General features: G+C 52.8%; 3 protein-coding genes across 4 annotated transcripts; 2 read left to right on the top strand and 1 right to left on the bottom strand.

The window, feature by feature from the left end:
* Positions 1–448: 448 nt before the first annotated feature.
* On the top strand, positions 449–27,603 carry MROH1 (maestro heat like repeat family member 1). The gene is made up of 22 exons (XM_044273202.1): positions 449–670; positions 914–940; positions 2,547–2,669; positions 2,748–2,827; positions 3,122–3,239; positions 3,648–3,743; positions 3,817–3,921; positions 4,897–5,032; positions 5,458–5,570; positions 7,190–7,342; positions 7,427–7,581; positions 7,730–7,895; positions 12,103–12,290; positions 20,796–20,933; positions 21,261–21,375; positions 23,151–23,297; positions 23,374–23,562; positions 23,780–23,935; positions 24,020–24,154; positions 24,304–24,406; positions 24,579–24,644; positions 27,112–27,603. Exons 1-22 carry the CDS (start codon positions 449–451, stop codon positions 27,195–27,197), a joined length of 2,817 nt encoding a protein of 938 aa, XP_044129137.1. The 3' UTR covers positions 27,198–27,603.
* A 5,193-nt stretch (positions 27,604–32,796) lies between these two features.
* Positions 32,797–37,480, bottom strand: BOP1 (BOP1 ribosomal biogenesis factor). Of its 2 annotated transcripts, none has more exons than XM_044273204.1 (14): positions 37,330–37,480; positions 36,932–37,049; positions 36,267–36,368; positions 35,970–36,182; positions 35,718–35,879; positions 35,565–35,645; positions 35,386–35,455; positions 34,994–35,126; positions 34,182–34,362; positions 33,825–34,113; positions 33,661–33,745; positions 33,473–33,580; positions 33,192–33,394; positions 32,797–33,093 (listed from the first exon to the last, which is right to left on the bottom strand). In XM_044273204.1, exons 1-13 carry the CDS (start codon positions 37,452–37,454, stop codon positions 33,241–33,243), a joined length of 1,821 nt encoding a protein of 606 aa, XP_044129139.1. In that variant the 5' UTR covers positions 37,455–37,480; the 3' UTR covers positions 32,797–33,093; positions 33,192–33,240. The 2 variants fall into 2 exon arrangements, with proteins under 2 accessions (XP_044129139.1, XP_044129138.1); XM_044273203.1 differs by having other exon boundaries at positions 32,797–33,096.
* A 2,897-nt stretch (positions 37,481–40,377) lies between these two features.
* On the top strand, positions 40,378–46,649 carry SCX (scleraxis bHLH transcription factor). The gene is made up of 2 exons (XM_044273205.1): positions 40,378–41,453; positions 46,295–46,649. Exons 1-2 carry the CDS (start codon positions 40,944–40,946, stop codon positions 46,331–46,333), a joined length of 549 nt encoding a protein of 182 aa, XP_044129140.1. The 5' UTR covers positions 40,378–40,943; the 3' UTR covers positions 46,334–46,649.
* Positions 46,650–55,021: the final 8,372 nt, after the last annotated feature.

Raw genomic sequence — 55,021 nt, forward strand, 5'->3', positions numbered from 1 at the left:
ATGTGCAGCCGCCCTACATTCATTCCTATGGGACTGCGTGTCGTTTGGCTATTTTCGGAAGTCCCATTTTAATGAATAGGACGCGCACCTTACAGTTGCGGCCACTGCTCCATTCACTTCTATGCGGCTGACGGAAATGGCTGACCAGCCCTGGTCTATTCCGTCACTCCCATAGAAATGAATGTCCTCATTCTGCAGGTAAATGCCGCCACTGACGAACGCTTCCTTCCCCACAATCGGCCGCTCCTCGCAGCATCTAACGGAACAGTTTGGTACAGTGGCCACGACTACCTACCCCCAGGTACTGCCCTCACTATCTGTTCTGAGCCTGACTCTGCACCTAGAACTGCTACTCTGCCCCTGACACCCTCAGTTCCTCCCCCTCTGTATCTCTGACTCGCCCGCTTCCGTACATCCAGTAGGTTGATGGCAGGATGCGTTTGGCGCCATGTCTGCCACCCAGGTCACTGCTGTAGATGATCAGTCGCCGACCGCCTTCAAGATCTTTCTCTTCTGCTTTCAGGATCGAGCAGATGTCGACCTGGAGAAGATCAAGAGCGCCCTCATCCTGTGCTACGGTTACGTGGCGGTGCACGCCCCCATAGAGCTTGTGCTTCCTCGAGTTGAATCTGATATTTTGCGCAATGTCTTCCTTTACTTCCACACCAAGGTGAGGCGCTAGTTATGCCCAGTGCCCCTTGTGTCAGCCCAAAAGGCAGTGGGCACAGGGTAAATCCCTCCACCCTGTGTAGAGGTGCCCTTGATGTTCATATTAATGCCCATTCTGTGCCAGCCTCTACCAGAGCCCAGTATAAGGCCCTTGTGGGGTCTGCCCCTGCACACGTGGTATATTTGGTTCATGTTCTCCAAATCTGCCGAACCTAATTCTCTGTCCGTCTGATTTACCCCTCAGGTTCTGGGGATAAAGGTAGAGCCCAAGGTACAGTGTGTGGAGCTTTACTGCCCTCCTGCTTCCTGCCCTCTACTCTCTGCTACCTGCATGCTTACACCAGGAGGGGTGCCAGGGTGTCTGACGGAGGGGCCCACAACCCTATGGAACTTAGATTTGATGCTGGCCTCACCAGTAACAAGCCCAAATTAAGAGCAACAGGGGGAGGAGACCCTAGGTTAGGGTGTTGTTGTTGGGGGGCACCCTACATTTGGGTGTGGGTGGCAGGGGGGGATCCTAGAATGGGGCGTTGGCGGAGGGAGATCCTGGGTCGGGGTGTGGGTGGCGTGGCGGAGGGAGATCCTGGGTCGGGGTGTGGGTGGCGTGGTGGAGGGAGATCCTGGGTCGGGGTGTGGGTGGCGTGGTGGAGGGTGATCCTGGGTCGGGGTGTGGGTGGCGTGGTGGAGGGTGATCCTGGGTCGGGGTGTGGGTGGCGTGGTGGAGGGTGATCCTGGGTCGGGGTGTGGGTGGCGTGGTGGAGGGTGATCCTGGGTCGGGGTGTGGGTGGCGTGGTGGAGGGTGATCCTGGGTCGGGGTGTGGGTGGCGTGGTGGAGGGTGATCCTGGGTCGGGGTGTGGGTGGCGTGGTGGAGGGTGATCCTGGGTCGGGGTGTGGGTGGCGTGGTGGAGGGTGATCCTGGGTCGGGGTGTGGGTGGCGTGGTGGAGGGTGATCCTGGGTCGGGGTGTGGGTGGCAGGGGGGATCTTAGGTTTACAATGGGTGGGTCCTGGGTTGGAGTGTAGGTGGTAGATGGGTTCTCGGTCACTGGTGGGTGCAGCGGAGCTGTGTGCATTCTCTCAGGGTCCGTTTTATCTTGCGGAGTTTGGCTCCTGATGGCGGTAGTAACTCGTAGATCTTACTACTGATCTTTACTAACTCTTTCATGGTGACGGTTATGTAACTAACATGGCGGGTGGGAGGGTCTACGTGTTCCGCTATACCGCGCTCCTCTGCAACTTGGGGACGCTGGATGCCGTTACCGGGAGAGACTGGGACACATACAGGTGACGTATGAGATATATACAGTATATAGCGCCGATTATATACTGCTTCCCGAATCACTCCAATCGGCACCTCCAATCTGTGCATGTGTAATGGGGGGCGGGGACTGTGCTTATTATAATATTGCAGGGTGGGGGGTATTATCATTATAATACAGGGTGGGGGCAATCTCCTATTACAGCCAGGGGGTTGTTCACATTACAATATTACAAGTTGGGGCGGGGGTAATCTCATTATAATATTACAGGCGGGGGTAATCTCATTATAATATTACAGGTGGATGGCGGGAGTTATAGTGTTGTGTGTAATTCTGGAGATGATGAGGATGATTGTTCCTCACATGTTCAGTGCTTCTGTCTGAGTAATTTGCTGTCACATAAGGATGATGAGGATCCATCTGCTTTCTAGACTGCGAGCAACGCGCCGCAGGGGTCACCGTTGTGCAGTCAGGTGACCCTGCAGCACGGCGGGCGGCCACCCCAGTGCTGGATTCGTGCATCTGTCCTTCCTGCTCTGGGGGTCCGTGCGTTAGGGATGAGCTGACATCGCCTGTACGCTACCTTCTGATGGTTTCCTCTGTGGTGTTTTGTACCCAGGACTTGACCCTGAAGCTCTGCCTCATCCGCACCGTCTCCATGATCGGCTTGGCCATCTGCAGCAGCCCGCAGGCGGGGTTCTTCCACTTCAGCCGCAAGTCGGAACTGATCTCTCAGCTGGTGGTAAGTACGAGGCCCCGGCATCTGGAGATACACGTGAGGCCCCTGAGATGTGACATGTGTCCCCTCATGTCCTGCCAGGAGTTACTGAAGCTGGAGCCTGTGGACAGCCAGAAGTCTGCCCTGCGCCACCGTGCCCTCGCCGCCTGCTCCTACCTGGTGTATCCTGACTCGTGATGATGGGGTTAATGGTTTCCAGTAACACCCAGCAGATCACGGTATATGTATATAATGCAGTGACAGCGCTGCTGGTACAAGACATATGATAGAAGTGGCCCCTGTGCGTAGTATGGGGCCCCTGGAGTGGTTGCCTGCAGCTCAGGATAACGCCCCTTCTGTGATGTCATTAGTTGAAGGATTGCAGACTCTGTACAAGGGTCCTGGCCCTTCTAGGTGGGGTGGGATGTGTCCGGGGCCCCTGCTCCTCTGTGGTAGTTTCTTAATGCACTCCTCAGTAAGCTGGAGCCTCCCCTGAAGGATGCAGAGAAGACGGAGCTCGTCAGTACGGCACTGTCCACAGTCATCCCCCTCCCACCTGTCTCCATCGGCACCATGGGAGAACTGCACCAGGAGGTAAGAAGTACAGGGTGCCTCCTCTGCCGGAGCACAGTACCTGGGCTGGGAGGCTTTTTGGCAGGTGGGCCTGTCAGTCTTGGGTGCTGTACCTGGGCTTGGGGGGGGGGGGGCGCTACATGGCGCGTAGACCTGTCAGTCCTGGGTGAGGGTCCACGTGGCGGGTGGGCCAGTCTGTCCTGGGCTGGGGGGTCCACTTGGCGGGTGGGCCAGTCTGTCCTGGGCTGGGGGGTCCACGTGTGCGGGGTAGACCTGTCAGTCCTGGGCTGGGGGGTCCACTTGGCGGGTGGGCCAGTCTGTCCTGGGCTGGGGGTCCACGTGGCGGGTGGGCCAGTCTGTCCTGGGCTGGGGGTCCACGTGGCGGGTGGGCCAGTCAGTTGGTCCATGCCCTCTCCCTTTGTTTTGTAGATCCTGTATCGGGACACGTTGGATGCTTTGAAGGACTTGCTGAAAGGACTTCTCTGCTGGAACATAACACCTAACGGACTGGAGGAAATGTTTGGAGTAGGTGAAGGGGGGAGGGCTCAGGTTATTGGGCCTGGGGAGCATCTCATTGGGTTCTGTTTGTACTTTGCAGGTCCTGATCCCCTGGATCCGATCCAGTAAGGAGCATGAACGGGAGCGTGCCCTGGAGCTGAGCAGCGCCCTCCTTCACTTCTACCTACACAAGCTCAACGTCAATGTGAGGACCTCCTGCTGCAAAGATGACAGCTGTCCCCAGCAGCACAGAGGATTTCAGGAGAAACAGATTACTTCTGAAGACCCTGCTGTGATATCCCAACAGTCATTTCCTGAAATACTCTGTGCTGTTGGCGATCCTGGTCCTCTTCCCTGTAGATTAGCGGGTTGTGTCTCTGTATACCTCAAATCCTGCTCCTCTGTTCCTCCTCCTGCCGGTTGTGTCTCTGTATACCTCAGATCCTGCTCCTCTGTTCCTCCTCCTGCCGGTTGTGTCTCTGTATACCTCAGATCCTGCTCCTCTGTTCCTCCTCCTGCCAGTGCATCAGCCGGTTGTGTCTCTGTATACCTCAGATCCTGCTCCTCTGTTCCTTCTGCCAGTGGATCAGCCGGTTGTGTCTCTGTATACCTCAGATCCTGCTCCTCTGTTCCTCCTCCTGCCGGTTGTGTCTCTGTATACCTCAGATCCTGCTCCTCTGTTCCTTCTGCCAGTGGATCAGCCGGTTGTGTCTCTGTATACCTCAGATCCTGCTCCTCTGTTCCTTTGCTGCCAGTGGATCAGCCGGTTGTGTCTCTGTCTCTGTATACCCCAGATCCTGCTCCTCTGTTCCTCCTCCTGCCAGTGGATCAGCCGCTTGTGTCTCTGTCTCTGTATACCTCAGATCCTGCTCCTCTGTTCCTTCTGCCAGTGGATCAGCCGGTTGTGTCTCTGTCTCTGTATACCTCAGATCCTGCTCCTCTGTTCCTTCTGCCAGTGGATCAGCCGGTTGTGTCTCTGTATACCCCAGATCCTGCTCCTCTGTTCCTCCTCCTGCCAGTGGATCAGCCGGTTGTGTCTGTGTACCTGAGAATATGATTTTTGGATTGGGGGGGGGGGTGCAGCTTGTGTTGTAGTTGTGCAGAGCTCTTGGTAATGACACTGATTGTGGGATGTTTGGGGTTGTAGTCTTCTTGTGCTGACGTTCTCCTTTGCTTGCAGTGTGTGATGACCTTCCATAACCTGGGGCTTCTGATCGGTAGGTTGTCCCCTCGCTGCTCGGACTCTCTCGCCTCCATACGGCAGCACACCCTGGACTGCATCTACTACCTGCTGTACATCCAGCTGCGCTATGAAGGTGAGCGCCGCCGCACTGATCCCCCTCCTTCCCCGCTGCCGCCGCACTGATCCCCCTCCTTCCCCGCTGCCGCCGCACTGATCCCCCTCCTCCCCGCTGCCGCCGCACTGATGCCCCTCCTCCCCGCCGCACTGATGCCCCTCCTCCCCGCTGCCGCCGCACTGATGCCCCTCCTTCCCCGCTGCCGCCGCACTGATGCCCCTCCTTCCCCCCTGATGCCCCTCCTTCCCCGCTGCCGCCGCCCTGATGCCCCTCCTCCCCGCTGCCGCCGCCCTGATGCCCCTCCTCCCCGCTGCCGCCGATGGCTTCCTCACCCGTTGTCCCTCCAACAGCTCCTTTGCCTCACATCCCCCGCTCTTTCACCTCTTCTCTGCAGACGCCATCTTGTATCTTTGGGTCTCTTCTTTTCTCCTTCTGACTTCCAGGTTTTGCTCCCGATCATAAAGATGAACAAGTAGAGAAGCTGCAGACTCTTCGGGGCGGCCTTCTGAACCCCGACTCCAGTGTCCTGTTCCACACTTGCTTTGACATCGCAATGGTAAGAATCTACTGCACCCAGCTGGGTCAGCAGAGTTGTCTCGTTATCGTTAGAGGGCAGGGTCAGCAGAGTCGTCTCGTTATCGTTAGAGGGCAGGGTCAGCAGAGTCGTCTCGTTATCGTTAGAGGGCAGGGTCAGCAGAGTCGTCTCGTTATCGCTAGAGGGCAGGGTCAGCACAGTCGTCTCGTTATCGTTAGAGGGCAGGGTCAGCACAGTCGTATCGTTATCGTTAGAGGGCAGGGTCAGCACAGTCGTCTCGTTATCGTTAGAGGGCAGGGTCAGCACAGTCGTCTCGTTATCGTTAGAGGGCAGGGTCAGCAGAGTCGTCTCGTTAGAGGGCAGGGTCAGCACAGTCGTCTCGTTATCGTTAGAGGGCAGGGTCAGCACAGTCGTCTCGTTATCGTTAGAGGGCAGGGTCAGCAGAGTCGTCTCGTTATCGTTAGAGGGCAGGGTCAGCACAGTCGTCTCGTTATCGTTAGAGGGCAGGGTCAGCACAGTCGTCTCGTTATCGTTAGAGGGCAGGGTCAGCACAGTCGTCTCGTTATCGTTAGAGGGCAGGGTCAGCACAGTCGTCTCGTTATCGTTAGAGGGCAGGGTCAGCACAGTCGTCTCGTTATCGTTAGAGGGCAGGGTCAGCACAGTCGTATCGTTAGAGGGCAGGGTCAGCACAGTCGTATCGTTAGAGGGCAGGGTCAGCAGAGTCGTCTCGTTATCGTTAGAGGGCAGGGTCAGCACAGTCGTCTCGTTATCGTTAGAGGGCAGGGTCAGCAGAGTCGTCTCGTTATCGTTAGAGGGCAGGGTCAGCAGAGTCGTCTCGTTATCGTTAGAGGGCAGGGTCAGCACAGTCGTCTCGTTATCGTTAGAGGGCAGGGTCAGCACAGTCGTCTCGTTATCGTTAGAGGGCAGGGTCAGCACAGTCGTCTCGTTATCGTTAGAGGGCAGGGTCAGCACAGTCGTCTCGTTATCGTTAGAGGGCAGGGTCAGCACAGTCGTCTCGTTATCGTTAGAGGGCAGGGTCAGCACAGTCGTCTCGTTATCGTTAGAGGGCAGGGTCAGCACAGTCGTCTCGTTATCGTTAGAGGGCAGGGTCAGCACAGTCGTCTCGTTATCGTTAGAGGGCAGGGTCAGCACAGTCGTCTCGTTATCGCTAGAGGGCAGGGTCAGCAGAGTCGTCTCGTTGTCGTTAGAGGGCAGGGTCAGCAGAGTCGTCTCGTTATCGTTAGAGGGCAGGGTCAGCAGAGTCGTCTCGTTATCGCTAGAGGGCAGGGTCAGCACAGTCGTCTCGTTATCGTTAGAGGGCAGGGCCAGCAGAGTCGTCTCGTTATCGCTAGAGGGCAGGGTCAGCAGAGTCGTATCGTTAGAGGGCAGGGTCAGCACAGTCGTATCGTTAGAGGGCAGGGTCAGCACAGTCGTCTCTTTGCCGATAAAGGGTGGGGTCAGTCTTTTTGCTATCTTTACAGCACAGGGTCAGCACAGTCGTCTCGTTATCGTTAGAGGGCAGGCTCAGCACAGGGAGGTGTCTCCAGTATGGCCACCTTCAGGAAAGCTGTCGCTGGGGGAGTTGAGCTCTCGGGTTCTGTGTCGGAGAGGTTTGTCATGTCTGTGATTTGCCTCCTCAGATCATCGGGAAGCGCCTCCCCCCTGAGCAGCTCACCAGCCTCCTCTTCATCACCTTCGAGGGGCTCTCCGATTCTGATGCTAATTGCTCCAGAGCCGCCAGTGTGATGATCAATTCTCTACTGAAGGATCGAGGAACCGTCTTGCTGTCTAAGGTCGGAGCAGTGCCCCCCTGAGCTCGCCCCACTCGGGCCAGGCAGGTGGGGGGTCAGGCTGAGTCTGCACTTGTCTCTTCCCAGGTCCCAGAGATAATTCTTCGAGTTAAGGAACAGCTGGAGGAGACCTCGGAGGAGCATGTGAGGAAGGCGGCGGTACAGACCATGTATATCCTGGCCACGCAGCATGTGAAGGCCGTGGTGTCTAGCTTACTGTCCAGTCCTGTGCCCTATGACAGGTAATGGCCTCCGTGGTCTGTCCTCCACCCAAGGGGTGCCCCCAGATAGTCGGTGTCCCCCCACCCACCTCCACTGATCCCTCTTATACTACTCATTATCATTTCTGGGTACTACTACCCCCACTCTGCTCCTCCCTCTCTCTTGCAGTGATATGTGCACGCTGTGGGGGGCGCTGTCCTCTGATCCTCCGCTCACGTCTGAGGTACTGAATCTTCTTCTGGAGAAGATGACGGGTGACGTCCCCTACAAGGAGTGTAAGACGTCTTTGCTGAGCTCCGCCTCCAGTCGGATGGCCACCCTCCTGCCTCTGACTGTAAGTAGATCACGTGACCGCGCCAGCGCTGCCGTATCCCGGCCCCGGATTAGCAGTGCGGTATTTACAGTCATGCAGATATTCAGAAGGCGGTTCTGCACCCGCTTTGTACACATCTCGTATGTAGAGCGACGTTGGCCTGTTCCCTGTCTCCTACTGCTCTGCTTGTGTCGGTCTGCACTGCTGTATTCGAATTGTATTCCATTTACCCAGAAATCACAGGGTGTGAGCAGGGGGTCATGGGATGGGTGTGTAACCCCAGTGGTGTTGCTGGGGGCAGTTGGGGTATAGGTCATCCTCGCCCCAGGGGTCGGCGGTCCGGGACCAGTATTTCCATAGCATGGTTGCCTGCCCGCCCTCCCTGGCGCTCTCATCTGGCCGGCCGGCCTGCACAGGAGCTTTATTCCAGACGCGGCAGCTGTAAGACATCTTCATTTCCTCCTGGTGGGGGGAGGGGCGCGGGGGGAGTCTGGAGAGACGCTCTGCACCCGCTGCTTTCTCCCCCATTCCAGCTAATCCCTGTCTGTATACATATACCCCCTCACCCGTCCAGGTGCTCGCCTGCACCAGCCCTGAGGTCAGGACAGGGACGTAGACAGCGGGCCGTGTGTCCGGGTCACAGGGGGCGCTAATAGCCGCGTCTTTCCTGGCAGCAAGAATCATCTCTAGTAATTTATTATTTTTTAACCTGTTTTTATTGAGTTTTTAAAGTATAAAAAGGTCACGCCATAAAACGAACCCTCCCCGCACCCACAGTGTCCCTCAGACTTTATGCCGTCCGGCTCCTAAAGATTGTCCCGACCCCGTCTAGGGGCCGCCTTCCTCAGACACTGCGGTCCTCACCTTCCTCCTCCAACAATCCCATGGCTTTGATAATGTAGTAAGTGAACCCCCCCCCCCCCCCACCGATACCAGGTGAGCAGTCACTGCTGCGTGTTCGGGGAAGTAGGTCGAGTCCTGCTCCGACCCTCGGCACCGGCAGATCCCGTACAGATCTGGAAGACCAACCGGCGGTCTACGTAGACCCTCACAGGATCACGGCTTGTATTTGACTGGCCTCCGGTTCTGTGCACCTAGGACGTTGGCCATCAGATGGAACCCGCATCCTAAAGAGTAGCTGATGAGTTCTGTAGACCCTGCAACGCCGCACCAATGGATGGAGGGGGGGTACAGATTGCCACTGAGCTGAAGTCGGGGGCCCCACATCCACCTCCCATTTCTCCCTGAGTCCAAGTGTCGGATCTCCCATTAGTCTCCACACACATGGGATAGGCGGTACGCTACATTGCGCTGCCCAAGGCAACAACGCTGATTTGGACTAATTAATAAATGTGTCGGTGCTCGGTAAGGACTCCAAACATAAGCAAATCATCAGCATAGAAAGCCGCCCGCTCCCATATTTAACCCCCGTAATTCTAGGCCAGTTCCTCATAATGGCGGCTAACGGTTCTACCGCAAATGGGGACAGCGGACGCCCTGCCTAGACCGCGCTCCAGGTGAAAGCTGCTACCGCTTATTCTGGCCTTTTGGATTAACGTACAATAGCTGGATGCACGCAACGTACTCCGGGCCGAACCCCGTTCTCTTCAGGACGGCCACGGGGACCCCCGCTCTACACTGCCAAAGAAAGAAGCGGAGCCGCCTGGAGATGAGTCGCCATCGACTTTGCTGGCATAAAGCCTGACTGATCCGAGGTGATCGCCGTCGCCAACCTCCGCGCCAAAACCTTTGCTGAAATATATTTATATCCGAAGAGAGAAGATTCGGACGGGTTTGAGCCTTATCCAGATCGGGCAGCTTAACTGAGGGCGGGAACCAACTCTTCATATAACGCCATAGGCGGCCCGCCAGCGCCTTCAGTACACATACTGCTCCCTGCCGCCTGCAATTCTTCCAAAGCAGAATAGTGAGTGCAGGATGTAACTCAGGATCAGTACAGGATAAGTAATGTATGTACACAGTGACTGCACCAGCAGAATAGTGAGTGCAGCTCTGGAGTATAATGCAGGATGTAACTCAGGATCAGTACAGGATAAGTAATGTATGTACACAGTGACTGCACCAGCAGAATAGTGAGTGCAGCTCTGGAGTATAATACAGGATGTAACTCAGGATCAGTACAGGATAAGTAATGTATGTACACAGTGACTGCACCAGCAGAATAGTGAGTGCAGCTCTGGAGTATAATACAGGATGTAACTCAGGATCAGCACAGGATAAGTAATGTATGTACACAGTGACTGCACCAGCAGAATAGTGAGTGCAGCTCTGGAGTATAATACAGGATGTAACTCAGGATCAGTACAGGATAAGTAATGTATGTACACAGTGACTGCACCAGCAGAATAGTGAGTGCAGCTCTGGAGTATAATACAGGATGTAACTGAGGATCAGTACAGGATAAGTAATGTATGTACACAGTGACTGCACCAGCAGAATAGTGAGTGCAGCTCTGGAGTATAATACAGGATGTAACTGAGGATCAGTACAGGATAAGTAATGTATGTACACAGTGACTGCACCAGCAGAATAGTGAGTGCAGCTCTGGAGTATAATACAGGATGTAACTCAGGATCAGTACAGGATAAGTAATGTATGTACACAGTGACTGCACCAGCAGAATAGTGAGTGCAGCTCTGGAGTATAATACAGGATGTAACTCAGGATCAGCACAGGATAAGTAATGTATGTACACAGTGACTGCACCAGCAGAATAGTGAGTGCAGCTCTGGAGTATAATACAGGATGTAACTCAGGGTCAGTACAGGATAAGTAATGTATGTACACAGTGACTGCACCAGCAGAATAGTGAGTGCAGCTCTGGAGTATAATACAGGATGTAACTCAGGATCAGTACAGGATAAGTAATGTATGTACACAGTGACTGCACCAGCAGAATAGTGAGTGCAGCTCTGGAGTATAATACAGGATGTAACTGAGGATCAGTACAGGATAAGTAATGTATGTACACAGTGACTGCACCAGCAGAATAGTGAGTGCAGCTCTGGAGTATAATACAGGATGTAACTCAGGATCAGTACAGGATAAGTAATGTATGTACACAGTGACTGCACCAGCAGAATAGTGAGTGCAGCTCTGGAGTATAATACAGGATGTAACTCAGGATCAGCACAGGATAAGTAATGTATGTACACAGTGACTGCACCAGCAGAATAGTGAGTGCAGCTCTGGAGTATAATACAGGATGTAACTGAGGATCAGTACAGGATAAGTAATGTATGTACACAGTGACTGCACCAGCAGAATAGTGAGTGCAGCTCTGGAGTATAATACAGGATGTAACTCAGGATCAGTACAGGATAAGTAATGTATGTACACAGTGACTGCACCAGCAGAATAGTGAGTGCAGCTCTGGAGTATAATACAGGATGTAACTCAGGATCAGCACAGGATAAGTAATGTATGTACACAGTGACTGCACCAGCAGAATAGTGAGTGCAGCTCTGGAGTATAATACAGGATGTAACTCAGGATCAGTACAGGATAAGTAATGTATGTACACAGTGACTGCACCAGCAGAATAGTGAGTGCAGCTCTGGAGTATAATACAGGATGTAACTGAGGATCAGTACAGGATAAGTAATGTATGTACACAGTGACTGCACCAGCAGAATAGTGAGTGCAGCTCTGGAGTATAATACAGGATGTAACTGAGGATCAGTACAGGATAAGTAATGTATGTACACAGTGACTGCACCAGCAGAATAGTGAGTGCAGCTCTGGAGTATAATACAGGATGTAACTGCTTCTTCTGGAATCCTTTTTTCTCCAGTGTCCCTACTCTTCTTGGTGGGCCGTTTGGGGTCATGTGTGGACTACTGATTGAGTGAGGTCCTGTCTTCAGCTATAGGTTGTGTGGGAGCAGAAGGGGTTAATGCAGGCGGTGAGTGGAGGGTCTTGCACACAGCTGTGAGTGGGAGTGAGTCCTGTGAAACACGAGCCGGCAGTAAAGTGTTTATCCTGTCAGAGGAGTCCAGCTCGTCTTCTGCTGGTTCCGGACGTCTCCTGTCAGGGCTTATCCCCCCCCCCCCTCTAACGCTGCGCCGGTCTCTGTGCGGGGTGTAAATTCCGGCAGCGTTGTCTGGACTCTGGGACGGCTGGTGACAGCCACCCAGCTTTCCTACAAGAGATGTCTGGGGTTATGAGAGAGTTGTCTCTGGTGCCTCACGCCTCTGTTCTCTTCCAGGCCACTTGTGCTCTCCGTGAGGTGCTGTCCCAGCCAAAGTCGTCCCCCGCTGTCCAGGAGCTCTACCCCCAGCTCTTTGTGGCACTGCTCCTGCAGGTGAGCTGTATGGTGGGCGTCCAGCTGCCCAAGAGCCTCGGACCAGCCAAAGACAGGAAGAGTCAGAGCAGCAGGAACCTGGACCCATGCAGGTATGGTGCCCACCGGCCCAGCTCCTTATGGCTGCCCGTAGTCCAGAGGTTAGAGCGCTCCACCGAGGGGTTAATAAGACTCCTGCCTGGTACAGGCGATCAGCTGGGGGGTGGGGGGTCACTCAATCTCCCCACACTCCCCCCAAATATTTAGTGCACTGCAACACCCCTGTACATCCAGTGCCCTTTACACGCCCCCTCCTCCATACATCTAGTGCCATGGGGAGTGTACAGGGAATCAGTGGAGAAGTCTCCTCTGTATAACCCACTGTCCACCGGATGTGCACACAGTGGTGGGGGGCATAAACTTCATAGGGGCTGCACAGGTCACTCTGAATGTCTGTCATGGGGAGCCGCAGGAGGCGGACACTTTATTTATTATTCCCATTTAGGGGGAACTCGCACAAATATTCACTTTGCAGATCGGCTGTGACCCATTCGTTTCAAGGGTATTGACGGAACACTGTGTAGAGCTGACATATTCCACAGCGCTGTACAGACATTCTCATCCCTTATATATCACTGACATATTCCACAGCGCTGTACAGACATTCTCATCACTTATATATCCCTGACATATTCCACAGCTCTGTACAGACATTCTCATCCCTTATATATCACTGACATATTCCACAGCGCTGTACAGACATTCTCATCACTTATATATCCCTGACATATTCCACAGCTCTGTACAGACATTCTCATCCCTTATATATCACTGACATATTCCACAGCGCTGTACAGACATTCTCATCACTTATATATCCCTGACATATTCCACAGCGCTGTACAGACATTCTCATCCCTTATATATCACTGACATATTCCACAGCTCTGTACAGACATTCTCATCCCTTATATATCACTGACATATTCCACAGCGCTGTACAGACATTCTCATCCCTTATATATCACTGACATATTCCACAGCACTGTACAGACATTCTCATCACTTATATATCACTGACATATTCCACAGCGCTGTACAGACATTCTCATCACTTATATATCACTGACATATTCCAAATTACTGTACAGACATTCTCATCACTTATATATCCCTGACATATTCCACAGCGCTGTACAGACATTCTCATCTCTTATATATCACTGACATATTCCACAGCTCTGTACAGACATTCTCATCCCTTATATATCACTGACATATTCCACAGCGCTGTACAGACATTCTCATCACTTATATATCCCTGACATATTCCACAGCTCTGTACAGATATTCTCATCACTTATATATCGCTGACATATTCCACAGCGCTGTACAGACATTCTCATCACTGATATATCACTGACATATTCCACAGCGCTGTACAGACATACTCATCACTTATATATCACTGACATATTCCACAGCGCTGTCCAGACATTCTCATCACTTATATATCACTGACATATTCCACAGCGCTGTACAGACATTCTTATCACTTATATATCGCTGACATATTCCACAGCGCTGTACAGACATTCTCATCCCTTATATATCGCTGACATATTCCCCAGCGCTGTACAGACATTCTCATCCCTTATATATCACTGACATATTCCACAGCTCTGTACAGATATTCTCATCACTTATATATCACTGACATATTCCACAGCGCTGTACAGACATTCTCATCACTTATATATCACTGACATATTCCACAGCGCTGTACAGACATTCTCATCACTTATATATCACTGACATATTCCACAGCGCTGTACAGACATTCTCATCACTTATATATCACTGACATATTCCACAGCGCTGTACAGACATTCTCATCCCTTATATATCGCTGACATATTCCCCAGCGCTGTACAGACATTCTCATCCCTTATATATCACTGACATATTCCACAGCGCTGTACAGACATTCTCATCACTTCTATATCACTGACATATTCCACAGCGCTGTACAGACATTCTCATCACTTATATATCCCTGACATATTCCACAGCTCTGTACAGATATTCTCATCACTTATATATCACTGCCATATTCCACAGCGCTGTACAGACATTCTCATCCCTTATATATCACTGACATATTCCACAGCGCTGTACAGACATTCTCATCACTTATATATCACTGACATATTCCACAGCGCTGTACAGACATTCTCATCCCTTATATAGCACTGACATATTCCACAGCGCTGTACAGACATTCTCATCCCTTATATATCACTGACATATTCCACAGCGCTGTACAGACATTCTCATCACTTATATATCACTGACATATTCCACAGCGCTGTACAGACATTCTCATCCCTTATATAGCACTGACATATTCCACAGCGCTGTACAGACATTCTCATCCCTTATATATCACTGACATATTCCACAGCGCTGTACAGACATTCTCATCACTTATATATCACTGACATATTCCACAGCGCTGTACAGACATTCTCATCCCTTATATATCACTGACATATTCCACAGCGCTGTACAGACATTCTCATCACTTCTATATCACTGACATATTCCACAGCGCTGTACAGACATTCTCATCACTTCTATATCACTGACATATTCCACAGCGCTGTACAGACATTCTCATCCCTTATATATCACTGACATATTCCACAGCGCTGTACAGACATTCTCATCACTTATATATCCCTGACATATTCCACAGCTCTGTACAGATATTCTCATCACTTATATATCGCTGACATATTCCACAGCGCTGTACAGACATTCTCATCACTGATATATCGCTGACATATTCCACAGCGCTGTACAGACATTCTCATCACTTATATATCACTGACATATTCCACAGAGCTGTACAGACATTCTCATCACTGATATATCGCTGACATATTCCACAGCGCTGTACAGACATTCTCATCACTTATATATCACTGACATATTCCACAGCGCTGTACAGACATTCTCATCACTTATATATCACTGACATATTCCACAGCGCTGTACAGACATTCTCATCACTTATATATCACTGACATATTCCACAGCGCTGTACAGACATTCTCATCACTTATATATCACTGACATATTCCACAGCGCTGTACAGACATTCTCATCCCTTATATATCACTGACATATTCCACAGCGCTGTACAGACATTCTCATCCCTTATATATCACTGACATATTCCACAGCGCTGTACAGACATTCTCATCACTTATATATCACTGACATATTCCACAGCGCTGTACAGACATTCTCATCACTGATATATCACTGACATATTCCACAGCGCTGTACAGACATTCTCATCACTTATATATCACTGACATATTCCACAGCGCTGTACAGACATTCTCATCACTTATATATCACTGACATATTCCACAGCGCTGTACAGACATTCTCATCCCTTATATATCACTGACATATTCCACAGCGCTGTACAGACATTCTCATCCCTTATATATCACTGACATATTCCACAGCGCTGTACAGACATTCTCATCACTTATATATCACTGACATATTCCACAGCGCTGTACAGACATTCTCATCACTGATATATCGCTGACATATTCCACAGCGCTGTACAGACATTCTCATCACTTATATAGAGCTGAGGCGTGTGGGAGGAAACCTACGCAAATAAGGTTAAAACATGCAAACCCCATGCAGATGGTGACTTTTTTTTGTCAGATTTGAACCCAGGACCCCAGCGCTGCAAAGGCGTAGTCCTCATCACTGGGCCACCACCCTGGGGTAATAACGGACTGCAGAGACTCCCACCATCCCTGAGAGGGGGGTGTCACTGTGGACTCTATACAGGAGGCGGGGATATCTGTAGTGTCGGCCATGGTGGTTGTCATCCAGACACAGATATACAGTACAGACCAAAAGTCAGGACGCACCTTCTTCTCATTCAAAGAGTTTTCTGTATTTTCATGACTATGACAATTGTAGATTCGCACTGAAGGCATCAAAACTATGAATTAACACATGTGGAATTATATACATAACAGAAAGTGCGAAACAACTGAAAATATGTCATATTCTAGGTTCTTCACAGTAGCCACCTTTTGCTTTGATTACTGCTTTGCACACTCTTGGCATTCTCTTGATGAGCTCCAGAGGTAGTCACCTGAAATGGTCTTCACTTCACAGGTGCGCCCTGTCAGGTTTAACCACTTCAGCCCCGCTAGCTAAAACCCCCTTAATGACCAGACCACTTTTTACACTTCTGCACTACACTACTTTCACCGTTTCTCGCTCGGTCATGCAACTTGCCACCCAAATTAATTTTTCCTCCTTTTCTTCTCACTAATAGAGCTTTCATTTGGTGGTATTTCATTGCTGCTGACATTTTTACTTTTTTTGTTATTAATCGAAATTTAACGATTTTTTTGCAAAAAATGACATTTTTCACTTTCAGTTGTAAAATTTTGCAAAAAAACGACATCCATATATAAATTTTTAACTAAATTTATAGTTCTACATGTCTTTGATAAAAAAAAATGTTTGGGTAAAAAAAAATGGTTTGGGTAAAAGTTATAGCGTTTACAAACTATGGTACAAAAATGTGAATTTCCACTTTTTGAAACAGCTCTGACTTTCTGAGCACCTGTCATGTTTCCTGAGGTTCTACAATGCCCAGACAGTAGAAACACCCCACAAATGACCCCATTTCGGAAAGTAGACACCCTAAGGTATTCACTGATGGGCAAAGTGAGTTCATACAACTTTTTATTTTTGTCACAAGTTAGCGGAAAATGATTTTATTTTTTATTTTATTTTTTTCTTACAAAGTCTCATATTCCACTAACTTGTCACAAAAAATAAAAAATTCTAGGAACTAGCCATGCCCCTCACGGAACACCCTGGCGTGTCTTCTTTCCAAAATGGGGTCACTTGTGGGGTAGTTATACTGCCCTGGCATTCTAGAGGCCCATATGCGTGAGAAGAAGTTTGCAATCAAAATCTGTGAAAAATGGCCGGTGAAATCCGAAAGGTGCTCTTTGGAATATGTGCCCCTTTGCCCACCTAGGCTGCAAAAAAGTGTCACACATCTGGTATCGCCGTACTCGGGAGAAGTTGGGGAATGTGTTTTGGGGTGTCATTTTACATATACCCATGCTGGGTGAGAAAAATATCTTGGCAAAAGACAACTTTTCCAATTTTTTTATACAAAGTTGGCATTTGACCAAGATATTTCTCTCACCCAGCATGGGTATATGTAAAATGACACCCCAAAACACATTCCCCAACTTCTCCTGAGTACGGCGATACCACATGTGTGACACTTTTTTGCAGCCTAGATGCGCAAAGCGGCCCAAATTCCAAAGTGCACCTTTCGGGTTTCACCGGTCATTTTTTACAGATTTTGATTGCAAACTTCTTCTCACGCATATGGGCCTCTAGAATGCCAGGGCAGTATAACTACCCCACAAGTGACCCCATTTTGGAAAGAAGACACGCCAGGGTGTTCCGTGAGGGGCATGGCGAGTTCCTAGAATTTTTTATTTTTTTTTGTCACAAGTTAGTGGAATATGAGAGTTTGTAAGAAAAAAAAAAAATTATTCATCATTTTCCACTAACTTGTGACAAAAAAAAAAAAATTCTAGGAACTCTCCATGCCCCTCACGGAATACCTTGGGGTGTCTTCTTCCCAAAATGGGGTCACTTGTGGGTAGTTATACTGCCCTGGCATTCTAGGGGCCCTAATGTGTGGTAAGTAGTTTGAAATCAAAGAACACCCCAAGGTATTCAATGAGGGGCATGGCGAGTTCATAGAAATCTTTTTTTTTTTTGGGCACAAGTTAGCGGAAATAGATTTTTTTTTTTTTTTCTCAGTCTCCCTTTCCGCTAACTTGGGACAAAAATTAAAATCTTTCATGGACTCAATATGCCCCTCACGGAATACCTTGGGGTGTCTTCTTTCCGAAATGGGGTCACATGTGGGGTATTTATACTGCCCTGGCATTTTAGGGGCCCTAAAGCGTGAGAAGAAGTCTGGAATATAAATGTCTAAAAAAAAAATGTTACGCATTTGGATTCCGTGAGGGGTACGGCGAGTTCATGGGAGATTTTATTTTTTGACACAAGTTAGTGGAATATGAGACTTTGTTTTTGTTTTTTTTTTTGTTTTTTTTCTTACTAAGTCTCATATTCCACTAACTTGTGTAAAAAAAAAAAAAATCTCACATGAACTCGCCGTACCCCTCACGGAATCCAAATGCGTAACATTTTTTTTAGACATTTGTATTCCAGACTTCTTCTCACGCTTTAGGGCCCCTAAAATGCCAGGGCAGTATAAATACCCCACATGTGACCCCGTTTCGGAAAGAAGACACCCCAAGGGATTCCGTGAGGGGCATATTGAGTCCATGAAAGATTGAAATTTTTGTCTCAAGTTAGCGGAAAGGGAGACTGTGAGAAAAAACAAAAAAAAAATTAAAAAAATCTATTTCCGCTAACTTGGGCCAAAAAAATGTCTGAATGGAGCCTTACAGGGGGGTGATCAATGACAGGGGGGTGATCAGGGAGTCTATATGCGGTGATCACCCCCTTGTCATTGATCACCCCCTGTAAGGCTTTATTCAGACGTCCGTATGTGTTTTGCGGATCCGATCCATGTATCCGTGGATCCGTAAAAATCATACGGACCTCTGAATAGAGGGTGATCAGGGAGTCTATATGGGGTGATCAGGGGTTCATAAGGGGTTAATAAGTGACAGGGGGGGGGGTGTAGTGTAGTGTAGTGGTGTTTGGTGCGACTTTACTGAGCTGCCTGTGTCCTCTGGTGGTCGATCCAAGCAAAAGGGACACCAGAGGACCAGGTAGCAGGTATATCAGACGCTGTTATCAAAATAGCGTCTAATATACCTGTTAGGGGTTAAAAAAATCACATCTCCAGCCTGCCAGCGAGCTATCGCCGCTGGCAGGCTGGAGATCCACTAGTTTACCTTCCGTTCCTGTGAACGCGCGCGCCTGTGTGCGCGCGTTCACAGGAAGTCTCGGCTATCGCGAGATGACGCACGGATGCGTCCAGGAGGAATGAATAAACCGCCTCCAGGACGCATCCGTGCGTTAGGCGGTTAATAAGTGGGATTTCTTGCCTTATAAATGGGGTTGGGACCATCAGTTGCGTTGTGGAGAAGTCAGGTGGATGCACAGCTGATAGTCCTACTGAATAGACTGTAGAATTTGTATTATGGCAAGAAAAAAGCAGCTAAGTAAAGAAAAACGAAGTGACCATCATTACTGTAAGAAATGAAGGTCAGCCAGTCCTGAAAAATTGGGAAAACTTTGAAAGTGTCCCCAAGTGCAGTCACAAAAACCATCAAGCGCTACAAAGAAACTGGCTCACATGCGGACCGCCCCAGGAAAGGAAGACCAAGAGTCACCTCTGCTGCGGAGGAGAAGTTCATCCGAGTCACCAGCCTCAGAAATCGCAGGTTAACAGCAGCTCAGATTAGAGACCAGGTCAATGCCACCCAGAGTTCTAGCAGCAGACACATCTCTAGAACAACTGTTAAGAGGAGACTGTGTGAATCAGGCCTTCATGGTAGAAGATCTGCTAGGAGACCACTGCTAAGGACAGGCAACAAGCAGAAGAGACTTGTTTGGGCTAAAGAACACAAGGAATGGACATTAGACCAGTGGAATTCTGTGCTTTGGTCTGATGAGTCCAAGTTTGAGATCTTTGGTTCCAACCACCGTGTCTTTGTGCGACGCAGAAAAGGTGACCGGATGGACTCTACATGCCTGGTTCCCACCATGAAGCATGGAGGAGGAGGTGTGATGGTGTGGGGGTGCTTTGCTGGTGACACTGTTGGGGATTTATTCAGAATTGAAGGCATACTGAACCAGCATGGCTACCACAGCATCTTGCAGCGGCATGCTATTCCATCCGGTTTGCGTTTAGTTGGACCATCATTTATTTTTCAACAGGACAATGACCCCGAACACGCGTCCAGGCTGGGTAAGGGCTATCTGACCATGAAGGAGAGTGATGGGGTGCTGCGCCAGATGACCTGGCCTCCACAGTCACTGGACCTGAACCCAATAGAGATGGTTTGGGGTGAGCTGGACCGCAGAGTGAAGGCAAAAGGGCCAACAAGTGCTAAGCATCTCTGGGAACTCCTTCAAGACTGTTGGAAGACCATTTCAGGTGACTACCTCTGGAAGCTCATCAAGAGAATGCCAAGAGTGTGCAAAGCAGTAATCAAAGCAAAAGGTGGCTACTGTGAAGAACCTAGAATGTGACATATTTTCAGTTGTTTCGCACTTTCTGTTATGTATATAATTCCACATGTGATAATTCATAGTTTTGATGCCTTCAGTGCGAATCTACAATTGTCATAGTCATGAAAATAAAGAAAACTCTGTGAATGAGAAGGTGCGTCCAAACTTTTGGTCTGTACTGTATGTAAATAGGAATGTCTGTAAGACGTTGAGGTCTCCTCTCGGGACGTGTCCCCTTTATTTTACCATTGGCTTTGTGTCTCCAATTTCGTGACCCCCGGCTGCCCGCTCCCCCACTGATCCATGTTCTCTTCTCCCAGCTCTGCGGTGGAGGCTCTGTACTTCATGCTGGTTCAGGGAGGCAGTGAGGCTGTAGCTCTGAGTGTGGCAGCTGATGGAGGCTGGGAGAAGATGAAAAAAGAGGAGACTCATCACATGGGAGTGACGTCACTAAGCAGGTGAGGGAGTCCCACATACACCACCCCGTTATCCTCCACCAGCAGCAGGTAAGGAACCCCCCCATCGGTCACCCTCCTATCTTCGCATTGGTCAACTCGTTATCCTCCACCAGCAGCAGGTAAGGAACACCCCCATCGGTCACCCTGTTATCCTCCACCAGCGGCAGGTAAGAACCCCACACACACGCACACCGGTCACCCTGTTATCCCCATTGGAGTGTGGCAGTGGGTTGTGCATGTGTTCTCTGCTGAGGACACCCTCCTTACCCCCCCCCCCCCATGTAGTATTTGGCCACCATTATTATAAACCCCCTTCTCTTCCCGCAGCTCCATGGTGCGATACGCCGCACCCAAACTACCAGACATCATAAAGAAACTGCAGTCCGCTCAGAGCAGTGCATTTGACAGCCAGCGAGTCACTGCCACCGCCTTCCTCGCCCAGGTTAGGAGACATCTACACCCGGTTTACTTCAGATTTACTTCAGGCCACAGTTTTAGGTTATAGCTGCTCGGTGAGGACCCATGCACTATGTATGGTGCCCCCTCATCATGTATGGGCATCATGTCTTGGCATGTGCTGGTTGGATGTGGTCTCTTGAGTCAGAGCTTGGAGTGTGCTTGTTCTGTTTGGTCTCTTGGGTCGGGGCTTCGCTTGTGCTGGCTGGATTTGGTCTCTTGGCTCACTGCTTGGCGTCTACTGGTTTGATGTGGTCTCTTGGGTCGGAGCTTGGCATCTACTGGTTGGATGTGGTGTCTTGGGTCAGAGCTTGGCATGTGCTGGTTCTGTTTGGTCTCTTGGGTCACGGCTTGGCACGTGCTGGTTGGATGTTGGTCTCTTGGGTCACGGCTTGGCACGTGCTGGTTGGACGTGGTCTCTTGGGGGTCACGGCTTGGCATGTGCTGGTTCTTTATGATCTCTTTGGTCATGGCTTGGTGTGTGCTGGTTGTATGCAGCTTGCTGTGTCTCAGGTCTGTGAGGGACACATTGGAGAGGTGATGGAGTCTGGCATTGTATACAGGTTTATACAGCAGCACGTATGGAGCCGTGTCCCCGTCCTCTGTAATTTTCACCGCAGTCTGGAAGTTTCCAGCATAACAAATGTCTTGCATCACCGCTGAGCGAGGGTCTGGCAGGACGTCCAGGGTTATGGAAAAATCCATCATCTGCTCCTCAGCTCTCCCTGGACTGTGATTCGGCCACTGCTCCTGCATCCTGGAAGCTGAGCCTGTAACACGAGCAGCTGAGGCAGCTCTGTGGTGGAGGAGCGAGCCGGCCTGGCACCTCGCCTCATCTATCATTCATACTAAAGATGTTAAATAAAAGGTGCGAGACACAAGCGCTCCCCCTGGGATGACGTGGTGCAGCGTGGACGTCTGCTTGTTGTGCTTCACACCTCACCACGATCAGAATGGACAATAAGGGACACGTAAAACCTGGGCTAATAACATACGACACAATCCCGGCACAGCTGCATGGAGGAGGCACCAGATTGTATCCAGGTCATGGATGTGCTCCGGATAGGATGAGGCTTTTACCTGCCGCTGATGTCTGGGTGTCATTGGGGTGTTACAACCTCGTGTAGAGGAGAGTAGTCCGCCAGCGGCAGGAGGGGATATGTAGAGCACCTTCTGCACTGCCATCTGTGTGTTTCATAGTGTCTGTCCTGTGTATGACGTGTCTCATGGTGTCCCTGCTGCGTGTGTCACGTGTCTCATGGTGTCCCTCCTGCGTGTGTCACGTGTCTCATGGTGTCCCTCCTGCGTGTGTCACGTGTCTCATGGTGTCCCTCCTGCGTGTGTCGTGTCTCATGGTGTCCCTCCTCGTGTGTCACGTGTCCCTCCTGCGTGTGTGAGACGTGTCCTCATGGCGTCCCTCGTGTGTGTCTCATGGTGTCCCTCCTGTCCTTGTGGTGTCCCTCCTATGTGTGTGTCACGTGTCTCATGGTGTCCCTCCTGCGTGTGTCACGTGTCCTCATGGTGTCCCTCCTGCGTGTGTCACGCGTCCTCATGGCGTCCCTCCTGCGTGTGTCTCATGGTGTCCCTCCTGCGTGTGTCACGTGTCTCATGGTGTCCCTCCTGCGTGTGTCACGTGTCTCATGGTGTCCCTCCTGCGTGTGTCACGTGTCCTCATGGTGTCCCTCCTGCGTGTGTCACGTGTCCTCATGGTGTCCCTCCTGCGTGTGTCGCGTGTCCTCATGGTGTCCCTTCTGTGTGCAGCTCCTGCAGAGTAGTGAGCTCAGTGACCTCATCTTTCTGGAGCCGCTGATGGACAGCATGACCAGCCGACTGAAGGACAGCAGTGTCACCGTGCGCATGCTTGCCATCCGTGGCTTGGGGAACATTGCAAGCGGACATCCTGAGAAGGTGAAGACCCTGTGGTTCAGGGGGAGGGTGGGGGGAGTAGTGGTAATTCTTACTCTATGTATCCACTTTATTACAGGTACGAAAACATGGATCCCACCTGCTGACTGCCATGATGAACGCCATGGATGACAGAGAAGACCCTGACCATATAGTGACCCAGGAGGCCATGTCCAACATGTCTCTTCTGCTACCCCATGTGCAAGAGAAAGACCTGCACTCTCTTCTCGTTCACACCGCCATCCGCATCAGACCCTTCTTCGACCACGTGAGTAACAGGCGGCCAGAAGCGCTGCCCTAGTGGGAGGTTTACAGGAGCTTGATGACCCCTAGGTGTCTGCTGGGAAGGTATGGAGAGCGTCGGTGGTGCAGGGTCCCATCATGGAGAGCTACTGTTACTGGGGCCTCTAGTGTCTGTGGCGCCCATGTTTGCTTAGCCTGTGTGGTTACTGTGGCCCAGCTTCACGGCTTTGGCTGTCTTTTAGGAGAGGGAAGAATTGCGCACATCTTCCATTATCCTGTTTGGCAATCTCACGAAGTTCAGCTCCGGTGGCGGGGAAGAGACGCTGTTCGAGCAGATCCTGAACGGTTTAGTGACGTTACTCCTACATCTGCAAGATCCAAAACCAGATGTGGTGAAGGTGAACATGGCGCAACGTTGAGGGAGGGGCCACCCATTCTCCACCATGTTGTCATCTACACGTGTCCGTTCTCCTGTGTTGCAGGCCTGTAAGTTTGCTCTGCAGATGTGCGCCCCAAGTCTGAACAACCAGGGTCTGGCGGACATGTTCACCTCGCATCTGCACCCCGACAGAGGACTGCACTATGGGGAGTTCATAAACATCGTCTGCAAAAACCTGGTGAGGCGCTGGCCAGTGAGCGCACAGAGATGGCAATGTCTCAGGTCTGAGGAGTGTCGGTGAAGGCGGAATGCTCTGCAGATAATGGGAGTGATCTACTTGCTGGACTCTCAGGAGTGCAGTGTGACATTAACCTGTCTGTTTTCCAGCTGCAGGGCTATCCTGACATGGTCCCTCGTCTCATCCAGACCAACATCTCCTACTTCAAGAGCATCTGGTCGGATCTACGAGCAGCCGCCCCGTTATTCATCGGTATCTTATTTTGTTATATAAAGGGGTCAGCTCCACCCACTGCAGGGCGACGCAGGCGGAAACAAGAGATTGCCCCCTCCCACTGCTGCAGGGCGGCGCAGGCTGAAACCAGAGACTGCCCCTCCCACTGCAGGGTGACATGAATTTTATGTATTGTGTTTTGTCTCTGCAGGGTTCTTGGTGTTGCACATGCAGCCGGATCAGTGCAGAATGGTTGATTTAGATCATCTGGTGACATGTAAGTTCCTGTCAGGTGGATGATGAGTGTAATATCCAGTAAAATTGTCTTAAGCGCCTTCCTAATGTGAACAATATGTTATACTCTCTGCCTGTCTGCGCTGGACCTGCCTCTGCCTTGTGTCCTCCCTGCCTGTCTGCACTGCCTTGTGTCCTCCCTGCCTGGCTGCACTGCCTTGTGTCCTCCCTGCCTGGCTGCACTGGGCCTGCCTCTGGCTTGTGTCCTCCCTGCCTGGCTGTACTGGAACCTCCTCTGGCTTGTGTCCTCCCTGGCTGTACTGGAACCTCCTCTGGCTTGTGTCCTCCCTGCCTGGCTGCACTGGGCCTGCCTCTGGCTTGTGTCCTCCCTGCCTGGCTGTACTGGAACCTCCTCTGGCTTGTGTCCTCCCTGGCTGTACTGGAACCTCCTCTGGCTTGTGTCCTCCCTGCCTGGCTGCACTGGGCCTGCCTCTGGCTTGTGTCCTCCCTGCCTGGCTGTACTGGAACCTCCTCTGGCTTGTGTCCTCCCTGGCTGTACTGGAACCTCCTCTGGCTTGTGTCCTCCCTGCCTGGCTGCACTGTTTCCTCCTTGTCTGTCTGCACTGGGTCTGCCTCTGGCTTGTGTCCTCCCTGCCTGGCTGGCTGCACGGCCTTGTGTCCTCCCTCGGCCTTGTGTCCTCCCTGCCTGGCTGCACTGGGCCTGCCTCGGCCTTGTGTTGCTGCACTGCCTTGTGTCCTCCCTGCCTGGCTGCACTGGAACCTCCTCTGACGTGTGTCCTCCCTGCCTGGCTGCTCGGCCTTGTGTCCTCCCTGCCTGGCTGCTGGGCCTTGTGTCCTCCCTGCCTGGCTGCACTGGGCCTGCCTCGGCCTTGTGTCCTCCCTGCCTGGCTGCTCGGCCTTGTGTCCTCCCTTCCTGGCTGCTCGGCCTTGTGTCCTCCCTTCCTGGCTGCACTGGAACCTCCTCTGGCTTGTGTCCTCCCTGCCTGGCTGCACTGCCTTGTGTCCTCCCTGCCTGGCTGCACTGGATCCTCCTCTGACTTGTGTCCTCCCTGCCTGGCTGCTCGGCCTTGTGTCCTCCTATCCTGGCTGCACTGCCTTGTGTCCTCCCTCGGCCTTGTGTCCTCCCTGCCTGGCTGCTCGGCCTTGTGTCCTCCCTGCCTGGCTGCTCGGCCTTGTGTCCTCCCTCGGCCTTGTGTCCTCCCTTCCTGGCTGCTCGGCCTTGTGTCCTCCCTTCCTGGCTGCACTGGAACCTCCTCTGGCTTGTGTCCTCCCTGCCTGGCTGCACTGCCTTGTGTCCTCCCTGCCTGGCTGCACTGGATCCTCCTCTGACTTGTGTCCTCCCTGCCTGGCTGCTCGGCCTTGTGTCCTCCTATCCTGGCTGCACTGCCTTGTGTCCTCCCTCGGCCTTGTGTCCTCCCTGCCTGGCTGCTCGGCCTTGTGTCCTCCCTGCCTGGCTGCTCGGCCTTGTGTCCTCCCTGCCTGGCTGCTCGGCCTTGTGTCCTCCCTGCCTGGCTGCTCGGCCTTGTGTCCTCCCTGTCTCTGACACAGGACTGTGCCACACAGCTGGTAAATTATTAAATATGGGGTCTGTACAGCAGGGGGACTTACAGGGTTTGGCTCAGAGTAGATTCCATACAATACTAACTACTCACGAATTTCCAGCAGTGACTTGTAACCCCTGTTGGGGGCGCTGCTCTGTCAGGTCCCTCATCTGTACTTTACCTAATGAAGTTTTCGGGGTCGGTGCAGGATTTGTGGGTAACTGCAGGCTCTGAAGCGTCATCCTTCATCTTTATGGCCTGTGTCTGATTACCGGGACCGCTGCTGTTTTCCTTCCTGTATTGCTGCGATCAGCTGAGCCGCTTCCAGGATAAGGAGATTTACAGCTGTGTAACCTGCTCCTGTGTCCCCCGGGAGCCCCTCACTCTGACTGTGGGGGCAGGAGGAAGCACAGTGATCTCATTAGGCCGTCTGTCCCGCTAACGTGCAGACGGATCTCGGAGAGCTTCCCATAGGGTCCCGTGTAAACAGCTACTGGAAGTAAGGCTGCCCAGTGCGAGCGAGCCGGGCCCCGCGCCAGGGACAGAGTGTGGAGGGGTGTAAGAGGAGAGACGGGCGGAGCGCTGCAGCCGGCCAAGTCCTAACACAAAGGGAGGAAAAATAAGGAGACTCTATAGGTGATGGGATGTGTATACTGCAGAGAAGCACGGCGCTCTCCGGAGACCCAGTGCTCTACCTTTATTAACCCTTTATTCTCGTGCTGTCTGACCTGATTGGCTCTGGTCTATTGGGGACCACAAAAAATAAACAAATCCTGGTTTTCAACTGAAACCTTATGAGGAAGATGGTCAATCGCTGGTCACTGACCCCCATTCATAAGGGGGTCACATGATGACCTGAGGGTCTACTCCTCGTCAGTGTTCACTGGCAGGATGTAGATGGTGCGTTGGACCAGCTCTCCATGATAATGTCACCTCCTCTTTCTCCAGCTCTCATGGTCTTGTTGAAGGATCCGGTCCCGTCTGTGCGTATTAAAGCGTCTGAGACCATGGGCCGATTGGTCAAGTTTGCCTGATGTTGGAAGACAGAACTACAACACCCATGATCCAAGCGGCTCCTCTGCGATGAGGGCTGATCTTCATTCTAGCACATTCCGAGCTTCCCTCGTGTCACCAGCATGTGATGTCCCGCGTCTCGTCTGCCTTCTCTTCCTGGATCTGCTCACATTGACTTGAGGTCGTTCCTGAAGACCAGAAGCCTTGTCGGCCATGATGGCTACAGACTTGCTGCAATAAAGACTTTGTGGGCTGCAAGTCGTGATCGTTGGGCCCCTGTGCCCTCCTTGTTTTATGTAGGTTCCTCGTCTGTGGTGGGGGGGTGTGTGTATATTTGGCTACGTCCATGTTTCTGTATATTTCAGAATGATGGGGCTTTTCTATTGTGTTGGAAGCATCAGAAAATATGACTATTATTTTCACTATGTTGCTGAGTTGTGTATTAAGCTCGGGCGCAGGGTCTACGGCCGCGGCTGCTCCGTCGTGTGAAGGTGGAATTTCAAATGTCCCCTATCGTCAGGAGACGTGTAAGTATCAGACATGCCAAATATTATTATTATAGCGTTATGGAGGAGACCCGCCTGGATGGGATGCAACACCGTTCACAGAGCGATGATGGGTGCCGTCTTCTCATTCAGAATAAACAACTCTTTACACTATGGCAGCCGGCCTCCTCCGTGTCTGGCATATGGAAGGCTGTGAGGGTGCAGAAATCCAGCCAGAGTTCACCCTCCGCAGAAGTCTCCTCCACTCTGCTGGTAACATGACTACGCATTGCCTGCAGCGCGCACGCCCAGGTGGTCGCATCCTTAGGTTTAGGGTTTTTTTTGCTTGGGTTTTGGTCCATATTCTGCATCCCCGGCACATAAATGATTTCCTCGTTTGCAGGGATAGAAAAAATGTAACTGCATGACAACGGGGGTTAAACCTGCAAATCCACAGTCAGACTGGCCCTGGATTTTAATCTGTTGTGTGAACAACTGCCTAAGGCAGGCATATCCAAACTAGCTTACAGCTATTAAGGCATGCTGGGAGTTGTCGTTTTGCAACAGCTGGAGGGCCGCAGTTTGGACATGCCTGGCCTAAGGCCTGATTCATGTCTGTGTTTGGCAGATCCGGCCGGGAACAGACTGATGGAATCCTGTCCGGCCCTGCTCACTATAATGAGGAACGGTGGACGCATTATAGTGAATGGGGCCGCCTGGTGGTGTCCGACAGCTCCCCGCCGGGTCAGAGATTACTGCCGCCCAGAGGACTGAACTTATACCGTTATGTGCAGAATGATAGCAGTCCGACTCCACTGATGGGTCTAAAAACCTGGGAAATGATTCATGACTGGTTACAGCCGAGTAACGGGCAACAGCCAGGACGTGCACGCTGATCACTGGGTGGAATTGACTCCATTAGTGAAGGGCGGCGTTACTAGCAGCGAGGAGGTCAGGGAGTGCGGTCATTCATTCTGTGAAGAAAAGGTGTCCATTATGGCCCGTATTTAAAGGAGGAGGGCGGCAAATGTTGCACCTACTGGTTTTGGCCGATGCTCAGCGAGAAAAATGGGGCATTCCAGACATCGGACCGAAGAAATAAGAACTTTGACCAAGACGTTGATTGCAGAAAATAACCGGCTGCTCGGCTAAAGTGATCCACACTGCTTTAAAATGGAAAAAACAAGAAGGAAAAGAAATACCACCGTCAATAAGACGATAGAATAACAGAACTGGGAAAGACGCAGAATGGGCAGGGGATGGGTCTCATACTCTGGAGACGGTCCATTTATCACATACCAGGCGCCTTGGACCAGGATACTGGAGCCGGTCCATTTATCACATACCAGGTGCCATGGACCAGGATGCTGGAGTCGGCCCATTTATCGCATATCAGGTGCCATGGACCAGGATACTGGAGTCGGCCCACTTATTGCACAGCAGACGCCATGGACCAGGATGCTGGAGTCGGACCATTTATCGCACATCAGGCGCCATGGACCAGGATACTGGAGTCGGCCCACTTATCGCACAGCAGACGCCATGGACCAGGATGCTGGAGTCGGCCCACTTATCGCACAGCAGACGCCATGGACCAGGATACTGGAGTCGGCCCACTTATTGCACAGCAGACGCCATGGACCAGGATACTGGAGTCGGCCCACTTATTGCACAGCAGATGCCATGGACCAGGATACTGGAGTCGGCCCTCTTATCGCACAGCAGGCGCCATGGACCAGGATACTGGAGTCGGCCCATTTATCGCACATCAGGCGCCATGGACCAGGATACTGGAGTCGGCCCATTTATCGCACAGCAGGTGCCATGGACCAGGATACTGGAGTCAGACCATTTATCGCACATCAGGCGCCATGGACCAGGATACTGAAGTCGGCCCACTTATTGCACAGCAGACGCCATGGACCAGGATGCTGGAGTCGGCCCTCTTATTGCACAGCAGGCGCCATGGACCAGGATACTGGAGTCGGCCCACTTACCGCACAGCAGACGCCATGGACCAGGATACTGGAGTCGGCCCACTTACCGCACAGCAGGCGCCATGGACCAGGATACTGAAGTCGGCCCACTTATTGCACAGCAGACGCCATGGACCAGGATGCTGGAGTCGGCCCTCTTATTGCACAGCAGGCGCCATGGACCAGGATACTGGAGTCGGCCCACTTACCGCACAGCAGACGCCATGGACCAGGATACTGGAGTCGGCCCATTTATCGCACAGCAGGTGCCATGGACCAGGATACTGGAGTCGGACCATTTATCGCACATCAGGCGCCATGGACCAGGATACTGGAGTCAGCCCACTTATTGCACAGCAGACGCCATGGACCAGGATGCTGGAGTCGGCCCTCTTATCGCACAGCAGACGCCATGGACCAGGATGCTGGAGTCGGCCCTCTTATCGCACAGCAGGCGCCATGGACCAGGATACTGGAGTCGGCCCTCTTATCGCACAGCAGGCGCCATGGACCAGGATACTGGAGTCGGCCCACTTACCGCACAGCAGACGCCATGGACCAGGATACTGGAGTCGGCCCATTTATCGCACAGCAGACGCCATGGACCAGGGTACTGGAGTCGGCCCATTTATCGCAAAGCAGGCGTCGCGGACCAGGATGCTGGAGTCGGACCATTTATCGCACATCAGGCGCCATGGACCAGGATACTGGAGTCGGCCCACTTATCGCACAGCAGACGCCATGGACCAGGATACTGGAGTCGGCCCATTTATCGCATATCAGGTGCCATGGACCAGGATACTGGAGTCGGCCCATTTATCGCATATCAGGTGCCATGGACCAGGATGCTGGAGTCAGACCATTTATTGCACAGCAGGCGCCATGGACCAGGATGCTGGAGTCGGCCCATTTATCGCACAGCAGGCGCCATGGACCAGGATGCTGGAGTAGGCCCATTTATCGCACAGCCGACGCCATGGACCAGGATGCTGGAGTCGGCCCTCTTATCGCACAGCAGGCGCCATGGACCAGGATACTGGAGTCGGCCCACTTACCGCACAGCAGACGCCATGGACCAGGATACTGGAGTCGGCCCATTTATCGCACAGCAGACGCCATGGACCAGGATGCTGGAGTCAGACCATTTATTGCACAGCAGGCGCCATGGACCAGGATGCTGGAGTCGGCCCATTTATCGCACAGCAGGCGCCATGGACCAGGATGCTGGAGTCGGCCCATTTATCGCACAGCCGACGCCATGGACCAGGATACTGGAGTCGGCCCATTTATCGCACAGCAGACGCCATGGACCAGGATGCTGGAGTCAGACCATTTATTGCACAGCAGGCGCCATGGACCAGGATGCTGGAGTCGGCCCATTTATCGCATATCAGGTGCCATGGACCAGGATGCTGGAGTCGGCCCATTTATCGCACAGCAGGCGCCATGGACCAGGATGCTGGAGTCGGCCCATTTATCGCACAGCCGACGCCATGGACCAGGATGCTGGAGTCGGCCCACTTATTGCACAGCAGACGCCATGGACCAGGATGCTGGAGTCGGCCCTCTTATCGCACATCAGGCGCCATGGACCAGGATGCTGGAGTCGGCCCTCTTATCGCACAGCAGGCGCCATGGACCAGGATACTGGAGTCGGCCCACTTACCGCACAGCAGACGCCATGGACCAGGATACTGGAGTCGGCCCATTTATCGCACAGCAGACGCCATGGACCAGGATACTGGAGTCGGCCCATTTATCGCACAGCAGACGCCATGGACCAGGGTACTGGAGTCGGCCCATTTATCGCACAGCAGGCGTCGCGGACCAGGATACTGGAGTCGGCCCATTTATCGCATATCAGGCACCATGGACCAGGATACTGGAGTCGGCCCATTTATCGCACAGCAGACGCCATGGACCAGGATACTGGAGTCGGCCCATTTATCGCATATCAGGCACCATGGACCAGGATACTGGAGTCGGCCCATTTATCGCACAGCAGGTGCCATGGACCAGGATGCTGGAGTCGGCCCATTTATTGCACAGCAGACGCCATGGACCAGGATACTGGAGTCGGCCCACTTATCGCACAGCAGACGCCATGGACCAGGATACTGGAGTCGGCCCATTTATCGCACAGCAGACGCCATGGACCAGGGTACTGGAGTCGGCCCATTTATCGCACAGCAGGCGTCGCGGACCAGGATACTGGAGTCGGCCCATTTATCGCATATCAGGCACCATGGACCAGGATACTGGAGTCGGCCCATTTATCACACAGCAGACGCCATGGACCAGGATACTGGAGTCGGCCCATTTATCGCATATCAGGCGCCATGGACCAGGATGCTGGAGTCGGCCCATTTATCGCACAGCAGGCGCCATGGACCAGGATACTGGTGGAGGTCATGTAGTCTTATGCTGATGAAGAAAGGTCCCTGAAATAGTTGTCATCAGGACAACGACCGCACGCATGCACGGTCCTGGCTCCAGCCCAACACGGCTGATGTCATGTCCACCCAACCCCCAGACGTGGGCAGTGTTGGCTGGCAGGTGTCAGAGATAAAGGGTCTACAACTAAAGATCAGATCAGTGATTAGCAGAAAAGCCAAATCTAGTAACGGCTTTCTGCTTATGGTGGGAATATTCAAGATTATGACGGAAAACAAACGCCGCCATTTTATTGAACGTCCGATTACTCCTTTTTCAGTTTAAAAATTGTGATTTAGTTGATGTTTTCATTTGGCGCTGAATGTGCAGCCCCGGCAGATTAAGGCTGGCATCAGGAGGCGCTTCTCTGTTTTACTGCCGTCATTTTGGACACAACCACTGCCTTCTACTAAACTTTAAGATCTCTGCTTGCTGTCATTAAATGGAAGCATGCTTGTTACATTGTGTCAGTGCAGATTTCCAGCTACTGCCGGTAAGCAGAGATCTTAAATACAGGCAGGAAGCTGACCGGATGATGATCCTGCAATGTGTTTCTGTCTTGGTCTAAGCGCCTCTGCAGCAGTCGGGGGGACACAACCCTATGAGCCCCCATATTCCAGCAGAGGGCGCACACACAAAGCTCCATTACACGAGGACCCAGCACCCTCCATGAGCGGGAAGCTCCGGATAAGGGCTCACACACATGGATACCAAGAAAGTGCATGTCGCCATATTTTTTTTTTAATGCAGAAATGTCCTGTCCACAGCCAATCCACAAAAGTCACAGATTGGGTGCGGACCGAAAGTACACGCGTGTGCACACGGCCGAACAGGGAAGACACGGGCGACTTATCACACGTCAGCTGGAACACGCCTTCTAGTCCTCAGCATCTGGAGAGCAGGCGTTACTAGCACATCGCTCCTCCTCGGATTCTCGTGTGATGACCAGTCCAGCTGGACTAACCCTAACCACACACAGCCGAGGCTAGCCATGGTGCGGCAGCGCTGAGGAGACAGCCATCCTACTGGTCGCATGAGAAGTTTTATTACAACACAAGCGTTCATACAAAGTGTATATACAGGAAGGATGAAGCCCCCATATCAGCCCTCCATTGCCTACCAGATGGAGGAACATGACTGGGGCAGTCTTGTCTGAAGCCAGTCTCTGGTTACGTGAAGAGCCGGACTGTGCCGTCAGCTCCAGAAGAAAAGACCCAAGGCTGTGTGGGGTGGAAGACGACATCCAAGACGCCCAGGTCCCGGGTGATGTGGTGTCCTCGGAGAACTTTCACAGGCACAATGAGCGGATTCTGCAGGAGGTCACTGCACGAGAAGAGGGACACATCAGAAGATCCCCCCCATAGCGCGTACACAGAGGCACAGGCGAGGCGTCGCACTTACTTGTACACCATGCCATGACACACAATGACACTGCCATCATCAGATCCAGAGGCGAAGAGCGGGTACTGTCGGTGGAAGGACACAGCCCTCAGAGCTTTCTTGTGATGTCTGGAAAACAGCACAACATCTGAGCGGCAGCTCCACTGTGTGAACACCCCCAACACAGGACCACCGCTCACGAGACCTACCTGAGGACCTTGTAAGGCTTGGTGGAGAGATCCATGTCAAACCAGCCCAGCTTGGAATCGTAACTTCCATAGATCAGATTGTCACCTGGAAGAGACGAGACTGACGTGACTGCCAGAATACACAGCGGCAGCGTTCAGCATCACCCCCATCGTCCTGCGCTCACCTCCAGGGTGCACAGCCATGCTGGAGATCCACTTGCAGTTGGCGAGCAGCTTCTTGGTCAGCTCCTGCTTCAGCAGATTGTAGACTCTTATATACCTCTGAGTGGCCACAAAGAAGAAGGGCCGGGTGGGGTGGAACTGGACTCGCTGGACCTGACCTTTGCTTTTGCGGAACGGGTTTTGGCTACGTCTGCGGCTTAACTGATGTATGAGAACTTGAGAGTTGCCGTTATCCGGGAGAACCACCGCAAAATAGTCCCCGCGTCCGTGCCACATCACCTGCTTGACTGCCTGTGGGGAGAGACACGGTGAGTGTGAAGAGCAGACGCAGGGGGCGTCACCCCTCGTGAATAGTCTACCTTCTCATGGTGGATTCGGAGCCGCAGTCCCTGCTCATAATCTGCCCCCTCTGCTGCCACCCAGGTCACCGGCTGCTGCTTCTGCTCCTCCGGCGCTTGGTACGACTCCACATGCTGATCGGTGGAACTGCAGAGAAGACGGTCTCCAAGGCTGGGGTTCAGGACGACGACTGAGCGCTCCCTGAGGGAAACAGTCAACACGTGAGGACGTACAGCAACGTACGAATCCTATACCCAGACTGCACTGCTGTGGTCAGGATAATGACATGCATCCTCGGCACTATACAATTGCTATGTGGTCAGGGTAATGACATGCATCCTCGGCACTATACAATTGCTATGTGGTCAGGGTAATGACATGCATCCTCGGCACCATACAATTGCTATACCCAGACTGCACCGCTGTGGTCAGGGTAATGACATGCATCCTCGGCACCATACAATTCCTATACCCAGACTGCACTGCTGTGGTCAGGATAATGACATGCATCCTCGGCACTATACAATTGCTATGTGGTCAGGGTAATGACATGCATCCTCGGCACTATACAATTGCTATGTGGTCAGGGTAATGACATGCATCCTCGGCACCATACAATTGCTATACCCAGACTGCACCGCTGTGGTCAGGGTAATGACATGCATCCTCGGCACCATACAATTGCTATGTGGTCAGGGTAATGACATGCATCCTCGGCACCATACAATTGCTATACCCAGACTGCACCGCTGTGGTCAGGGTAATGACATGCATCCTCGGCACCATACAATTCCTGTACCCAGACTGCACCGCTGTGGTCAGGGATACTCACACACATGCAGCCACCAGCACCAGCGACGGGTTCGGGTTCCAGCTCACACTTTTTATGGCCCCGTCCAGACGAACAGTTTTCATACAACGACCAGAGCAAACTTCCCAGAAGCGAAGCGTGGAGTCATCAGAGCCTAGGGGGCAAAACAGTGGTGTCACCCTCTGCACATCTGACACCCCGGAGATCGGAGGAGGGCTCTCCAGGCCATGTCTGTACCAGCTGCCTCCGTGAGGCATGAATTACAGTAAGAGTCCGGAAATCCTGATACCACAGCCTGACACTGGGCTATCAGGACCTCAGGGGCAGTCCATGGGGACCATCCTCCCACAATATGGCGGCCGCGCCTTGAAGAACTGAGTGTGAATGGTTACCGATTCCCTGAGTCCACGTACCTGAGACGATCCACTGACCGGAGGGGGCGACACTGATACAGCGCACAAGGTCTGTGTGCCCTCGATAAACCTGACGGTGCAAGCGGAGGGGAGAACAGTCAGGGCAAGGGCCAGGAGAGATGGTGGAGGAGGAGGGGGCAGGGCAGACAGTAAGACGTTTGGATGGACTGAGGACTCACCAGGGACTGTGTGGTGGGGAACGGCTGCAGATCTTGCGGTTTGGGTAGTTTGGGGATCAGATCCTCAGGATCCACATTGACCTGGTCAATAAAAGAATACAGATGAGACGGACACTCGTGGAAGTGCAGCGCTCACGTCTAGGGGTCACTTACCCTCATCTTTCTCTGGCGAGGACACAAGTACAGGTCCAGGCAGCGCTCAAACCTCTCATGTATGAAGCGGGAGTACGCAGGAACGACGCGCAGGGAACTGTGCGGCTTGGGAAGGAACGACAGCTTCCGGTCTTCGGGGTCCTGCTGCTCCCAAGCCAATTTCTAGAGGAAGGAGGAGACAACGGACATGAAGACGCCTTATCATATGCAGCACTTAGGACACAGTATGGAGGGTCACCACAGACGTCCCACCTCCTCCTCTGTCATCAGGTACTCCGGAGGGGGGTTGTAGGACTCCTCATGTCCTGGGAGCCGCAGCTTTGGAGCAGGAACGTGCATTTTGTGCCGCCCTAGGATGGCATTCGGATCCTCTTGAGCCCACAGGTCATAATAACTTGGGGCGTCATCTCGAGGCTTCCGCGGATGGATCCAGCCCATCTTAATGGCATGGACCAACTTAGAAACCTAAAGGCAGAAAAGATCCATAATGTCATCACAGAAGAGGTTCCGCAGCAGGAGCAGCACCAGGAACCAAGGGCTTAAAATTACCTTCTCCTTCTCAATCAGGGATGGAATGAAGCTCTTCTTGTCCGCTGGCCGGTTGGTGACTGGATGGATCATGGTCTCATGGCTGAAGAAATCCACTGATGGCTGCAAGAAGAACAAAAGGGTCGTGAGACAGAAGAACCCGCCAGGAGCAACATGGCCCCCGCAGATGACACACAGCATAAAAATACACGGTCACCCCACCATCATCCAGGGCGTCTTTACCCGACTGTCAGTGTCCAGCTCAAGGAGGCGAGAACAGTCCGAGGTGCCACCAAAAACAGGGAGGGGGAGGAGTTACGGGAGGCCTGCTGCGACTACTAGAGGGGGAGGGGGAGGAGTTACAGGAGGCCTGCTGCGACTACTAGAGAGGGGAGGGGGAGGAGTTACAGGAGGCCTGCTGCGACTACTAGAGGGGGGAGGGGGAGGAGTTACAGGAGGCCTGCTGCGACTACTAGAGGGGAGGAGGAGTAACGGGAGGCCTGCTGCGACTACTGGTGGGGAGGCCTGCTGCGACTACTGGTGGGGAGACTGTTAGAGTCCCTGACTACAGGTCATGTAAAAGGGAACAGTGTAGACTCGCCTTCCTGTGTGTTGGCTTTGAACCTTAGGGACTGGCTCCTAAACCCGGAAGACTTCTGAACAGACATGAAGTATGGTCAACGTACCTGGTACGGGTCAAAGTTCACGTCTCCAAACTGTCCTCTTTGCAGCCGGTCAACCAGATCCACCTGCTCATCCGTGAGTTTTATGTCCCGACCGGTCTTCTTATCGTGAACAGTTCTCCTGTAAAGAGACAGACCTTATAAGAAATTCCTCCACTGTCGGACCGGGCCCCCATTCCCTCCACTGTCGGACCGGGCCCCCATTCCCTCCACTGTCGGACCGGGCCCCCATTCCCTCCACTGTCGAGCCAGACGCCCACCCCCCATGCTGGATAGGCAGGTCATTCCAGTCCAGATGTCAATAGCCCTGTATCCGAAATAAGCCCTGTCCAGCTCTTGCACCCAATGACAGGGTCTACCCTGCACTAGCGGATGGTGGCCCTGACCTCCAGTACACTCACCAGTAATCCGGATTCTCCATCTTGTCCAGAAATTCTTCCAGTTGGTCCTTATTCCTCAGAGGCTTGAAGATCTTCTTCCCGTCCAGATCGTACCCGATGTGAGGGAAGTCCTTGTACCACTCCATGGGGATATTCCCAACAGTGTTCCTGATGTCCTGCAGTGGGGAGAAGAGACCGTTACAATGAGACGACTTCTCTGCGAGGCCCTACAGACATCCAATGATGACCGAGCTAGATGGCGCCTTTTGTCTCTATCTGAGCCTGCCGCGTACTGCTCAGGACCTCCCAGCAGCACTCGCTGAACACATGACCGCGCCGCTGCGGAGACATGTCAGGAAGGACGTGATAAACAAAGTGTTCAGTGAAACAGTCACCTTGTTATAGAGCAGGAGGAGCTGAGCAGATTATATATACAGAGATCCTGTCACCATGTAATCTGCAGGCAGCGTGTTATAGAGCAGGAGGAGCTGAGCAGATTATATATACAGAGAACCTGTCACCATGTAATCTGCAGGCAGCGTGTTATAGAGCAGGAGGAGCTGAGCAGATTATATATACAGAGAACCTGTCACCGTGTAATCTGCAGGCAGCGTGTTATAGAGCAGGAGGAGCTGAGCAGATTATATATACAGAGAACCTGTCACCATGTAATCTGCAGGCAGCGTGTTATAGAGCAGGAGGAGCTGAGCAGATTATATACAGAGAACCTGTCACCGTGTAATCTGCAGGCAGTGTGTTATAGAGCAGGAGGAGCTGAGCAGATTATATACAGAGAACCTGTCACCGTGTAATCTGCAGGCAGCGTGTTATAGAGCAGGAGGAGCTGAGCAGATTATATATACAGAGAACCAGTCACCACGTAATCTGCAGGCAGCGTGTTATAGAGCAGGAGGAGCTGAGCAGATTATATATACAGAGAACCTGTCACCGTGTAATCTGCAGGCAGCGTGTTATAGAGCAGGAGGAGCTGAGCAGATTATATATACAGAGAACCTGTCACCGTGTAATCTGCAGGCAGCGTGTTATAGAGCAGGAGGAGCTGAGCAGATTATATACAGAGAACCTGTCACCATGTAATCTGCAGGCAGTGTGTTATAGAGCAGGAGGAGCTGAGCAGATTATATATACAGAGAACCTGTCACCATGTAATCTGCAGGCAGCGTGTTATAGAGCAGGAGGAGCTGAGCAGATTATATATACAGAGAACCTGTCACCATGTAATCTGCAGGCAGCGTGTTATAGAGCAGGAGGAGCTGAGCAGATTATATATACAGAGAACCTGTCACCGTGTAATCTGCAGGCAGCGTGTTATAGAGCAGGAGGAGCTGAGCAGCATTATATATACAGAGAACCTGTCACCCTGTAATCTGCAGGCAGCGTGTTATAGAGCAGGAGGAGCTGAGCAGATTATATATACAGAGAATCCTGTCACCATGTAATCTGCAGGCAGCGTGTTATAGAGCAGGAGGAGCTGAGCAGATTATATATAAAGAGAACCTGTCACCATGTAATCTGCAGGCAGCGTGTTATAGAGCAGGAGGAGCTGAGCAGATTATATATAAAGAGAACCTGTCACCGTGTAATCTGCAGGCAGTGTGTTATATAGCAGGAGGAGCTGAGCAGATTATATATACAGAGAACCTGTCACCGTGTAATCTGCAGGCAGCGTGTTATAGAGCAGGAGGAGCTGAGCAGATTATATATACAGAGATCCTGTCACCATGTAATCTGCAGGCAGCGTGTTATAGAGCAGGAGGAGCTGAGCAGATTATATATAAAGAGAACCCGTCACCGTGTAATCTGCAGGCAGCGTGTTATAGAGCAGGAGGAGCTGAGCAGATTATATATACAGAGGACCTGTCACCATGTAATCTGCAGGCAGTGTGTTATAGAGCAGGAGGAGCTGAGCAGATTATATATACAGAGGACCTGTCACCGTGTAATCTGCAGGCAGCGTGTTATAGAGCAGGAGGAGCTGAGCAGATTATATATACAGAGAACCTGTCACCGTGTAATCTGCAGGCAGCGTGTTATAGAGCAGGAGGAGCTGAGCAGATTATATATAAAGAGAACCTGTCACCATGTAATCTGCAGGCAGCGTGTTATAGAGCAGGAGGAGCTGAGCAGATTATATATAAAGAGAACCTGTCACCGTGTAATCTGCAGGCAGCGTGTTATAGAGCAGGAGGAGCTGAGCAGATTATATATACAGAGAACCTGTCACCGTGTAATCTGCAGGCAGCGTGTTATAGAGCAGGAGGAGCTGAGCACATTATATATACAGAGAACCTGTCACCATGTAATCTGCAGGCAGCGTGTTATAGAGCAGGAGGAGCTGAGCAGATTATATATACAGAGAACCTGTCACCATGTAATCTGCAGGCAGCGTGTTATAGAGCAGGAGGAGCTGAGCAGATTATATATACAGAGAACCTGTCACCATGTAATCTGCAGGCAGTGTGTTATAGAGCAGGAGGAGCTGAGCAGATTATATATACAGAGAACCTGTCACCATGTAATCTGCAGGCAGCGTGTTATAGAGCAGGAGGAGCTGAGCAGATATATATATATATATATAAAGGGCAGACGCGGCTCTACAGACTATCAGCACAACTATGGGGGGGGGGGGTGCAGCTGAGATCCTGGGTGCAAGAGTCTAATCTACGGCTGTGCGGACACGAGATGATGGGAGTGATGCACTGCAGGTAACTAACGTACTTATGATGGAGCCGGGTGCCCTGTCTCAGCTGACACCTGGCACTTGTCCCCCACCCTGGTAACTCTCTGACAACCCTGGTGCCAAAGATGCAGACACAAGGGCCTGACAACCACAAAACCCTACAGCTGGAGGTAGTCAGCTCACTCCTGGCACCATTAACTCTTCGGCCCTGGATGGTGACCGGACTCTAAGGACAAACCCGCCAGAAGAGATGGAGCCTTTTATATGAACCCCCCCAGGATGACATCCATGTGCTGCGCGGTTTTCTGCACGGAAATCAGACCTAAATGGCATGTGCGGCGATTTCCATCGATGCATGCGGATAATCACTTGTGACCTGCCCATTGACTGTAATGGGTCAGTGTTCGGTCCGCTCTGCTAACAGCACATGGAGCGCAGACACAACTCTGCAGCATCTGACCCAATGACCGCACAGAAAGGACGAAAAGTTCATTAAAAACTCATTCTTCCCAGTCTACGGGCGAATTACGAAATGTGGCGGACACCAGGAACCATTTGAGGGAGCGATAAGGGTTAACGCTGCGCCTCGTTAAGCAGCACAGGCCAGTCTAGGCTGTTAAATCCCACAGCCGTCTGGGGACTCCCTTCCCCCTCATCCAGCTTCCGATGGAGCCCCCCTCACTCGTGTCTGCTGCCGGCTGAGGGAGGAACCAGACTCCCTCTCAAGGGTCACTATAAAAAGTCATTCACAGCTGCAGCTCCGCCAGACGGCTGCACTCCACACGTGCGAGACAGGAGGACGACGACGCAGAGACGATGGACAGAGCCGCAGAGGCAGAGAGGCAGTGACAGAACAGAGGCGGATCCTGGGTCACAGGTGGACAGCATCGCGACAGCCTAGGACGCTCACCTACCCGCTGCCCTCTGCTACATCATGTCTTTTGCAATGCTCCGCCATGCCCCTCCTGCCCGCTTCCTCTACCCGGACATCAGCATGCTCTCCGATGACGAGGACAGCGGCAGCGACAGCTCAGGCTGCGGCGACAAAGGCTTCCATCACTCTAGTGGCGGTGGCAAAAGGGCAGATAAAAAGTGTCCGCGACTTCAGCGAGAACCACGTCAGCGACATACGGCCAACGCCCGAGAGAGGGACCGGACCAACAGCGTCAACACCGCCTTCACAGCCCTGCGCACACTCATCCCTACAGAGCCCGCCGACCGCAAACTCTCCAAAATAGAGACTCTACGACTGGCATCAAGCTACATCTCACACCTTGGAAATGTACTACTGCTCGGAGACACATGTGGCGATGGGCAACCCTGTCACACGAGTGCCCCATACTACCAGCTTCACCCGACCACAGCCAGCCCCAAGCACAGGGAGCACGAGCAAGGCCAACCCAAACAGATCTGCACCTTCTGCCTCAGCAACCAGAGGAAGCTGGTGAGTACCAAAAACTGAGGAAAAAAATGTCTGCTTATGTCACCTCACAGCAGCCGCACATACACCCGGGGGGGACATGCCGCCAATAGCCAGGACAAACGGACATGGAAGGAGCCATCAGTGCTCTTTACCATAAAATCCATCCAAACTTCATATAATCCCCCAACAAGCATTCTCCAAGTGTCCAATCCATCATCACCGGGTGCTTTACCCCTAAAAATCCCACCCAGACTTCAGAAATTACTAAAGGGAAACAGGTGCACAAAAAGGTAAACACCACAGAAAGCCAGGTGAAGAGAAACTTCTGCTCCACCTCATACCATACACATTACTACAGGTGAGGGCTAGAAGCGTCTGCTCCACCTCACCGTCCCTCCTGGAGATCTCACCTCATACCATACACATTACTACAGGTGAGGACTAGAGGAAGGTCTGCTCCACCTCACCTCATACTATACACATTACTACAGGTGAGGACTAGAAGGTCTGCTCCACCTCACCGTCCTCCTGGAGATCTCACCTCATACTATAGACATTACTACAGGTGAGGACTAGAAGCGTCTGCTCCACCTCACTGTCCCTCCTGGAGATCTCACCTCATACCATACACATTACTACAGGTGAGGACTAGAAGAGTCTGATCCACCTCACCGTCCTCTTGGAGATCTCACCTTATAGTATACATATTACTACAGCTGAGGACTAGAAGGTCTGCTCCACCTCACCTGGAGATCTCACCTCATAACATACACATCACTACAGGTGAGGACTAGAAGGTCTTCTCCACCTCACCGTCCTCTTGGAGATCTCACCTTATAGTATACATATTACTACAGCTGAGGACTAGAAGGTCTGCTCCACCTCACCATCCTCCTGGACACCTCACCTCATACCATACACATTACTACAGGTGAGGACTAGATGGTGTCTACTTCACCTCACCGTCCTCCTGGAGACCTCACCTCATACTATACACATTAGTGCAGGTGAGGACTAGATGGTGTCTGCTCCAACTGACCGTCCTCCTGGAGACCTCACCTCACCTCATACTATACACATTACTACAGGTGAGGACTAGAAGCGTCTGCTCCACCTCACAGTCCCTCCTGGAGACCTCACCTCATACCATACACATTACTACAGGCGAGGACTAGAAGGTCTGCTCCACCTCACAGTCCTCCTGGAGACCTCCCCTCATACTATACACAGGTGAGGACTAGAAGGTCTGCTCCACCTCACCGTCCTGAAGACCTCACCTCATACCATACACATTACTACAGGTGAGGACTAGAAGTGTCTGCTCCACCTTTCAGACTTTAAGTAATACTTCGGGTGACACTAGAGGGTCTCCGTCACATTAATACGACATTTGGGACATGCTCCTCATACCTCACTCCTGGAGTTACTGACCATGGCCCCCCATTACAACCGTCAGCTATGGTTCCATTACACCCCCTCTTCTGGTTATAACCCCCCCCCCCCCATCTCACACGTGGACTGAGACACTCATCGTTGTTGTCTGCTGGTGGAGTAGTGCCGGCCGTCTGCCGTGTATGGTGAGCAGCTGGCACCCGGGGTCTCCGCATCTCCCCCATCTCCGGTCACTTCCATTCAGTCTATTGACTTAAGCAGGAGGGCAGGCTGGCGGAGGGCCGGGGGCCACGTCTCTGGGGGCACATAGGGCAGCGTGCCCACTCCGCCAGTCCTCACACAGAAACGCTTTGTAAATCTGAGGAGGCTTTGCCCAAAGTTTCCATTTTTAAGTGGATTGTAAAATGTGGAAAGAGACAGAATACCAGAGCGGTGACGTCAACGGGAGCGTCAGGAGCCACAGATGAGGCCGCACCGACACGGGGCGACGCTGGTCACACTCTACTTATAACTGATGTGGGGGAGGGGCGTATGACAGGTGCAGCCTGCAGGGCTGACAGTGCAGGCCCAAAGCCTGAGGCTGCACTACTGATTGCACCCGATGGCGGTCAGTAGGAGAAAGTAGTCATCAGACCGCCCGGCTGTAACAGCTACACGTAGAGGGTCTCACAGGGGTCGTCCCAGGACACAGAATGGAGAAGTGGTGGAGCGCACCGGGGCCCCTCTTATCTCCAGAAATAGGAGCCTACATCGGTCGGACCCCCGCCATCAGATACATACGGCACATGACACTTCTGAAGACTCATGACCCCAAACTTATCACAGCTGAGGGTTTGTTACATTATACTGAAGCACACAGCAGCGCTCGCCCGTATTACTGGCCAATCAAACACTGGCTCTAAGAAGGGTGGGGCCAGCGGTGGAGGGAGCGAGTTAGGCTGCGGCGGGCAGAGGAAGCGCGTGCACACAGCGACAGGCGGCGACATTGTGTGCAACATCGAGACAGCGCCCCGCGGACGACAAAACAGCGCCACACGGCGCTCAACTTGCCCTGCACTCACCAAAAGGGGCAAATTATTATACCGCAACTCTACCTTTTATTACACCGCGGCTCTACCCGTTATTACACCGCAGTATACCGCGGCTCTACCCGTTATTACACCGCAGTATACCGCGGCTCTACCCGTTATTACACCGCAGTATACCGCGGCTCTAGCCGTTATTACACCGCGGCTCTAGCCGTTATTACACCGCAGTGTACCGCGGCTCTACCCGTTATTACACCGCAGCTCTAGCCGTTATTACACCGCGGCTCTAGCCGTTATTACACCGCAGTATACCGCAGTTCTACCCGTTATTACACCGCAGTATACCGCGGCTCTACCCGTTATTACACCGCAGTATACCGCGGCTCTACCCGTTATTACACCGCAGTATACCGCGGCTCTACCCGTTATTACACCGCAGTATACCGCGGCTCTACCCGTTATTACACCGCAGTATACCGCGGCTCTACCCGTTATTACACCGCGGCTCTACCCGTTATTACACCGCAGTATACCGCAGTTCTACCCGTTATTACACCGCAGTATACCGCGGCTCCAGCCGTTATTACACCGCGGCTCCAGCCGTTATTACACCGCGGCTCCAGCCGTTATTACACCGCGGCTCCAGCCGTTATTACACCGCGGCTCCAGCCGTTATTACACCGCGGCTCCAGCCGTTATTACACCGCGGCTCCAGCCGTTATTACACCGCGGCTCCAGCCGTTATTACACCGCGGCTCCAGCCGTTATTACACCGCAGTATACCGCAGTTCTACCCGTTATTACACCGCAGTATACCGCGGCTCTAGCCGTTATTACACCGCAGTATACCGCGGCTCTAGCCGTTATTACACCGCGGCTCCAGCCGTTATTACACCGCGGCTCCAGCCGTTATTACACCGCGGCTCCAGCCGTTATTACACCGCGGCTCCAGCCGTTATTACACCGCAGTATACCGCAGTTCTACCCGTTATTACACCGCAGTATACCGCGGCTCTAGCCGTTATTACACCGCAGTATACCGCGGCTCTAGCCGTTATTACACCGCGGCTCTAGCCGTTATTACACCGCGGCTCTAGCCGTTATTACACCGCGGCTCTAGCCGTTATTACACCGCGGCTCTAGCCGTTATTACACCGCGGCTCCAGCCGTTATTACACCGCGGCTCCAGCCGTTATTACACCGCGGCTCCAGCCGTTATTACACCGCGGCTCCAGCCGTTATTACACCGCGGCTCCAGCCGTTATTACACCGCGGCTCTAGCCGTTATTACACCGCGGCTCCAGCCGTTATTACACCGCGGCTCCAGCCGTTATTACACCGCGGCTCCAGCCGTTATTACACCGCGGCTCCAGCCGTTATTACACCGCAGTATACCGCAGTTCTACCCGTTATTACACCGCAGTATACCGCGGCTCTAGCCGTTATTACACCGCAGTATACCGCGGCTCTAGCCGTTATTACACCGCGGCTCTAGCCGTTATTACACCGCGGCTCCAGCCGTTATTACACCGCGGCTCTAGCCGTTATTACACCGCGGCTCCAGCCGTTATTACACCGCGGCTCCAGCCGTTATTACACCGCGGCTCCAGCCGTTATTACACCGCAGTATACCGCAGTTCTACCCGTTATTACACCGCAGTATACCGCGGCTCTAGCCGTTATTACACCGCAGTATACCGCGGCTCTAGCCGTTATTACACCGCGGCTCTAGCCGTTATTACACCGCGGCTCTAGCCGTTATTACACCGCAGTATACCGCAGTTCTACCCGGTATTACACCGCAGTATACCGCGGCTCTAGCCGTTATTACACCGCAGTATACCGCGGCTCTAGCCGTTATTACACCGCGGCTCTAGCCGTTATTACACCGCGGCTCTAGCCGTTATTACACCGCGGCTCTAGCCGTTATTACACCGCGGCTCTAGCCGTTATTACACCGCGGCTCTAGCCGTTATTACACCGCGGCTCTAGCCGTTATTACACCGCGGCTCTAGCCGTTATTACACCGCGGCTCTAGCCGTTATTACACCGCGGCTCTAGCCGTTATTACACCGCGGCTCTAGCCGTTATTACACCGCGGCTCTCGCTCTCATTCATGCTGCGGGTTGGCCTGTGCACTGGATGGTGCAATCCTCCATTGTGTGTGGTCACGCTGCGCCTCCATCGGGATCCAGACCCCCCTCCCCGCGCCTCGTTCCTCCTCACGCACTCCCAGCTCTATAAATCTCCGCTCTGGGCGCTGGTAGCAGATATTATTTCACGGTTACAGAGATGGAAAGTAAATTCCTTCAAAATAACGTATTTGAAGGCCGCACTAGACATGCACACGGCAGCGCCCCCTACATGCCACACAGGGGACGGGCGTCTGGGGCCCATCCTGATGTCTCTGGGAATTAACCCCGTCCTTCATTCTCTCTGCAGGGCAAGGATCGAGAAAGGAAGACGACCATCAGAACCTAGTGAAGGCTGCGGGGGAGCACAGCCCCCCAGCGACATCCGGAAACCACACAGCGTGCCATAAGGGGGAGAAGAGGCGCCCCCAAATCCAGCGCCCCCGAGCCTCCTCGCCGGACGAACCGCCGCCTTCTCAGAATAAGAGCTAGTGGAGGTCAAGGGGTCGCGCACATCCCAGCCGTGGACCAGCGACTACACAGAAACCTGTATCCATGGAGGTCACCCCCCAGAGAGGGAACCTGAAGGACCACTCCTCAGAGACACTATGTATGGTGGGGGGCACAGGACTGGACCCCCCGTGTGTACCTGTCATGTCTGTCACCTCAATAAAGAGATGTTGTCTATTTACATGGCCAGTACAGTCCGCATCCTAGCTGAGGCCTGCGTACAGACGTAGCAGAGCCGAGGCGGTCATCTGCTGCCGTGGTTATAGGGGCCACTCCCAGTCCGGAGTGTGACAAACCCAGTCCTGTCCCAGGAAGCTGCTCCGCACACTGGTGTGTCAAGCAGGGGGTCTGACCCCAGGAGCCCCTCATTATAAGCCTCTAATACTCCTACATGAGAGGAGACGTCTTGCCCACCACAGGGGGAACCAAGATGAGGGGTCACCCCAAAAGCTGCGCAGAGCTGGACAAGAGGAATCCGACATGTCATCTCTACCGCCATAGCATGTAAGGTGGGTGGGGAGAACCATAGCCCCTCCCACAAGAGGGTAACAAGTCAATGTCCTAAAAGGGACCAGTCACCTCCTGACGCATCTGTCATACAACACATACAATAGGAATAGGCCATCCCTCAGTTATTGCTACTAGAAATGACTAATGAGTCAGTAACAGTTCTGGCTGGGTGAGGTCCGACTGTGCAGACACCCCCACTGGGGGCCCCAGGGCCCAACTCCGTGACAATAGCCGAGGGACAGAACAACAGGGTCGTAGGAAAAGATGTTCCACAATTATCACATGGAGAACATTAGAGGACGGGGAAGGACGACTGTAGGACAGGAGAATACAGTATTGCTCGCTGTTATCAGCCATTTCAGGGGAGAGGATGACTGTAGGACAGGAGAATACAGTCTATTGCCCCCTGTTATCAGCCATTTCAGAGGAGAGGATGACTGTAGGACAGGAGAATACAGTCTATTGCCCCCTGTTATCAGCCATTTCAGGGGGAAGGACGACTGTAGGACAGGAGAATACAGTCTATTGCCTCCTGTTATCAGCCATTTCAGGGGAGAGGATGACTGTAGGACAGGAGAATACAGTCTATTGCCTCCTGTTATCAGCCATTTCAGGGGAGAGGACGACTGTAGGACAGGAGAATACAGTCTATTGCCTCCTGTTATCAGCCATTTCAGGGGAGAGGACGACTGTAGGACAGGAGAATACAGTATTGCTCGCTGTTATCAGCCATTTCAGGGGAGAGGATGACTGTAGGACAGGAGAATACAGTCTATTGCCCCCTGTTATCAGCCATTTCAGGGGAGAGGATGACTGTAGGACAGGAGAATACAGTCTATTGCCGCTGTTATCAGCCATTTCAGGGGGAGGATGACTGTGGGACAGGAGAATACAGTCTATTGCTCCCTGTTATCAGCCATTTCAGGGGAGAGGATGACTGTAGGACAGGAGAATACAGTCTATTGCCCCCTGTTATCAGCCATTTCAGGGGAGAGGATGACTGTAGGACAGGAGAATACAGTCTATTGCCCCCTGTTATCAGCCATTTCAGGGGAGAGGATGACTGTAGGACAGGAGAATACAGTCTATTGCCCCTGTTATCAGCCATTTCAGGGGGAGGATGACTGTAGGACAGGAGAATACAGTCTATTGCTCCCTGTTATCAGCCATTTCAGGGGAGAGGATGACTGTAGGACAGGAGAATACAGTCTATTGCTCCCTGTTATCAGCCATTTCAGGGGAGAGGATGACTGTAGGACAGGAGAATACAGTCTATTGCCTCCTGTTATCAGCCATTTCAGGGGGGAGGATGACTGTAGGACAGGAGAATACAGTCTATTGCTCCCTGTTATCAGCCATTTCAGGGGAGAGGATGACTGTAGGACAGGAGAATACAGTCTATTGCTCCCCTGTTATCAGCCATTTCAGGGGAGAGGATGACTGTAGGACAGGAGAATACAGTCTATTGCCCCCTGTTATCAGCCATTTCAGGGGAGAGGATGACTGTAGGACAGGAGAATACAGTCTATTGCTCCCTGTTATCAGCCATTTCAGGGGAGAGGATGACTGTAGGACAGGAGAATACAGTCTATTGCCCCCTGTTATCAGCCATTTCAGGGGAGAGGATGACTGTAGGACAGGAGAATACAGTCTATTGCTCCCTGTTATCAGCCATTTCAGGGGAGAGGATGACTGTAGGACAGGAGAATACAGTCTATTGCCCCCTGTTATCAGACATTTCAGGGGAGAGGATGACTGTAGGACAGGAGAATACAGTCTATTGCCCCCTGTTATCAGCCATTTCAGGGGAGAGGATGACTGTAGGACAGGAGAATACAGTCTATTGCCCCTGTTATCAGACATTTCAGGGGAGAGGATGACTGTAGGACAGGAGAATACAGTCTATTGCCCCCTGTTATCAGACATTTCAGGGGGAGGATGACTGTAGGACAGGAGAATACAGTCTATTGCCCCTGTTATCAGCCATTTCAGAGGAGAGGATGACTGTAGGACAGGAGAATACAGTCTATTGCCCCCTGTTATCAGACATTTCAGGGGGAGAGGATGACTGTAGGACAGGAGAATACAGTCTATTGCCCCCTGTTATCAGCCATTTCAGGGGAGAGGATGACTGTAGGACAGGAGAATACAGTCTATTGCCCCCTGTTATCAGCCATTTCAGGGGAGAGGATGACTGTAGGACAGGAGAATACAGTCTATTGCCCCCTGTTATCAGCCATTTCAGGGGAGAGGATGACTGTAGGACAGGAGAATACAGTCTATTGCCCCCTGTTATCAGCCATTTCAGGGGAGAGGATGACTGTAGGACAGGAGAATACAGTCTATTGCCCCCTGTTATCAGCCATTTCAGGGGAGAGGATGACTGTAGGACAGGAGAATACAGTCTATTGCCCCCTGTTATCAGCCATTTCAGGGGAGAGGATGACTGTAGGACAGGAGAATACAGTCTATTGCTCCCTGTTATCAGCCATTTCAGGGGGAGAGGATGACTGTAGGACAGGAGAATACAGTCTATTGCTCCCCTGTTATCAGCCATTTCAGGGCAGAGGATGACTGTAGGACAGGAGAATACAGTCTATTGCCCCTGTTATCAGCCATTTCAGGGGAGAGGATGACTGTAGGACAGGAGAATACAGTCTATTGCCCCCTGTTATCAGCCATTTCAGGGGAGAGGATGACTGTAGGACAGGGGAATACAGTCTATTGCCCCCTGTTATCAGCCATTTCAGAGGAGAGGATGACTGTAGGGACAGGAGAATACAGTCTATTGCCCCCTGTTATCAGCCATTTCAGGGGAGAGGATGACTGTAGGACAGGAGAATACAGTCTATTGCCCCCTGTTATCAGCCATTTCAGGGGAGAGGATGACCGTAGGACAGGAGAATACAGTCTATTGCCCCCTGTTATCAGCCATTTCAGGGGAGAGGATGACTGTAGGACAGGAGAATACAGTCTATTGCCCCCTGTTATCAGCCATTTCAGGGGGAGGATGACTGTAGGACAGGAGAATACAGTCTATTGCCCCCTGTTATCATCCATTTCAGGGGAGAGGATGACTGTAGGACAGGAGAATACAGGCTATTGCCCCCTGTTATCAGCCATTTCAGGGGAGAGGATGACTGTAGGACAGAAGAATACAGTCTATTGCCCCCTGTTATCAGCCAGACAGGGGCCGATTGTGATAAGCAGTGGCCCTTTATTTAGGGCCACTAGACGGGATGACACAGGCCCCTCCCTCTACAGCACAATAGTAATGCACAGCTCCAGGTGTAAAGCTGGCTTAGAAGTGGAGCAGGAGCGGCAGGGGTTAACATCTCGAGGTGTTTGGTTTCGGAGGAGATGGGTTATAGGAAAATATCCCTCAGATCCGCTGGGGTTTGGCAGCTTTCACATCATTCCACCCCGAAACGTGGCCAAATAGACCCTTGGAGCGTCTCACACAGCAGCGACAGAGCAGGCCTGGAGGGGTTAATCATACGTGATGTAACTCCAGCATATGACAGGCGATTAACCCTAAAGCAGCCAACCCTACACAAACAGAACAAAATCTGAGGCAAAAAAGGGTGCCCGTTAACCCCGCAGTGACAGACGCCCAAAAAAATTGCCGTCTGATGCAGAAGAAACACATTAACCCTTGAGGAACTGACGCCAAAGATGGGCTGACCATTAACCAGCACACGACCAGCAGAAACCCACAATTAACCCTTTCACAACCAGCATCCAAAAGAACACATGACGGGGGAGGGCAGCAGGTAAGCCTGAGGTTAAACGGCTGCAGCTGTGGCGGGGGGCGGCAGGTGGGGGCCGGGGATCCCCTGTGCCTGTCTGGAGGAAGCCGCCTCACCTCTGGAACACTTCAGTCTCTCCTCATCTCCCCCCCCACGGGACAATAATCCCCCCACTCGCCTCCTTCCTGAGCCCCCGGATCACTTTACAGGAGCGCAGCCGCCTCCCCCGCCGCAGGTGACTCTTTAACCCCCGACGGCTCAGAGGATGACGGCGGCAACCGGAAAACAGCCCCCAAAATTACAAACACCCTGCAAACTACGCAAGTATGAGAACATCAAGCAGCGAGACCACCAGACTATCCCCGCCACCGCCCCCCCAACTGGGCCCCTGATATCATGCCCGTCACCGCCCCCCCAACTGGGCCCCCGATATCATGCCCGTCACCGCCCCCCCAACTGGGCCCCCGATATCATCCCCGTCACCGCCCCCCCAACTGGGCCCCCGATATCATGCCCGTCACCGCCCCCCCAACTGGGCCCCCGATATCATCCCCGTCACCGCCCCCCCAACTGGGCCCCCGATATCATGCCCGTCACCGCCCCCCCAACTGGGCCCCCGATATCATGCCCGTCACCGCCCCCCCAACTGGGCCCCCGATATCATCCCCGCCACCGCCCCCCCATATCATCCCCGCCACCGCCCCCCGATATCATCCCCGCCACCGCCCCCCCGATATCATCCCCAGAACATGGACAACTAGTAACATCTCATGGGACAGGTACTCCCATCATCACCACAGTACTCGGCGGCTGCAGCGCCCTCTCCTCGCCTGCAGGCGGCACTGCATGTGATCTTTAGTTCCCGTCACTAATGACCTGGCGGACAGCGGAGGCCGGCAGCCGCAGGGTTAATGTGCTGGATCGGCTCACGTGCCGTCTGCCCAGAATCCAGTCCAGTTTTATTAGAGGCTGCGGGGACGGTGAGGAGCGAGGAGTCTGCCAAGTGCGGAGAGGAGGGGGCACCTCACAAGGAGCAGCTACTGAACCCCCCCCCCCAGGGTCACCCTCCGCTCCTGCAAGGGGAGGGGGGGCGAGAGACAGCGCCAGAGGAGAGAGACAGCGCCAGCTGCCCAGAGACTCATTCATTACCTGAGAACAGCTGGAAAAGCCATTGTGCTCCCAGTAAATACTTCCTAACCCAGAGCGGGGGAGGGGGTCCTAGAAAGAGACTGCTCCAGAGATAACCGAGAGCAGTGGGGGGGGGGAAGGGGTCTGTCCTAGAAAGAGACTGCTCCAGAGATAACCGAGAGTAAGGGGGGGGGGGGGGGCTCTGTATACAGTGTAATGAGGAGCGCCCACTACCGGTGACATCACTGCCCGGGGCTCTGTATACAGTGTAATGAGGAGCGCCCACTACCGGTGACATCACTGCCCGGGGCTCTGTATACAGTGTAATGAGGAGCGCCCACTACCGGTGACATCACTGCCCAGAGCTCTGTATACAGTGTAATGAGGAGCGCCCACTACCGGTGACATCACTGCCCGGGGCTCTGTATACAGTGTAATGAGGAGCGCCCACTACCGGTGACATCACTGCCCAGAGCTCTGTATACAGTGTAATGAGGAGCGCCCACTACCGGTGACATCACTGCCCAGAGCTCTGTATACAGTGTAATGAGGAGCGCCCACTACCGGTGACATCACTGCCCGGGGCTCTGTATACAGTGTAATGAGGAGCGCCCACTACCGGTGACATCACTGCCCAGAGCTCTGTATACAGTGTAATGAGGAGCGCCCACTACCGGTGACATCACTGCCCGGGGCTCTGTATACAGTGTAATGAGGAGCGCCCACTACCGGTGACATCACTGCCCGGGGCTCTGTATACAGTGTAATGAGGAGCGCCCACTACCGGTGACATCACTGCCCGGGGCTCTGTATACAGTGTAATGAGGAGCGCCCACTACCGGTGACATCACTGCCCAGAGCTCTGTATACAGTGTAATGAGGAGCGCCCACTACCGGTGACATCACTGCCCGGGCTCTGTATACAGTGTAATGAGGAGCGCCCACTACCGGTGACATCACTGCCCGGAGCTCTGTATACAGTGTAATGAGGAGCGCCCACTACCGGTGACATCACTGCCCAGAGCTCTGTATACAGTGTAATGAGGAGCGCCCACTACCGGTGACATCACTGCCCGGGGCTCTGTATAATGAGGAGCGCCCACTACCGGTGACATCACTGCCCAGAGCTCTGTATACAGTGTAATGAGGAGCGCCCACTACCGGTGACATCACTGCCCGGAGCTCTGTATACAGTGTAATGAGGAGCGCCCACTACCGGTGACATCACTGCCCGGGGCTCTGTATACAGTGTAATGAGGAGCGCCCACTACCGGTGACATCACTGCCCGGGGCTCTGTATACAGTGTAATGAGGAGCGCCCACTACCGGTGACATCACTGCCCAGAGCTCTGTATACAGTGTAATGAGGAGCGCCCACTACCGGTGACATCACTGCCCAGAGCTCTGTATACAGTGTAATGAGGAGCGCCCACTACCGGTGACATCACTGCCCGGGGCTCTGTATAATGAGGAGCGCCCACTACCGGTGACATCACTGCCCGGAGCTCTGTATACAGTGTAATGAGGAGCGCCCACTACCGGTGACATCACTGCCCGGAGCTCTGTATACAGTGTAATGAGGAGCGCCCACTACCGGTGACATCACTGCCCGGGGCTCTGTATACAGTGTAATGAGGAGCGCCCACTACCGGTGACATCACTGCCCGGGGCTCTGTATACAGTGTAATGAGGAGCGCCCACTACCGGTGACATCACTGCCCGGAGCTCTGTATAATGAGGAGCGCCCACTACCGGTGACATCACTGCCCGGGGCTCTGTATACAGTGTAATGAGGAGCGCCCACTACCGGTGACATCACTGCCCGGAGCTCTGTATACAGTGTAATGAGGAGCGCCCACTACCGGTGACATCACTGCCCGGAGCTCTGTATACAGTGTAATGAGGAGCGCCCACTACCGGTGACATCACTGCCCGGGGCTCTGTATACAGTGTAATGAGGAGCGCCCACTACCGGTGACATCACTGCCCGGAGCTCTGTATACAGTGTAATGAGGAGCGCCCACTACCGGTGACATCACTGCCCGGGGCTCTGTATACAGTGTAATGAGGAGCGCCCACTACCGGTGACATCACTGCCCGGAGCTCTGTATACAGTGTAATGAGGAGCGCCCACTACCGGTGACATCACTGCCCGGGGCTCTGTATACAGTGTAATGAGGAGCGCCCACTACCGGTGACATCACTGCCCGGAGCTCTGTATACAGTGTAATGAGGAGCGCCCACTACCGGTGACATCATTGCCCGGAGCTCTGTATACAGTGTAATGAGGAGCGCCCACTACCGGTGACATCACTGCCCGGGCTCTGTATACAGTGTAATGAGGAGCGCCCACTACCGGTGACATCACTGCCCGGGGCTCTGTATAATGAGGAGCGCCCACTACCGGTGACATCACTGCCCGGAGCTCTGTATAATGAGGAGCGTCCACTACCGGTGACATCACTGCCCGGGGCTCTGTATACAGTGTAATGAGGAGCGCCCACTACCGGTGACATCACTGCCCGGAGCTCTGTATACAGTGTAATGAGGAGCGCCCACTACCGGTGACATCATTGCCCGGAGCTCTGTATACAGTGTAATGAGGAGCGCCCACTACCGGTGACATCACTGCCCGGGGCTCTGTATACAGTGTAATGAGGAGCGCCCACTACCGGTGACATCACTGCCCGGGGCTCTGTATAATGAGGAGCGCCCACTACCGGTGACATCACTGCCCGGAGCTCTGTATAATGAGGAGCGTCCACTACCGGTGACATCACTGCCCGGGGCTCTGTATACAGTGTAATGAGGAGCGCCCACTACCGGTGACATCACTGCCCGGGGCTCTGTATACAGTGTAATGAGGAGCGCCCACTACCGGTGACATCACTGCCCGGGGCTCTGTATACAGTGTAATGAGGAGCGCCCACTACCGGTGACATCACTGCCCGGGGCTCTGTATACAGTGTAATGAGGAGCGCCCACTACCGGTGACATCACTGCCCGGGGCTCTGTATAATGAGGAGCGCCCACTACCGGTGACATCACTGCCCGGGGCTCTGTATACAGTGTAATGAGGAGCACCCACTACCGTGACATCACTGCCCAGAGCTCTGTATACAGTGTAATGAGAGCACCCA

Source organism: Bufo gargarizans, unplaced genomic scaffold (assembly GCF_014858855.1).
Source record: "Bufo gargarizans isolate SCDJY-AF-19 unplaced genomic scaffold, ASM1485885v1 fragScaff_scaffold_474_pilon, whole genome shotgun sequence".
Taxonomy (NCBI): domain Eukaryota; kingdom Metazoa; phylum Chordata; class Amphibia; order Anura; family Bufonidae; genus Bufo; species Bufo gargarizans.

Excerpts from the sequence above, each read along its gene's own strand:
- SCX (XM_044273205.1), top strand. The coding sequence starts at position 40,944 with ATGTCTTTTGCAATGCTCCGCCATGCCCCTCCTGCCCGCTTCCTCTAC. Across the intron at positions 41,454-46,294 it reads TCAGCAACCAGAGGAAGCTG|GGCAAGGATCGAGAAAGGAA; the intron begins GTGAGTACCAAA and ends TTCTCTCTGCAG.
- MROH1 (XM_044273202.1), top strand. The coding sequence starts at position 449 with ATGTCTGCCACCCAGGTCACTGCTGTAGATGATCAGTCGCCGACCGCC. Across the intron at positions 23,298-23,373 it reads CAAGCGGACATCCTGAGAAG|GTACGAAAACATGGATCCCA; the intron begins GTGAAGACCCTG and ends ACTTTATTACAG. Across the intron at positions 24,645-27,111 it reads TTTAGATCATCTGGTGACAT|CTCTCATGGTCTTGTTGAAG; the intron begins GTAAGTTCCTGT and ends CTCTTTCTCCAG.
- BOP1 (XM_044273204.1), bottom strand. The coding sequence starts at position 37,454 with ATGGAGTGGTACAAGGACTTCCCTCACATCGGGTACGATCTGGACGGG. Across the intron at positions 36,369-36,931 it reads TGAACTTTGACCCGTACCAG|CCATCAGTGGATTTCTTCAG; the intron begins GTACGTTGACCA and ends TTCTTCTTGCAG. Across the intron at positions 35,127-35,385 it reads CGGTCAGTGGATCGTCTCAG|GCTCTGATGACTCCACGCTT; the intron begins GTACGTGGACTC and ends TTTGCCCCCTAG.